General features: G+C 34.0%; 2 protein-coding genes and 1 long non-coding RNA gene across 5 annotated transcripts in view; 1 reads left to right on the top strand and 2 right to left on the bottom strand.

The window, feature by feature from the left end:
• Window positions 1-4,964: 4,964 nt before the first annotated feature.
• Window positions 4,965-9,552, bottom strand: LOC145584950 (uncharacterized). The gene is made up of 5 exons (XR_014100463.1): window positions 9,433-9,552; window positions 6,802-7,076; window positions 5,907-5,981; window positions 5,174-5,812; window positions 4,965-5,096 (listed from the first exon to the last, which is right to left on the bottom strand). It is a non-coding gene; the product is annotated as an uncharacterized LOC145584950 (long non-coding RNA).
• A 223-nt stretch (window positions 9,553-9,775) lies between these two features.
• LOC145586260 (uncharacterized) lies at window positions 9,776-46,224 on the top strand. Of its 3 annotated transcripts, none has more exons than XM_081643044.1 (18): window positions 9,777-10,065; window positions 11,643-11,732; window positions 12,271-12,383; window positions 12,536-12,640; window positions 14,382-14,482; window positions 17,330-17,408; window positions 17,825-17,836; window positions 18,023-18,088; window positions 18,240-18,308; window positions 18,397-18,453; window positions 27,841-27,921; window positions 32,360-32,457; window positions 32,542-32,587; window positions 32,789-32,913; window positions 33,091-33,190; window positions 36,792-36,854; window positions 44,430-44,492; window positions 45,753-46,223. In XM_081643044.1, exons 1-18 carry the CDS (start codon window positions 9,942-9,944, stop codon window positions 45,948-45,950), a joined length of 1,590 nt encoding a protein of 529 aa, XP_081499170.1. In that variant the 5' UTR covers window positions 9,777-9,941; the 3' UTR covers window positions 45,951-46,223. The 3 variants fall into 3 exon arrangements, with proteins under 3 accessions (XP_081499169.1, XP_081499170.1, XP_081499168.1); XM_081643042.1 differs by having other exon boundaries at window positions 9,778-10,065; window positions 12,193-12,383; XM_081643043.1 differs by lacking the exon at window positions 36,792-36,854 and having other exon boundaries at window positions 9,776-10,065; window positions 12,193-12,383; window positions 45,753-46,224.
• A 15,622-nt stretch (window positions 46,225-61,846) lies between these two features.
• LOC145584952 (potassium channel SKOR-like) overlaps window positions 61,847-72,089 on the bottom strand; it is a 17,679-nt gene continuing 7,436 nt past the window's right edge. Inside the window, exons 2-13 of the mRNA XM_081641735.1 lie at window positions 69,113-69,337; window positions 68,948-69,011; window positions 68,163-68,502; window positions 67,633-67,928; window positions 67,458-67,538; window positions 66,635-66,733; window positions 65,171-65,389; window positions 63,726-63,917; window positions 62,980-63,055; window positions 62,611-62,905; window positions 62,280-62,401; window positions 61,847-62,185 (exon numbers count right to left, since the gene is read on the bottom strand). Of these exons, the coding sequence (XP_081497861.1) occupies window positions 61,944-62,185; window positions 62,280-62,401; window positions 62,611-62,905; window positions 62,980-63,055; window positions 63,726-63,917; window positions 65,171-65,389; window positions 66,635-66,733; window positions 67,458-67,538; window positions 67,633-67,928; window positions 68,163-68,502; window positions 68,948-69,011; window positions 69,113-69,337 (2,251 nt within the window). The 3' untranslated portion in view covers window positions 61,847-61,943. The remainder of the gene's footprint in view (window positions 62,186-62,279; window positions 62,402-62,610; window positions 62,906-62,979; window positions 63,056-63,725; window positions 63,918-65,170; window positions 65,390-66,634; window positions 66,734-67,457; window positions 67,539-67,632; window positions 67,929-68,162; window positions 68,503-68,947; window positions 69,012-69,112; window positions 69,338-72,089) is intronic.

The raw sequence follows: 72,089 nt of genomic DNA on the forward strand, positions 1-72,089 counted from the left end.
AAATGAATAATTAAAATACTTTAAATAAAAATTTTCAATTTAATTAAATACTTCTCAAAATACTTATTTCAATTAAAATACGTATAAAAATACGAGGTATTACACCATTGCCATGGCCTAAATCAAATATCTGTCAGATTCATGAGATTTTATTCATAAGGAGTCCTACACATAAATCACTCACACCAGGTTACCAGCTTGGTCAGGTCATGTTTGTTGACTAATGTTGTTGTTGTATCCAATGAATCCACAACCATCATCTTTTCCCTATTTAGAGAAAATGCAACACAATACCAGTGAGAAGTTCGAAGGACTGGAACAAAAACCTATTATCAACCAAATATCAAACCAAAAATCAATAATTAAGTTTAATAAAAAAAAATCCAACCAACATGTATTGTACATAACATGTTTGAATAGGGATTCTAATTTTACCACATGTATTCTGCTCAAAGGAGTGTCCTTCATATGCTCAGTGTATGTCTCCGCTATCCTCTTCATCTGAATCTCTATACCCCTTATGTGTTGGATCAGTATCTACATACCATAGTAGTCTCAGTTAAATACAGATACTCATAGTGAAAGAATGTAACAAAAAGTTGTGAGTTTAAAAAAGGTTGTTCCGTTACCCCAAACGTGGGGTCAAGCATGAATCTCCGACTTTGATCACAAAATTGTTTCTCCCGGACCTTTTCATATAGTCTTGCACATACCCTAACATACTGAAAAATAAATTATCAACCAATTAAATCACATTACGTTTGATACGTCTATTATCGTACCAAATATGAACTTTAATCGAACCTAACCTCGTCAATAACCATGCCATTCTGATGCCTATTTTTCCACAGTAACCCAGCTTAACATAGTCTCCCCCGCATTTGAGGAATGTGTGTTCAGACCTGTACCAAAACAACTACCAAGTTATACCAAAGGCCAAGTTATCCAAAAGTTTATAAATATAATATATGTTATCGTGTAACATGTATTAATACTCACGTATCTCATGTGAACCTTGGTGAAGCTACCGAGTTGTTCATCACAAAGTGATAAAGAGGTTCAAAATACCTCCTTATACACTTGTAGGCATTGTTTAAAGTGCGCCTACATTAAGCATGTGTGAATATGCTTGACGCTCTTAGGAAGTGGGAATTAACATATATGATTAGGGACAACGATTAGGGACAAGGAAAGTAGGGAGCCGCCAACAAGTTTTTAAGGAACTTGTAAACCGTTCACGGATCATAAAAGGCAACCACGAATAAAGGGACAACGATAGGCAACAATGATTAACCCAAGAAGGCTACACCCCATTCATAATCCATGAGATTACTAACTCCATATGGTTCGGAACCACGAAAGGAGGATCGGGGATGATGGTATGAAGTGAGTCATGGAGTCACATTCGCCCGTGTTGGCCTGTACTTGATTCTTATTGTGAAAAGTGATTACTGGGATCTCAAAGGCATACAAATAAGATATTCAATTCGCTCCAAACTATTATTATGCTAAATTGGTTGAATATTAATGCAACATATAATTGTAAAATATCATGATCACTTGATTAAACAACAAGATTAAAAAGGAACCTAAATCGGTCGTCCAAATTATCTAATTAGGCGTGATTTTCAATTACATATTCCCTTTAACATGCAATATGGTGATCATAAAATATAGTAAAAATCAACATTGATATTGGAAGCAATTCAACAATAAATTGTTAGTCAAATCAAATCATAATAAACCTAATCATGATACTAGCAACAAGAATAAAAATAAGAGTAATTAAGTGATTAATTACTCACTTTTCGCGTTTCCTTGAATTGCTACATCATGAATAAACTGTTGGTAACTTCAATAAATATATAAATCAAATTGAAATTAAATTGAAATTAAATTAAATAAAAAGTAGAGTTGATTTGGTCAAAACCCTCAGTTAATTATATCTTTCACACCTTGGTTTAAGTATAGAACTTCGAGTTAAGTATGGACTCCTTGGAGTGTTTAGGGGAAGTATTATGAAAGAATAGGGAGGCTAGTGTTTAGGCTAAAGAGGGAGAGATAATGATTTTGTGATCAATCTTGTTGATGATTGAAAAAGGGGTGATATTACTTCTATTCATAAAGAAAAAAGAAGGGTCGAAGAATCAAGAAAATGTCCGAATTCGAATAGGAATAAAACTCTTGCGATAGGCAGCAATTTTTGCGGTTTTTGTTTTTATCATATCTTTTGATCCAGAAATTGGAATAAGATAAATAACGATCTTTGCCGAGAGATAGCCCTTCTTACTATGCTTTCCGTGGTAGCTAGGCTAAGTCCTGGTGTTTTAGTTAGTTAGTAAAGGCTTTAGGAAAAGGCGTCGAGATAGAAAAAAAACAGGGAAGGGGTCACATGTAGTTGGAAATATCTTGAAGTCTACTTTCTAACCCAATTGGAATCAGATTAAAATAGTTTGTAGAATAAAAGATATGGCCGACATAGTGGGATGGTGTCAGTTTTGGATAAAGTTTCGTATTTCTTTTATATCTTTTTTGTTATAGCTTGGAATTAATATTATAATATATCATTGAAAAGATAATTTCAAGATCTATCCAAACATATAAGATTTGGATAAAAATAAGGCACGAAAATAATATCTGACTATCTTTGAACGTCTTTCAATTCGAATAGAATTAGGACTTTCAAAAAGAGGAGTTTCATTCAATTTCAAAATCTTTAATCTTATCTTTTCAAAAAGGATAATTACGATCTTTTAGAAACTTATAGAAGCTTCCAATTAATCCAAATTGTTTTAGGAATGGGATTAAATCCTTTGGACCCTCTACATGATCATTAGGTCCTAGGTAAGGTGGACTTAGGTTCGGTTTAGGCTCGTTTTAGTTGGACCTCCACCTCTGGTTGTGGTTGGACCTCCACGTCTAGTTGGACCTCCACCTCTGGTTGGACCTCTGCCTGACCTTCTAGTTGAACAACTTTAGATTCTGGTTAAACAACTTCAGGTTCCTCTGGTGGCTGATCAACAACCGTAGGTCGGGGCTGAACTTCAGGTTCCTTGGATGCTACATGATAGTTCAAGTCATAACATAGGACTGGCTGATCAACATCATCAGGATCGTCAAAATCAGCATCATCATGATGATGATCTAGCTCGACGGCATGCTCTACAATAAAAGGTACAATATTAAGATTTTAACATAAAAAATAAACAATTCACTTCAAAAGAAATATTGCTACGAAAATGAAATAATTACCTTTTTTCTTCTTTGGCTAACCTCTCCCATGTGTCCTTTGTTTAATAGTTGCATATATACAGCTTTTCCAACTCGTCCTCGGTGTCCTTAGAGTCAGACTCCTCATCATTCCTTCTCCTTTTCAAATGCCTTCGAGTCAGGAGGGTTTCATATCTCGTTTTGGGTGGTTATGTATACTGTATGCGACCTCCTCCTTGCCAAAGTACTAAATAACATGAATTATTATTAGTATAAAATAGAACAACAAAAGCTAAGCTAAGTATAAAACTATAGCAACTTAAGAAACTTAAGAATACAGAACATGTCTGAAAGATAATGTCTTCAGAATTACTAGACGATTTATATATGAAGCTATATCACAAGCCTAATTAGCATCAAACATATTGGACAATCAATGGGTGAAGTAAACTAAACCACTAAGAGACTAAAAGAATCTGAAAGATCAGATCTTCAAAGTGGATAGCTGTCCTAATCCCTAGAAAAAGATTCATATGCCTAACGAAAGAAAGAAAAAAAAAGCTCATGTACAAACAATAATTGGATCTGAATAAAACATTCAATTGCAAACAGAAAGAAATTCAAGGACCCCATGAGGATATGTTGCAAGTCAGATAGATGACTCTTCATAACAAAGATTCAGTCAATCATGCATGTAAAGAAAGGTGTACGAAGATTAGGTGCTCAAAATTTGGATTCATAGGAATCATAAATGTGCTGCTATGAACCAAGCTAATCAGCCACAGTAGCCACTCAAGGTGTACAAGCGAAGGAACAAAAATAGCAGCACAGGGCACAAGCGGTAGCAGCAGCGTTAGCAACAACAAGACAAAAGCAATTAATGAACCACTAAGAATTGTAGTGTCTAATTGTTTGTGTGAAAGCCACCTAGGCATTACATGACAAAACTCCAAATCATATCTAGGGTATTCTGTATGGGGGAGGCTTGGTATAAAAGGGGAGACCAGGGTAATAGAATGTTATGTAGATTTTGATATTAATCATAGAGTAGTAGGTTGCCGTAGAGTACTCCAAGATTCAATCTTTCATTTAGCTGTAGCCCTTGTAACCGTTAGTTCTATTTTCAATCAAAGAAAGTTCCTAGCTTTTCCCTCTATTTCGTGTGTTTACTGTTACATTGATTAGCTTAAATACCTAGTCTACAGCATGTGCCAATGGTAGAAAAATAAGCATACACTACTTGACTTAACAGAGACAACATTAACAAACATTTGACACTTCAAATGAGGGCATTGTCAAGAAGTTTTATCAAATCATAGCCATATGTCTTAATAGCAATGGATAAACATCAAGTTTACAGCAATCACATGTTCAATGGCTATTAGGGCTATGTTTATTGCTTACTTAAATTCTGGGCTATTTGGGCCATACACAATACATCCATAATTGTTTGTTCAAGTTAGCTAGTTATATCAATCACGATGCTCACTTAACTTTGGATCTGCAAGGCATCTGAGCATAGTTGTTCATAGAAATCCAATGGGAAGCTCAAGGACATCCAAAACTTCATTATTATCTATATGTCAAATAATAAAGCTAAAACTTACAACAAAGAACTTCACATGCAAACCCATATATGTTGTATAGAAGATTGGTGGCCTTTCCATGTTCGATAAGACAACAAAGCTAACACTTAGGAGCTGAGCTGCTCATTTGCAGTAGATAAGGAAAATTTGAACAACATTTACTCCGAGTTTCCCAAAATCACGACTCGGTAACTGATTTTCCTTTTCCGCTTTCATCATCTCCTCCGTGGTCCACACTTTAATGCGGGGGAAAACATCCCATTGTAATGGAATCCTGTTAAGTCTATCCAAATACAAGATCTGCATTTGTACAACATGCATCAAAATCTTTTGAAATCAAGATGATAAATTAATTTGAAAAAAAATCTTATACTTACCGACAAGAAATATGTACACCCTCCGAGACAAGGAGCCCACCCTTCCGCATAGAACCTCTTACTAAAATTACGTAGAGTGTGGAGCAACTCATCCAACACTAGAGAACACCGGTCATACTTCTTTGGTTGGTCAGCAGCCACGGCTACTGGGTGCATCTGCCTCTTGCTCACTCTATGACAAGATGTTGAACATAGAATGTTCAGCACTAACAGCACAAAAACCTGCTTAAACTCTTCCTCCTCAACTAACGGGGCCTCAACTACGTTTATGAGAGTGGTCCTATAAATTCCAGAAGTGCCATGCCCCATAGCTGTTGTACTTATCATATAAATAGGCTTCTAAAGCCTCATCGACAACTTTCTTTGGAAGAGGTTTTTTCCCCTTTGGAAGGCTAGGAACCCAACGCACTTGGACTGTGTTCAACTGAATTTGTTTTCCATCGACGGCCACCAAAGTTATATTCTTCATCACATCTACTCTGGTAGCAATCCAATACGATAAGTGTCGTGGGATACGTTTCCCGGCAACGTACAACAGTTTTCCAAACCCCATCTCATTTACAATGCGCCTCTTGGTAGGGTCAAAGGAAGAAAGAACCCTCCTAAAGTCTTCATGGCACAATTGACATTCGACATTGTCTTCAAAATGGAAAAAGAAGGAAAAAGATAAGTTATACATCCACAATTAGAACTCAAAAATATAACAACATGGTTAAAAGTAAATTCAATTCACCTTCTTATGCTCGTATTAGGTTGCTATAACTTTGCCGGCCCCCTTTACTTGTCCTCCCACACTTTTCAAAGTATCCTATTATAATAAACAAAAGTGTCGAAAGAAAGAGTCAGCGTATGTCAGATATAAATCCAAAGCCTTTCACTATTAATATAAACCTCATGACAAAAACTTTTACCTCACAAATTAATATACCAGGATTTACCAGATTAATTACTTGCAGAAGAAACCTTTGCAAAAGAGAAAAAATAAAATAAAACAAACAAAAACATCCTCCTACACGTATGGCATGACATGTACATCCATGTACCAAAGTCTACAAACCACCACTACCATAACTCATGCATCTATGTACCAAAGTCTACAAACCACCCCCTACCATAACTCATGCATCCATCACAATACCCCTACCATAGCCTATTTTCCTTGCATTATATAGAAATAGAGTTCAAAATAAACATCTATATTCCAAAATTCTGAAAGAAATATACAAGGAAAATAGGCTCAAACTTCACAGCATGGAATAATGAAAATGAAAGTCAAACTACCAGATATATAATTCAGTGAATACAGATATTATAAGGAAGACATCCATTGTCTACTCTTTCTCTCAGGATGTTAGCTTGAGCAAATGAAACCAATTGCTGCCAAGCATACACAACATAAATCCTATTGTGGATACAAGAATTTGATGAAAACATATATGCCTAGTACAAATAACACATATAAAATACCCTCCAAAAAAAAAGATCCACTCACTACATATACAACAGGATCAAGTGCCTTTGTGCCACGATTAGATTTCTAGCTCGGTTCCTACACATATCAACCATGTAATGTTGCATTATAAAGGACTAAAAGCAAATTACAATATTAAAGTACAAATAATCCATACACTTTCATTATCTTTGTCGATCATTTTTTCCTTCGACTTTTTCTTCCCCAATTGTTTTTCCATCTCCTTTTTTTTCCTTCTCCTTTTGTTTTCATTCTTCTCGTGAAGGGCAACAACTTCACTAATCATGCTTTCAGAATTTGCACTCCAGCTTTCCGATTCTGAATCTAACTTAGGATGGAAGTCAGAATCAGATTCAGACATTAAATGATCCCTGTCTTGCATCGCCTCTGCTAGCTTATGCTTTTTTTATTTTGACAGTTGATTTGTTCTCCCTGCACATACATAAAAACCACATAATAATTAATGAAAACAGAGTTGCATTTTTATTGAAAAGGTCTGAAAATTTTAAAAAGTTCTACCTACTTTTGAAAATTTTGTTAAGGAATGTTTAACCATTTCACAAGAATAATCAAGACAATTAATTACCAGGAACTGGATGAGACGGTAATAGATATGATCTTTAGAAGAATATTTATATCGAGCATATGAAGTTACAACAAAGACTCCAATAGCAGCAAACACATAGATCCATGACAATAGATAAACAATAATTGAATCATGCCAGAATGTATGAGCCACATAATTAGCAGATTAAGATCTGACATGACAGAATGTATGAGCCACATAATCAGCATTCAGCACACTTAGACTTACAAAATTGAATCATAAGAGAAAACCAAAACATTATTGCTTTTAGCCTAAATCAGACAGCATTGAGGTAGGTTCACAATTAACAACTCATCCCTGAACCAAGACAAATATCCATGACAAAAAAAAAAGGAACTATCAATAATCAGCATATAGCATATCCGTAACAAATAAGGAACATTTTGATCCTGAACAGAAAAAGTATCATATCAAGACCTTATATGATCAAGTGTAGCAATTCAAACAATGAAAGAACAGAAAATAAATTTATCAAATTCGTATGAGTAACTTGTGTTAGTCTCAATATTGAATTACTCACAGGAAACATTTGTTTAGGTCCATGACCACAAATGTTCTATAAACCCAACTCTTAGTATAAGATTTTCTTCTAATAAAGCATTTATGCAATTGGGTATTCTATGTTGGGAGGACTTAAGAGCAAGGTGACTAGGGCAGTTTATCCATAAAACAGTATAAGTGTATCATAACAAGTCTCTAATAGCAATTTCTTAGAGCTAGGCACTAATACTCTAGCTCATTGGAGCTCAACTCACCTATTTCCATACAAAAGCTCAAGAAGATCAATCTACAATTCGATAATGTATAGAAATCACACCAATCAGAAAAAAGGCCGTCAGGCATAGTTCAAAAATAATCATTTAACCAGAAAAGGTTAACCTCAACTTCCGAATACTACAAAGTACCAACACAATCTTATTAATACTAGTAGAACATTTATAGATTTATTCCCCTAATTAGATTTGGGGTGTCATCAGTTTACAATTAATCATAACTTTAGACTTTAGTAATGCTTCCAAGTTCCAATAGTGGTTTACCGAAGTAAAATGGAAGAAAATGTGCTTCAGAAAGAAAAATCCTCCTTTCCTTCCAACTAAAGACATGAGTTGAAAGTTATTATGTCATTTTCTCTGTCCATCACATCAACAATTCTTGCTCTTTCACAGTACTTCTTGCACTTGTTTTTTCCTCTCTCCATCCATTATCTCATATACATTCTATTTCTACTTTTAGAACCTGTACTAAAGTCAACCATGATGCTATTCAGATGGACACGCTAAGTGGCTAACAAGAACCACTCCCTCCCCATGAGATCAGCTAGAATAAGGCGAGAACCTAAAGGTATTACTGAATAACTCACCAAACCTTTTCAATCATAAGTTTTTTATATCTTGTGGTGGACTATGTAAAATCACTAAATAAGTTTGCAAAACTGTGCTATTCAACAGCTATAGAGTGAAGTACTTACTTTGCTGCTAGTCCACCCTAAACAAAAAGAGAGAATTCAGTTGGCCATCTCAAGGGTACAATATTTTGATTGTGCATGATCAGGCTTAAACCCATATATACCTTTAATTGATGGACTGAAAAGTGCCTATATCACGCAACAATTAAAAATGATATTTTATAATGGCAATTGGTTGAGAAGGATAAAGACATTATGGTCACTAATCACCCCCTAATCTCTCAAAAACAGAGCAGCCCCTAAACTTCACCCCACAAATCATTATCCTACACCGCACCTTCCTCTTCTTCTTTCTCACTCACCAATCACCCCCTGCACCCTCAAAACAGACTAGCCCGCAAATAAATCCCCATTTTCGCACCACCCATCACCTTCCCAATCAAATGCCAGCGCCCAAAATTCGAGTATACCTAAATTTCGACTATATTATTCGAATAATTCAACTAATTCAAAGTATAATTCAACTAATTCAAACTAAAATTCAAATTTATCAACTTGCATGCAATCTAATCGACACTGACTGAAAACCCTAAACCCCTAAATCCCTAAATCCGCAAAACTTTAACAAAATTCGAAATTTAACAACCCTAATCTAGAAATTCGCAAGTACAAAGAACATTTAATCTACAGTTAATCCCTAGAAAAGCACACCAAAATTCGCACAAATTTTCTCAAACAAAAGTGCTCAATTTCTGAATTCAAAGAGAAGAACTAACCTTGTCGCCGCTCCATTATAGAAATGTTGAGAAGTTTGGCCGGAAACACGAATTAAAGAGGAGTTTAGCTGCTTAGCTTAGAGAAGGAAGAAGAACAGTGCCGCGAAAATTAAAACGAAAAGGGAAGCTTATGAAAATGAATAACGGAAAAGGTAGTAAAACCATTTTATATGTGTATCGGTATACGTATATTGTATTTGCATGTTGTATTTTCTACCTTCATTAAACGTGAAATTCCATATATATCCTTGTGTTGGTCCTGCACTTTGCTGGGCTGAGCCAAGCTCCTCAATAAGCTCTTTGGCGAACAAGGCTACAGTAACTTGATTTTTCTCGTGAACCATCAATTAAAGAAAATATTGAGGAAAGTAACAATTAATTCACAATTTCTTGAGATTGTATGAGAATTATGAATACATAATTAGGTTAAATTTGTGTGAATGAATATTAATCAACTCTAAGAGCGCGCATACACAGTTCATCAGTCTCGAATTCCCCAATTGAAGGCAATGTTTGGTCGTCAGATAACACCATTGCTCAGGAAACTTTGCGGAGCTTCTCCAATTGCTTCGTCTTCTTGCAGAGGATTGCCTACTGCATCATCATCATCGTCATTGTCATTATGCCATACTCGTAATTAGCTTTCACTGATTTGTCGTTTTCGTCTTCAATTTTTTCTTTAATTTCAATGCAATGTTTATGCTGTTACATTTTTTGATTTTGGATTGATTAATAATCAAAATGTCAGGTGTTCATAAGAATGCTTAATGTGATTTATTTCATTATGATTGAGTGTAGAATGAAGGATGAATGGTTTGTTGAAATTGAATTTGAAGAGTAAATTATTATTGGAAATTGATGTTGGAGTATGTTGTATTTGATGGATTGAGTAACTTTATTTCATGTAATTGATTGCTGAAATCTGTTTTACTTGTCGAAGTTAGGCGTTGAAGTTTGTTTAAGGACATAGTGGTTTCTGATTATGTGTTTCTGAGAGGCGTTAAGGATTGTAGGGAAATTTGGGATGTATTCATGAAGTGATTTTTGTCGAAAATGGTCATGTAAGTGGAAGACGACTCGTTATTTGTTGAGTGATAGAGTTACAATTGGAAATGTAATTTACACTTTTCTGATAAGGATTGTGAAAACTGAAAAGTGAACACAAATGCGAAGTTGGAAATACTTCCTAATAGCGGGTACCAGTATTCGTTTTCCAGCCCTCAAGTTAAATTTTAAGACTATTACTCTTGGATTTTCGAGGGGAGAAAATTAGAAATGATAAAATGTTCTTGAATGGACATTTTAGTTGTTTTAGCGGGCACTAGTATTCGTTTTCCAGCCCTCAAGTTAATTTTTAAGACTATCACTCTTGGATTTTAAGGGGATAAAATTAGAAATGATAAAATGTACTTGAAGAACATTTTAATTGTTTTAGTTTGCTTAAGGACAATGCTGTTGAGTCTCCTTTTGTTCACAACATGACCCCTCTAATAGCTTCATGTATCTTTTATGGTTTCTTTTTGTGTGCCCTTTTTAAAGTTTTATAAGAGTTGTGTTTAAGTGATCTATAGCATGAATATGATATTGCTAGATCATTTAATGTACTTTTATCATATTATATCTCTTAATCTACAGCTACAACTTAAGTAAAAACCGCTTACATAATACTTTGTGTCATCTTCTCATGAAAAAAATATTCTGCCAAACATGCTTACGACATCATTTTGTTTTTCTTTTCTATTTTTTGTCCTTCCAATTCAAAGATTGGAAAATAATATTTTAAAATAAATGGAATTGTGAATAAACAATTCACCAAAAACACATTAATGACATTTCTTTTTCCAAAACCCTCTTTTATGTGAGTTCTAAAATTTATTGCAAAATAAATTTATTTGTCATACTTAGTTGAAAAATATTAATTTTTTATTTTAAATTGTGGAGCACACGAGTACTAATCCAGTTGTTACTTATTGTAATGATCAAATGTCTGGTCACAAGTTGTTGCTAAGGTGGTAGAGTAGTGAAAAAAGTATACTAATATGGATATGACAGAGTGCTGTTTTCCTTTTAAGATAGTTTTATTTCAAGGAGCAATTTTGATTCATTATAGTGTTTTGTTTACCTTGATATATGCAATACTCATATTTGTAGGTCAAAGCAACAATATGAATTATATTTGTTACTCTTTAACATTATGTCATTATTTTCAGGGAATATGATTTGTTATTCTCAAAATGGCTTTGAACATTCAAAAACAAGATCAGGAGGCTTTTTATGGATGTTGCTACATGGACAAGCAGGTGTCACACATGAAACATTGATTTAAACTGTGCTAATGTTCAATTGTCCACGCTGTATTTTATCTTGAGAATTCTTGTGGACATTGCTATTTTAAGTTGCTGAATGCATATGCTCGATACATCTTAAATTAGTTTTGACACATATCAGGCACATAGTTTAAGGTGATAAGTTATTGTTTGAAGATGAATTGATATTTTTATTGTAGAAGTATATGAGATAGAAGATAGCGGTGTATGGTGTTTTTATATTAATTGTTTGAGAGTATGGGGCCTAACTATTGTAGCGGGAAGACTGAACAGAAATGCATAAAAATAATTGAGGGATCTGAAAAAGGAAAGTGTAAAATATAATTTTGGAGAAAGAGTTTTCATATGTTCCTTGACTCTTTGACGACTATTGATTATAATTTATTAAGTTCGAGAATCATTATTAAGTATTCAATTACTTTTACTTTTGTAGCACTTCTCTTTGGAGGGAGCTGCTCTCTTGTTTTTGCTGAAGAAGTTTCAAATGGAAAAGCCTCTGAAACTAATGCAGGAGAGTCAGCTAATGTTGGATTACAAAGACTTGAGGATGGCTCAGTTATATCAAATGAACATACGTCAAAGTGGCGAATATTCACAGATAATGGGAGAGAACTTTTTCTGCAAGTAAGCACTCTGTTGATTTTTACAAATACTCAAGCCTTTGTTTCTCCTTATCAGTTAGTAGGCTCTTATACTTGGTCACCTTATTTATTACTGCATACAAGTCTTTATTTTTAGCTAAATCTCCACACTGAATTGCTTTTGTTTCAATTTAGGGGAGAATGATTGAAGCTGAGAAGTTATTTTCATCTGCCTTGGAAGAAGCTAAAAAAGGTTTTGGTGAGCGGGATCCACATGTTGCATCTGCATGTAACAATCTGGTGAGTTTATGTTCTTTGTTACTAAAGAGGAATTGATGACTTATCCTGCAAAGGATGTATGTATTTGCAGCATTTATGCCAGTATTGTGTGACTGCTAGCTTATTCCTATAGCTTTTCTCTTGTACATGTTGGATTAGAGTATTTAAGTATGTATGAATGAAAGAGCTGACTATTTTCTGACTTGCCTCGCTCCTCTTTCCCTTTTATCATTTTCTATCTTTTAGAAGAAAGGCTTCAACATTTCCCATTGAATGGATCTCACTTAGTTAAATTGTATTTCAAGTAGTTTGAAGGCTTAGTTGAAATGTATGTTTTGGCTAAAAAGCTTGTTTTGGTTTTTTTAGTCTTACTTTCAACTTTAACATTCGGATACACCGTGTTGCCTAAGATGATTCCTTAGCTCTTTGTTTGGATAACCATAGTGAAGGGAAAGGGAGGGAAAGAAAAAAGAGGGAAGGGTAAGGGAGGTGAGGGGAGGGAGAAGGTCAACTTCTTCTTCCTTCCAAATCTCTCCAACAATGGAGGGATTTAGTTTATTTTAAAGGGAAGGAAAATGGATCCTTTCTATTCTCTCCCCTTCCCTTCTTGCATTAGGTATCCAAACAAAAGATGATGCATCCTTTTTTTTTTTTTTTTTTTTTTTCTCTTCTCTTCTCTTCTTTTCCCTCCATTTCTCTCTATCCAAGCATAGTGTAGATGGAGTCAAGGTGTCAAGTTGATGGTGCTTAGAGAAAGAAACAGACCGGCATATTTATATGATGTAGCCGTCTCATCAAGGTTTTTAGTTCCTTTTTCTTTTCAGGCTTTTGTATAGCTGGAGTCAAGTTTTAGGTTATGAGCAATATTTTTCTCTTGATTTTGTGGATGAATTGCTTCATAATGTTTTAAGGGCATGAGTTGTGTTGTCCTTAGTGTTCCAATTCTACATGGGTGACTCTCCTTTGGCATCTTCTTTATATTTTTATATTTCTTTGTTACATATCATTATTGAAAATTCCTTAATGTAGGCGGGAGTTAGTATTTTAACTTGTAATTTTTAAGTGTATTTTGTTTTTGAAGATAGTATATTTCCGTAAACTCTTTTGTGAGGAGCGTGACTCAATTGTAGCATCTAATTTGGTTGCAAAATTCAAATTAAAGTTCCCCAGATTTAAGTTAAAGTTAATCAATTTTTGTACTCCCTCTGTGTTTTTTTTAAGTGTTACAGTTTGACCAAACACGCATGCCGAGACACGACTTTGACCACAAATTTATCTAATTATATGTTAGTAAAATTATAGGGAATCTGATATTATGAAAGTATACATTATGACGAATCCAACAATATATTATATAATAACATTTGTTTTCTTTAGATTAGTAAACTAATCAAGTCAAAACCATTATGTGAATAGTTAAAAAAGTCAAACTGTAACACTTAAAAAAACACAGAGGGAGTATGTGAAGTTAATCTTGATAATCTGAAGATTCTGAACCCTTTTCTTAATTTGAGAGCTTGGCTGATGAAGCCTTACTATTAACTTAAAACACCCTTAATTTGTTGATTGATGATTGTTTAAGACTACGATCAATTCTCAACGGCTCAGTTTTCAAGCAGCTTGTCTTTGCTGGATGATATTATTTCTTTTTATGTTCTTTAGCCCCCTTTGTTGGGAGTTATATTACTTTCGTTGGAAACTCAACTGTAGATAACATGTGATTTGTGAAATTTCTGAAAAAGTTGTTTCTGCTCATTCACAGGCAGAGCTGTACAGAGTCCAGAAATCATATGATAAAGCAGAGCCCTTGTATATAGATTCTATTAGTATACTTGAGGAAGCATTTGGTCCAGATGATGTGCGGTAGGTTTCTATGCAAGTAATATGCTCTTTCGGGCCGTGTGTCTATTCTTTAGCTGTGCATGTAGATGTCTCACCTTCTAGGCTTGTTTGACTATGATATATTTTGATGCTATTGGATATCTTCTGTGAGCTAGCAATGACTTTTTTGTAGAATAAGTGTTTCCATACCTTGATGAGAATCATGTCACGTGGAGCTTCAAAGGGTGTTATTAACAACACATGCATAGCTTTGGGATTGTTGCGCTGTTGAGATTTTATACAATTCTTATTATTAACAAAATTATTCTTTTCCTCGTCATTCTTCCATCCTTTGGCATTTATTGTACTCATAATTGATTTCTTTTTAAAATTTTGGGATAAAGTACAAATTGTAACTTATTACAAATCAAATTGTGAAAGTGAATTGCATGATTACGTGTTGTAATTTTCTCCCTTGCCATTAACCTTAGCTACACTGTTTGAGCCAGTTTTTATAAATTATTATATACTAGGCTGGTTCATTTTTACTTTTGGTTTGCTTATAATTTTCTTGTCGTTCTCTAAATTGGTAAATCAAAAATATTTCTTGGCTCTTAGGAAGTTAGGAACCATCCATCTGGACATTTTCCATTATATTGGGGTAGATCCAGCTTTTTTATATACCAATTACATCTGACTCCTCTTCTTAAGTCCTAAGATACTCCGCTATCCAATGAGTCATCACCCGTAACTGCCATGGCGGATATTCCTGGAGCTTCCCTGATTCACCCCACCCCCATAGTAGCAGCACATGCGTTGGAATTAAAATCAATTTGAGTGTTCATACATACCTTAGGAGGTTCCATTACCGGAACTTCTTCATCATGTTAAACATCATCTTTTGGTTCTCCCATGATCACCTGATTAGACCGGCAAACTTCTCATTCATCGCAAGTAAGCTGTCATTAGTCTCCTCATCGAGATGCTTAGCTGCAACCATCATACCTGCCGTGATCTGGTCCGCCACCACTTACCTCATGCTCTTCGGTGCTCCATAAATAACTACCTTGACCTTCACAGTGATGGAGTCATTAGTGGAGTTTAAGAACAGTTTAAATTCCTCCACCTGATTGTAGACCTTCGTTGCCGGTGCCATGGACTATCACTTTGATTAGAGATGGCAATCGGGTTGTCTAGACTATTGGGTCAGGTCATTTTTGTGTAAGTCTTGTTTCAGTTAATTCCAGGTTCAATTCAGGACAAGTTGGGTCATTTTTGGTTCTATTGCCAATATGCTTTTTTTTGATAATATAATTATGATTAGATACATAAATTATCAAGTCATTTTGGGTTAGGTTGGGTCGGATTGGATTGAGTCAAAATCAGGTCAAGTGATTTTGGGTACTGTTCGGGTTTTGGGTCAGGTAATTAAGCATGGGTCATTGTTGCGAGGTCTACTTTTGATACCACTTGCTAAGAACTTTGGTGAGATTCTACACAAGTATATAAGAACAGAACAATGTATAATGACTTGAGGAATAATACGGGGGAAAAACTAATCTATTACTTGTACTAATTGATGAGAGTAATCAAAAGCAATTACAAGTTACCATGGTCCAAGTGGCATTTGGAATCTTTTTGTGAGAGAAAAATGGTCAAAGTGTAAACATTAAAGAATATGGGAGTAGCTGCTAACAGCATTTTCTCTGCTGCTCCATAGATATATTTGAAATTCCCTTCTTATGAATCTGGGGAAGGATTGATAGTTTATTGTATTTGATTTTGATTTGATTAAATCATTCAATAGAGCACCAGATCTCAGCTTAAGTGGCTGGATACTTTCACTAAGGGAAAGCTAACGAGATAAACTTTTTCAATAATATTCTTCATGCTCCTTATCTCCTTAATGCTCTCATTTTATAACATTCCTCCTCTAGCTTACTCGCTTGTATTCCTCCTCAAGATAATAGTCAAATTGCACTACTTTATATTGCCCTTCTTCATTAAACCTGCATTATAAATGAATGTGAGAATTCCAGTAGATTATTTATGAATAGAGAACTAATTTGGTTTGATTCACATAATTGAAGCTGTGTAAATGAAACCCTATAAAAATATGAATAAATAAATATTAGCTGTTCGTATTTTTTGACCTGGAAAAACCATATGATTGTTTGTCTGTGTAGAGGTCTGTGGATCCAATGAGGAACTTATTGCATTTGTTTGATAGCAAAATACTTAGATACCTATGTACCTATAGCAAAAATTATAGGATATTCTTCACATGTGGTGGTTATCAGTAGGGTATTTGCTTGATAGGAAATCTCGTGAGATACCTATTTATTCCTTTCCATATAATATAGGATAATCTTACATGTCTCATGGAAGTTATCTATCTATAAAATTGAAGTTCTATTTTATTATCACATTGCTAAGTACCTAGTTATCTCATGTGATTTTCTTTGCTATATTTTGATTATTTTTTCTGAAAAGGATGCCTTACTTTTCAAAACACAGGTTTGCTAGGTTGAGAAAGAAGTTGGGATTTGGGAACCTAGATGGTATTGTAGTAACTCGAGTGTGCTTTTTTATTTACACAGTTTATTGCAAGTGTATTTCATCTGGCAGTTTCCATTTAATCTAAGTTGCAAAGTAAATGCTTAGCTGCCAGTGCTTAGATGGGCCATGTTTGAGCTATCTGCATGCATTTAGATATCACTTTATGCTGTGTCTATCTTTATGTGTCAATTTGTTTATATGTTACATTTACAACACGATCTTTCTAACAAAGTTACCTGTATTGCCTCTACTCTGACTATGTTACTGCTGCAATTATTCATGACTTTGTATATCTGAACTATCCGTCAATACATTATTGCTGAATCGCAGTGTTGGTGCTGCCCTCCATAACCTCGGTCAATTCTATATTGTTCAGCGAAAATTTGACGAAGCTCGAGTTTGTTACGAGGTAGGTACAAGGATTGATACAATTTTCTATTTCTTTTCTGTGTTATATATCTTGTTAGTTCTATGGTAGTGATAAAGTTGATGTGTGAGATCTCATTTTTAATAGTCACATATTAATCGTGTCAACTCCATTTATCTTTTTCCTTCTAATTTGATTGCTTGTGACAATTGGCATACCGTTGGTCTCTACCAATTATAAGTCTTGATAATAGTTGACATGCTTTTTTATATATCCAAATGTCTGAAAATTATATGAACATTTCAGACGCTGAGAAAAACCTATTAGCAAATTTTATCGCCTTCTTTAAGCAAATCTTAATATTGCGACTACACTGAGGACTACTAATATATGTCTGATATCTGTTTTACATTGTTTCATGCTGTCTATCTGGGACTGAGATTTGTGGTTTGGAACAGCGGTCATTAAAGGTTAGTGTTTCTGTCAAATCACTATTTAATGTGTTCTTTGGAGATTAATGCTTAATTCTTGAAATTGGAAACTAAAAGGAATATTGTTTTGGTTAGATCAATGTTGATCTGCATTCTTTCATTGATCTGCTTTTTCTGTGTACTTTTTGGCCCTAATATTACTTATTTATTGTTAAAATGCTTTAGATCAAAGGGCGTGTCTTGGGACATGGTCATGCTGATTACGCAGAGACAATGTTTCACCTTGGAACGGTGGGTTATCAAGCATTATATAGCATGTTCAGTGTATCTGAGTCGTTTCACTTATTATCATCATTACTTTAATATGGCTTTGGACCCCTCTTGGTGATTTGGATTTTTCTGTTATTCTGTGATGTCCTGGCTCAAACAATGTAATTTTCAGGTGCTTTATCTTCAAGGAAATGCCAAGGATGCGGAGGCCCTTATTAAGGATTCTATTCGGATATTAGAGGTGCTTCTTTGAATTGTGTGACAATGTACTGTGAGTCTGTGATCAGTGTGTTTATCCTAATGATGTCTTGTACTTTATTGCTTCTTAGGAAGGTGGTCAAGGGGAATCATTCTCTTGCATACGGAAGCTACGATATCTAGCAAAGGTTTATAACGTTCTCCTTTACCTTGTATTAATTTCATGTTTGGATGCTATTTGCTATTAATAACTTGTGCTGTAAATTTGCTGGTTGCTTTATTTGTATCAATGCTACCTTAACCTGGCTACTACATTAGGCTATGATACTTTTTCTTTCCTTTTCTTTTTTTTTTTTTTTTTTTTTTTTTTTTTTGGGTAGCTAAGTGAGTATGCTTATAATTACTATAGCAAAAAAATGCTGCTACACTTGGGTACATGTACAAAGGAAGAGCATTATACTGTTTTTGAAGACCTGAATCCAACCTATGAATAAAAGAAACTCCTTTATTTTTATTTTTATTTTTATCTTGAAGAAAGCTATTTACAATAACTTTGTTTGGATTGAAGGAAATGGAGGGAATGGAAGGGAAGGGAAATGGAGGGATGGATCATCTTTCATTTGGATGACAAATGAGGAAGGGAGGGAATTGGAGGGGGAGAAATGGAGCTATTAAATTGTAAGAAATTGATCTCTCCAATGGAGAGATTTGGAAGGAAAACTCATCATTTTTCCCTTCCCTCCCCTTCCCCTCCCTCCCTCCCCTTCTTTTCCTTCCCCTTCTTCTACCCAAACAAACGGTAAGTAGAGCTCTCAATTTGGGTATTCGGGTCGGGTTTGAATCGAGTCAATGTAGGTCGGGTCAACTCAGGTCGGGTTGATTCAGGTTGATAGCATTACCTATGCGGGTTGGGTTAGGGTCGGCATGTTTGGGTTAGATCACATTGGGTCATGCATCTTATCAGAAATGGGTCGGGTTCAGGTTGGGTCAATAATAGGTCGGGTTGAATTTGAGTTGGGTTAGTAACAAATCGGGTTAAATTCGAGTTTTGACGGGTTAAAATAGGTTTGGGTCAATCTCGGTAAAGGTCGAGTTTGGTTCTCGTCAATAATTTACGGGTCATCTTCAGGTCCGGTCATGTTCGAGTTCAAGTTTCAAATATTTGGGTTATTAGAAGAAAAAAATATGCTTGGTGACTGAATTAGCTAACAAAATAAAAAGAGTAACAAAAGGATTTTTTTGGAAAATCGTATAATGTTGCCATTGGAGTGTAGCTTTCCTAATATACTCAAATTCAGAGATCAACCCATGGCTATAATTCACCACTGCTCAGCTGCTTGCCTTTCCTAGACTCCCACTCTCAATCTTAAATTCTCAATGCCCACTTTCTATCTTCAACAAGGAGTGAGTAATCGGTCCAAATAAATTTCACGTTCGAATTCTACTCTTAAATTTTGGATCTAAACATTAAATCTTCTTAAAAGATTAGGGTCGGGTCAATAACAAGTTGAGTTGAATTCGGGTCGGGTTTGTAACACGGGTTGAATTCAGGCGAGTTAGTAATAGGTCGGGTTAAATTCGACAGGTAAAAACAGGTTTAGGTCAATCTCGGTTCAGGTTGGGTTCGGTTTAAGGGTTATATTCAAGGGTTATATTCAGGTAGGGTCATCTCCAGGATGGTTCATGTTAGGGTCCAGGTCTCAAATTCTTGGGAGTCTAGGGTTGGTTTTAGGTTGGGTCATATCGGGTTTGGGTCACCATTTTTCTTGGTTCAAACAGGTCGGTTCATAATCGGGTTTGGGTAATTTTTCGGGTCAAATCAGCTTTTGACAGCTCTAATTGTAACTATAGATAAGAACTCTGAAAAAAATTAGCCAATCATCTTCTCTTACTGGCAGCGAATTGACGAGGCCAATTTACTCAAATATGCAAATCAGTATTAGATTAATTCAACTGCAACCATACATGATTCTTTAAGCGTAGTAGCATACCTAGAAGTACTTGGTTAAATTGGGTCAATCGGGTCATGTATCATTGTATTTGGTTAATTCATAAATTTAAAATTCAAAATTTCTACGTTTTGTGATTTTGTTAATCCTACTAAGCCAATAAGGCTGAACATGAATTCAGCCATACTGTTATTGACCTAACATGAATTTACTTTCGGATTTTTCAGCTTAGGCCTTGTATTTGCTCTTTAATGAAAGAACCTTTGCTAATGTGAAATGCACACTATATGATAACTGCAGCCATGGTGCAAAAACAAGGTAGCAGCCTTTTGTTTGGGCTGCATCATGAATGATTTTTTAATTTGAACGAGCCGAAATTGTCATGTCAACAAGAAGTGTTTTAGAAACACGCTATCTCGTCCAAGTCAAATGTTCCAAGCCAAATCACCCCACATTGAAAGTTACATCCTGTGCTTCACTCAAAAGTTACTTCCTTTTCAGAGAGATTCACTGAAAGATTCCCCCTTGCCTCCCCAATATTGCCTCTAATCCCCTACTATTTTACTCTTAACTATTTCAATGGTATACGACTACTTTAAAACTCTAAAAATACTTTGAAACCAAATTAGCACAGTGACAATCGTCACATGGTACACGATCAATGCATCATTTCTGTTCCTGCAATTCCCGTGGTCACAATTAAAACCATAATTGCAGACCATGGCCACAACACAGAAGTCATGAACCTTTCCGATGAAATGCTTATCTTATTGTTGGTTATATTGACAGCATTATCAGAAGATAATTGACAATTGTTATTCTCAGTTTAGGGTCTGTTTGGCCTAGCTTCTAGAAAACAGTTTCTGTTTTTTAGAAATAGTTTTATAGAAACTGTTTTTAGAGAAACACTTTTGAGAATTAAAATTGTTTGGCCACATAAATCTAGAAGTGATTCCGAGTAAGAGAAACCATGTTTGGCCTATTTTTGTTTATAACAGTTTTTACTTTTAGCCTATTGTTTATTCTTTTGTTAATGCTCATTCACCAATCCCCTAAAAAAAAAAAAGCGCGTTCACCATTGAAGGAACCCATAACACCATAACCCTTTCAGTCTCTCTCCTCTTTACCCTTTTCTCAACCAAAACTACCATAACCTCCAACAATTTTCCGCCATCGACAGTCTTAATCTATTACAATACTAGATACATGCATGACCACGAAAAGGAATTTAATCAAATATCTGGTTTGTAGTTCAATTGCTTGTGGCTTTATTAAAGTGGTTTCTTTCGGTGAACGACAAAGACCGTAGATCTATTTTTCCTTCTCTTATGTTTAATTTAGTTTTGGGTAAGCAAGTCTGTGCCTTTGTGAATTTAGGTGAGTTTCTCTTATCACTAAAAGAAGTAATTGGGAATTTGGGAGTGTTTACAGTTAAGGAAGAAGATGAGAGAGGACATGGGTGATTGTTATTTGGGCAATTGTGGATTTCATGAATTGTTTAAGGGTAATATTGACCCAATAAAAGTTTCATTAAATAATTCTATGATTACTGAACTGTCAATTATGTATTTTCAATGAAGTGCTCTAGGCATTTGAATATATGTGATTAGGGCTACTTTAGCCTACCTGGCGGTGAAAACAATCGTCTAAATAAGTCTTGAGGCTAACAAATTAATTTGTTAATCTGTTTGGCATAGAAGAATATCATTTTAAAAGCTTGTGTCACATGAAGCTTGACTTATGAGAGAGTGCTAATCATAGAGTTATTTTTCTAGATTAATACTCTCATTATCTGACAAATTGATGTGGTAATCTGTTTATGACCTCAAGTTTCATCTAAAAGCCATTTGCCCTAATAGTAGCCCAAATTAAATTCTTGTTGCATGGAGTACATGACAAGTATCATAATTCTTCCTATGCATAATCTTGAAACCTCAATTGGTTCATTCTTTCCCCTTGAATGATTGAAGTCGTTCGGGAATAAAAAAAAAAAAAAAACAAATGTACTAATTTCAAAAGGATGTTAGTGTCTAAATGATAACATAATTGCTCTTCTTTCCTTTTTGATAAGCTTAGGCATATCAAGTAGCAATGTGAGTAGGTAAAGGATGCGATTTCACTCTTTTGTCCCCCACCTTCACTAAATAAACTTTGGTAATACTGTTTGAACAACACTCCTCTATTATATTGCCATGGACGACCTAATATAGAACAGGTAGTCATAGGTAGAATGTCACACCACAATCTGTTGGAATATAAACCCAAAGAGAAGTTTACCAAAGCTTGCTTCTTGACTTGTAGTCCATGTTCATTGTGTTGCCAATTAAGCTTATAGGAGTAGGGTGGTCTGTAGTAGAAGTTTTGTAACACCCCAATAATTCTCTCTTTGAATATGTAAATATCTTTAATAAAATCCAATAGAATTACTAACGTGCTACCGCCACGTGTTCAAACGTTAAGCCTAATTCAGAATTTAGCAGCATTTTTCAGTTATAAACAAGTTTCAAAACCAACGAACAAAACCAGATTAAGTCTTACAACTTGGAACCATTAAGGCTCTTATTCAAAACCCAAAAAAAGTGGTAAATAAATCAAGCAGAGTTTAAATAAATTCAAATGTAAGAAATAAAATAAACTGTGAATGGTAACCAACACTCCACTCAAAATCCCACCACCTTGATGCAAGTTCTGATTAGAACCTGTGATTCTGCTCCCCAATATTACAAGTGTAAAAATTGGATCATTACAGGGCCATGACCAAAGAAAGACACACAAAAGCACGCAATCATTGCTAAGTACATAATAAAGACTGCTACGAAATATAATAAAGAATTCCTAACATGCTTCTAATAATCGATCATCACACACAATTTAATTATAGACTCAAACACATGACTCTACTCTTAACATTACTAAGACTTCACTAAATAACAATAATTAAATCATTTTATTTTATTCATTGGATTAAGCAATAGACAAGGTTGTTCTTCCATGCTCCAATTTGGAACATTAATTAAAGAAAACCCTTTGCCTCCTTTCGAAAACATCAATAAACATCTAATGGCAACGGGCGCGACTCCGTGGCCATAGCTAGTATGAGATCTCATCTAACTTCTTATTGTTTTTTAAAAAAATATTTGAAATAAGAGACTCGTATATCAGACGGCCTCTAGAAAAGTGCACGGCTAATACCCCGGGTACCTCAACCCCTGATTGTCATTAATCTAGATGTGCACAAATCCAGACTTAGAAAGGGAATACATGCATATTTAGTACTTTATGTTTCATTTAATTATTATATAAGGTGTTTATTTTTTGATTTAACATGCTGCAAATGGTGTTCTAATTGATTTTTTTTCATGATATGTTTGTGTTATGTTCTTTCGAATGCTCGTTGCATTGGGTTGACATAGAGAGGAGATAAGCAACGCAGTAATCATGTCTGAGAACGAGAAAGACACTAACAGTGAAGATACTCTAGAAACTATGGATAGGATTATTAATCCAAAGCTAGATCAATCCGAGGAAGGTTATCAGGACTTGCATGAGTTTCAAACAGCGAAGAATAAAAAGAATAAGATCAAAACTTACAAGAGAATTTTTCACGAGATGACTCTTATTTCATTTTCGGGTGAAGATGATCAGAACCTGTTAGAGTGGAGTTGGTATTAGTAAGGGCATTTGTTATTAATAATGGTTATTAGAACCTCATTTTAGTGTTGACATTGACTATTGGATTTTAATAAGTAGCTAGAGCTACAGAGCTATTGTTTGGGATTAGTACTTTCATTTGAGTTATAATAAGAGTTGTTATTTTATTTTAAGGATTCCATTTTTATTTATATTCTTAAGCCAAAAGCAAGTTAAATTTTTGTGAACTTATGTTTTTGAGGCAAACTTCTTTGTTATGATTAAGTTGAGTAAGAGTGGCGCGGGATGGGAATTATTTTCTTAACTTTATTTAATCCTGCATGTGGATGATGCTTAGATTCGTTTGATTTTGCTTGGGACAAAGGGGCGCAAAGACCAAAGTACCCTTTGAACCAATTTATGTGATAAAATGTAATATTGTGTTTTAATGAATATATGTGAATGGTATTTGAATTGTGTTTAAATTGGAGTGCATGTGTATCCTCTTTCAATCTTAGAAATAGAATGGCAAACAATGCCAAACAATGCTTCCTTAGCTGATGCCATTTGTATGTTGGCTAAGAATCTGAATCAGAATCGGGGAGACCAACTCGATCCCTAAGCTGAAGTTAGCTCAAGTTAGGCCACCTGAGGTCCTGAAGGTATGAAAGTTCACCTGCCATGTACCTTAAGGATGAGGTTGACACTAGTGGAGAGATAATGCTGAAGCAGTTAGAGCCAAACCCAATTTCGAGTACTTCTTTTAAAAGAGGTAGAACTTGTCCCTCAAACCAGTCTTAAACACCTCTCACTTGAAACTTAGTGATGACTGATATGCAAAACAATACAATCAATTGTATATCAATCATTCAAGCAATTCAAGTTTTCAATTTAATTCTTGATTTTTTAGTGACAAGCAACATTTAATATTGAACCCTGTAACTACCTCGGTGTATAAATACCTTAAGTGTGTAAGGCACCTCAATTCCTCAACCTCGTCTTATCAGACTTTAATTCTTCCTTTACTTATTCCATTTCAATAATCATGAATGAGTAATAAAATAATTCATTTCACATATTCACGTACCTTTGCCTCTAAGCTCATCTTGCAAATTATTGCATAAATAATACTTACAAGATAAATTAATACACATTTCTCATACTTGAATCAAAACCAACCATCACATCAAGCATTAGTAACAATTACTACCATACAATTTCAACCAATCCACAAGTTCCTAACATGATTCTAAGTTTTCTAAGTCATTAAACATGCTCCTAAAATCAAGGTTTTTCGTATCCTTGTACGTACCTTGAGTAAATGAGTTGGTTGGCCACTTTAGGAACTAGAACTCGCCCTCTACGTAGTCCTCTCCTAAACCAAACAATAACAATTCAATCAATACCCAAGCAATATAATTTACAGCAATATAAAACTACTTTAAAACCCTTTAAACCATTGAAATAATGCCTTTAAATTACTCACAATAGTCAAAGTTAATAATTCCATAGTTCAACTATAAGTTTATATGTTAAAATCATGAAAATATAGCTTATAACATGAAATTCCAGCAACTTTGAAGTGAAGATTATAATCTGAAAATTTAGTTTAAGATTATAAAACAACCTCATGAACATCTCTACTTGAAATAATCATTATATAATAGGTTAGTATGTTAAAAACCCAAAAAAATACACCAATTCAATGTAATTAGAGGCCTCAAAAAAATAATTATAAAATCTGAAAATTTATTCTTGAGATTAGACTCTAAAGTTCAAGGCTTAATAATCATAAAATACCCACAATCATTGTTTTATGAGATTAGGAACATAAAACTATGAAATTAGCACAATTTAAACATAAAATTGAAACTTTAATAAATCTGAAATTTTATATATAATCAAAATAATTATGCTTTAACATAATTTAAACATAGTATGATTAGGTAACTTGATTAGCACGTTTTAAGCCCCAAAATCATGAAAAATCAAGGTTTAAGCCCTAGTTTTCTTAACTAACTAAATCTGAAATTTTATTTCATAGTTTAAACATCATAAAATTCATAAATTTATAATCTTTTACAATTTATATGCATAATCAAATCATAGTTTTAACAAATTAAGAACAAAATTTTAATAAAGATTAAGACTTGAATCAATTTAACAAAACAAAAGAGAAATGAATAAAGGAGAGAGAAGGAGGCGAATGATGGTGGCTGGAGGACGCCGGTGGCCGGCGCGGCGGTGGCCTGAAGTTGGCGGTACAACACAGCAAGGTTCGAATTTTTTTTTTCTTTTCTCTGGTTCGGGAGCAGCAAAAGAGTGGGAGGGGAATTACGTGAAGAGGGGAAGGGTTTGAGGGTTTTGGGGATTTTTAAATAAGCATGTGGGCTTGGTTTCCAAATTTAGGTAGAAGTTTGAATTGTAGTTTGGGCTTGAATAGGAGCTTAAGGTCTCTTTAATTAGAATTGGGCTACTAAGCTATTGACAAGGTATGTTGGTGACTGAAAAGAGAATTTTAAATTAAACAAATGCTTATTAGTTTAATAGAATTCTATTAAATTTTTACATAAAATAATTTATACAATGAAATCAAAATCAAATATTTGTATAAATAATAAATAAATATATTATATTGAAGCTAAAAATATGGGGGATTACAAGTTTACCTAAGCTTGTTTCTTGACTTGTAGTGATCCATCGTGTAACTAATTAGACCTCTAAGAAGTACAGATCGCCCTTACCGCGAAGCTTCATATCACCCATCTTGCTTATAGTAGAAGATAATTTTTCCCTTTGGTTTTACAATAGGAGGAACAAAATCAACATGCAAAGCTCTCCTAAAGTCCTTAAGATAACATTCTTGACCTTCGGAATTGTCAAAATCATACTTTTCCTTATTCAGCAAGCATGTGCTCTTTTTCTCTTCTTGGTCTAGGCATACAGTCAACATTCTCTATTCTTTTTTAGTCACCTTGTTGCCACAAACTCTAGAAATGTCTCCTTCGCCTTGACACTTGAAATAAACTTTTCCGGATTTACAAAAATCAACTTTCCTTTTCCTACATGGCTACATCCTCTTTGTGAAAATCATTGGGAATAGCCTTAAGATTGTTCACCCTTGAATTATTCCCATTGAAAAATGGCTTTTTCCCTTGAAATAAGAATTGTTTTTTTTATCTTTTCCCTCTCAAACTTCTCAAAATTTTCATCTAATCTCAAGACATCATTGAAGAACACATACTTTGATGTTTCTACTGTGTGCAATAGAAGGTGTGAATCCCTTCATGCATTTTCCTTGAAATCACAAAGCATGCACTATTTCTCAAACTCTCTAGTGTATTAAGAAACACTAAGATTTTTTGGTTCAAGGTCATTCAATTCAAGACCTGATCTTGGATGTATACTTGTGGTAGGAATCATTTCTTTAATTGCCTCTTCAACTCACTCCAAGTATCAATTCGAGTCTCATCTTCCCTCATTCTCTAGGCACGCAGATCTCAAACCATATAGAAGTGTATCTCCTTTGCAACTTTATGGGCCCCCAATCGAGTACCTAAATAAAGAAACAAAGATAGTTATAAAAAGAGGTCATGATTTGCATCAATATTCCTTTTGGTTCTGATTGTGCTTTAACTTTTTGAGGACCAATTTATCCTCTTCAAAACCTTTTAGAGGAAAGAAAAAATAAAAATTTTCAACGGCTTATGACAAGTATTTTGTCTCTTTGATTCATATTCTTTGTGCAATGCTCTATAAGGAAGAAGATAAGTTGATATGAAGCACAAGAGTTTAATCACCTACAGTTTCCAACTCTATTTATCTGTTGTTTATCTGCAATTACCTGATGCTCTTGTTGTTTTATTTTTCTGCTTATATAAGGAAACTATTAAAAAAGTAAAATTATGGTTTATGCTATCTCCTTCTAAATTATTGAGCAACTTCAAACCAGTTTGGTGTCAGGTAGTGAATAATCTCAATTTACCTTATCTGCAGATTTATATAAAGTCAAAAAATCAACTTGGGGAGGCTGAGAACATTCAAAGAAAGATTTTGCACATCATGGAGTTGACCAAGGTACAGTTCATTTCTGTCCAGTTTGATTTCTTAGATTTTTTTTGGTTCAATGTGTTGTTTCTTGCTTTTCATCTTTGTTTTATTGTTTAAAGAGCGGCTTCAATGCTGCAAAAGAAAAGCTAGTTACAGAAACAAATGTTCTTCCCCCCTTTTCACAATTATACCCTTGTTTTTAACCCCCTAATGTGTCATAATACTAGAGTAGGCTTGCATATTGCAATTTTTTCCTTGAGCTATGTTGTCAATTATGGATTCTGAGAAACAAACCTAATCTCACTTTTTTTCTTAAAAGGGGCAGGGAAACATCTAGGGTAATGGACAATTAGACACCCAAGGGAGGAAGCAGGAGTGGGGTGGTTGTGGGCTCACAATCTCTGGGAAGATGTCTTCTGCAAGTTTGCAACCCCTCTTCCATTTCGTGTTAATAGTTAATTATTTTTTCGCTTCAATAATACTCCCTCTCTTCTTTTTTGGTCTTCCTATTTTCTGTAGCATTCGAACCAAGGGAAAGAGAAAGTTAATGGAAAGTGGGTCCCTTTTTGGGTTAGAAAGTGAAAGTTGGTAAGTGACATGGGGTTAAGGAGGGTAAAATAAATTTCTTTTCCCTAATAAAGAATCAAGAAAAAGCTGAAAGGTCAATGAAAAATACCCCGTAACCAAAAGTGGGAAATTTAAAAAAATAATAATACAGGAAGTATACTAAATTAAGTAATGCAAACCTGAGCGAATTTCAATTTGAATGTTACCATGGTCCATGGCTATCAACTTATCATCCATTGTTGTATGTGAAGTGTGATTTAAAAGACAATAATAATGACATGATCAACGAAGTGCTAGAAATTGTTTGTGGTGCGATTTAATACTAGTGTTAAGATCAACATTGTTTAGTTCTTTGTAATTTTTTAAATTAAACTTCGTATTATGAATTCAAAAGGATATTCGGAAGGAGCTTTAATTTTTATATAGTTACTAAGTTTTTATGTTTTAGTTTTTGTTTTAATTTTGTTTTTGTTTTCCCCCCTCTTACTATCACCTAATTTAAACTGACAACGATTTTTATTTATTTATTTTATTTTATGTAAATTTAAATGCAAATTCAAAGATATTAGGAGTAGTATTAGTTTAATCTTCCATTCATCTTTCCTTCAAATTTACATGAAGTACTTATTCTGTATGGAATCATTAAGTTTTGAATTGATGCTCTGCATAGTTTGTTTTATATCAATGGTAGCTCCTTTTTTGCAAAAAAATCTTAGGCGTGTTTGTATAACAAATTAGGGTTTTAGGGTATCGTTTTCTTGATTCGTTGGGGCAAGTTAAAAGAGTTGTATTTGTGTCATGATTATAAAATGCAATATTGTAACAATATTTTATATGCATCACTTTATTATCACTAGATTTTCTTATATTAGGGATAAATGCGTGTCTTAGGAATGAATCAATAACTATATACTAAACGACACACCAGCAATGACACGTGTCATCTTCTAGTATTCTGTTAACATAATTATGATGATTATTACTTTGGGAAAAATGATATCTCTCCACAATTTTGTTATAAAGTATTCTTAGAAATATTCAATATAAATTTTATTCTTCCTATTTTGCAAACATATTTCATCTTTATATAATCAACTAAATATTCTTTCATAATTTTTGATAGATATTATACTTAATTATTAGGTAATACGAACATATGCTATTCATAAAATTATGATTTTAAAGAATATACGAAGTATATGATTATAAATTTCTATTATATATAGGTGAAAGTAGGAGGGAAAAGTGAAAACTTTGAAAAGTTGGTGTCTAAATTTTGAATTTCTTATAATTTACTCCCCTACTTTATTAAGGTCAAAATAAAATAAATATACAAAATGATTAGAAGTGCAAGATTATCATAAAGTTTTTTATTTTCAAATAAAGTATATAATGATTATGTATACACCAAAATAATAATAATTTTCAAATAATATCCCACATACAGATTATTTTAAATATAATTAAGTATTTAAATATGATGTTACTCCATACAACTAAAATGATGTAAAAGTGCATGGTTAATAATTATTTTTTTTAAAAATTAAATCAAGTATACCAACTAAAATTTACTCCATACAAGATAATTTCTCACCTAAAAGGTACGGTGAAAGTGATGATTACCATTCTATTTTACATATACATGGAAGTTTCATAATTGCATTAGAAATTTAGAAGACTATGTCATTAATGACTTAATGTATATAGGTGGCTAGCCATATGGTGTTACCACATTTGTTTATGATAGTAATCTTTATTCATTGTCATGAGTAAACTCATTTATTCATAAGAGTAACCCAATTTGTTTATAAAAGTAACCTAAATCCACTATACAAGTAATATCAATTAAGTAAAAAAAGTAACGTCATTTCTTCATTCAAGTACCCAAATTATTTTATTTTGACTAATAAATTATAATTAATAAATTATAATTCCACTTTTGAATGAGAGTAATCTCATTTTCCTATTGAAGTAATCCACATTCGTTAAGATAACCCCATTTTCCCATTGAAGTTACCTTATCCACATATAAGAGTTTGTGCAGATCTTATATCCTTCCTCCGTTTTTTTTAATTATTACACAACTTTCTTTTTAAAGAAGTTTCACGAATATTGCACCATATCTATTTAAGGAAACAAAGTATCTCTGTTCACATTGCAAACACCCAATATACCCTTACTCTTAACACTTGATTCTTTAGTTTATGCTTACAACACATGGTTAGTTTTGTACTTCTACGGCTCTACCCCTCGCTCTCTTCCTTTTTTCCACTACCAAAATAATTGTGCCTAACCTATATGGTGTGATAATAAAAGAACAGAGAAAGTATCTTGAATTCTTGATATTATAAATTAAGTTTTGTTTTCAAATTGTATGAGACTAGTTGCACTAATTTATTTTCAATTAATAAACATTATATTTATATCAATCTATATCATGTTAAATTATAATCCAGGCATTCTAAATTAGATAATTGCTCAATAAGGAGTGATCAACGAATCACTTTTGCTGGAAATGCAGATGGTTTGTGGCTATCGCAACCTGTCACAGTTGCACCATCGTGGTAAGCTCAAAGTCTTTTATGATGTGATGCTGTGGCTGAGATTATTACCCTACTATATAATTGACTTTATGTGACAAAAATCAGAAAGGGTTCCAGTGAGAAGCTAAATTAGTAGATTAGGGTTTTTTTTTTTTTTTTTTTTTTTTAATTTTAGTTTTCTTAATTCAAGCTATCTGTGAGAATTACTATGCGGATATTATGCATATGTGACTTAAAATTGTGTCCTAAAGTTTCTAAGCATTATTTTTGATTCATGTCATTTTTTTTATATACTCGATCGGAAATTTATAGTCAAATTCAATCTTTGAAAAATGTCTGGTGTTTAACTTCAGGAACAATACGGTAGTGACTTAAGACATTCTAGCTTTAGATAGGTAGATAAATCTGTATCATAAGATTGGTACTCTTTAGGCTTTTTATGATCTTACTGAGACAGTCAAACTAAGATTCCAGTTGCACTACATTATGTTATATCTCAACGTTAGACTGATCATTAGGTACTTGCTTCTTAGAGATAACTTGATTTGCTAACACTTCCTGCCTTGGGGTGGTCACCAAAGAGATACACATCCATTTTTGTAAGATAGTACAAATACAAGATTAGTGGACCCTTCTATCAAGGACAAACAGTATTTTGATACCCATTCTCAACAAATAATGGAACAGTATATTCCCACTTACACACGAAGGCTTCAATCAGACAAATACTAAGAATCCGAGATCATATCCTCATAATACATCTCCAGCAAACTGATCATTAGATTCTTCCTTTTTAGAGGTGATCATTTTAAGGATCACTACCTTGGGGTGCTTATAAATGGATTTGTGAGTTCTGTATAACCCATAGACTTCTATTTTAAATATATACATAACAAACTTCTTAATTGTAAATGTATGCTGGTTTCTGTCTTTTGGTTACCTAAACTTTAATGATTATTTGCTACGAAAAAATCATCTGTAACTTGATCAGTGATATTTCTGCATTAATAAGCCTCCATATAAGTGAGATTCCAAACAATTGGAAGCTGCTTCAAATGTATAATTACATGTCATTACAGTCTTTAAAGTCCTTGTTTTTCATCTTTAACAGTGTACTCCTTGTTTTACCAATCTCATTGATCAAGGGTTTAGAATTCTTTCCTCTGTCTGCTTCCTTGTCCCTGTGATAAAAGCAGAGCTACTCTGATTTTGTTATAGTTGCATGCTTTGATTGATTCATGCTGACTGGATGATATGATATTCTACAGAAAACTTGTATGTCATTTTGTTTATTTTGGATTTTAAAATTTACATTCAATTGCTTCAATTGACTATTTAAGTTGTGTACTGAACAGGGCTGGGATTCTCTAGACACTGTAAATGCTGCCGAAAGTCTGTCAATGACTTTGCAATCACTGGGAAAAGTAAGGGATGCTAGGGAACTACTAGAAAGGTGAATTTGTTGTGATTACTAGAAGTTACTTTTTACTTCCATAATCTTCAGCTTAAAGTAAACACAATATGTTTTTATACATAGGTGTCTTGATGTTCGGAAGACGTTACTTCCTCAAGATCACATTCAGGTCTATGTTTCAATCTTCATTCTTTTAGACACTGCAATTCTTAATAAATTTCAATCTGTATTCTTTAGAATACTGCATTATTTACCATTATCTTTTCTCCTGTTGGTCTCATTTGACGAGTTGTGGATTTTTTGCTTTTCACTTGGCTTGTTTGACATGATGCCAAGGTGTATTAAATATACATTATCATTCTTTGAACAGATTGAAGCCAACTTGCTGGGCCTTGCAAATTTGGCTTTGCTGAATTTCAAAAATAACAAATTAGCAACATCAGAAGCAAATTTGGAGTTTGATAGAGCAAAAGATCTTTTGACAAATTCTGTCAGGTTTGTGGCTTCTGATTTATCCACAAATATCGTTTTATAAATTTCCCCTTCCAAATAAGGTGGAACTACATATCTGCATTAGTCTTATGCTAGATTAATTTCTGTACTGTAGAACTACTTGTCTTCTTCTTACGTAATTCTCTTTTTCCTTATATCTGTAATCTCTCTTCCTGACAGGATAGCTCAGCTAATTTTGGATGGATCTAAAGCCAAGAGAAGCACACAAAATTATGGGCAACAATTTGGAAAAAATGAACATACTGCGTTAATCATACTGGTTAGTATCTGGTTTTGCAAACAGGGTATTCTTTATGTTTTTTACATCTAATTACCTAGTACATAGGATAGTGGGTTAGTACTGCACCATGATATGAGGTAGTGACAGACGCAAACCATTTGCATTGCCCTTAGGAGTGGTTCAAGACTTAAATTTTTTTCTACAGTGTTTTTAGCACATTTTCTTCCAACGATGTTAGAATTCAATGCGCTAGAAAATACCTAGCTGTGTAGATCTACCACTTCTCATGTTGGTGACAAAATGCTCTTTGTGTTTGTGATGTGTTAGCCTGACCAAAATTTTATGCCTCTCAACGTATATGGTTTGTTGATTTGCATGCTTGTCATTGTCAATTATATATGGTCAATCGCCCTCGGAGCAATTGGCTTGCAAGTAGACCTTTCAAAACGTTCAGTCAGGTTGTTTCAGGTTGGGCAGTTTTTGGTTCGGGTCATTTTCCGTAATGGGTCGAGGATTCATAATCTGACGCAGAATGTTTGGTTATGGGCCGGTGAGGTTTATTTTTGGTTAGGTAGTTTGGGTTCAGGTCATTTTCGATAATGGGCCAAGAACTCATGTTCATAATGCAGAATGATTGTTTATGGGTCAATCGGTTAAATCAAGGACATTAACTATTTCCAATAATGCCAGATTTATTGGTGGTTATTTTGATGTTTTATTTATTTTATTTTTAAATTTTTTTTTATATATAAATGATTGCATAATCTAATACAAATGCTAATTAGTATTTAATTTAATTAAAATTTTAAAAAACGATTTTATAAAATTTGTCGAAATACGAGTAAATGATAATCATGATGATTCAAAACCTAACATAATACCTCTTCTCAATTTACATTAAGTCACAATAGAACTATACAACTTTTGTTTTGCCTCAAGTTGATAATGTTACAACGTACAAGGTGTTTTTGTGGGATTTCAAAAACTTTTTATACTCCCTCTTTCTTCCCCCAAACCCCTTATCTTCGAACTTTCTGTTTTGATATTTTTAATTTATCTTTTTATTTTTTATCATCCTATTTTTGCTTTATTCTTTTTATTGTCATGATAATTTACACCCTTATCACTTCTTATACCACCAAAGGTCCACTTTAAACTATTTAATAATATCAATGCTCTTAAACCACTTTCTATCTCTTCCCAAAATGTAATAGAAGGGACCCACTTTTCACTTATTACTTCATTTTTATATTAACAATATGTCAGAAGTTAAAAAAATAATTAATAAAAAGGAGGTAGTAGTAAAATTTGGTCACTAAAAAAACCGGCTCGGTTTCGATTCCAGTCAGATTTGACCACTTATTTTCTCTTTTTTCAAGATTGAAAATTTTGGGTTCTTATCTTGTGTTCAACAGGGCAAGTGAAGTGCCTATGATAGCTGACTCATTACAAAGGGCTTTATAATTAGTAGGGCCCAAATTTATGGAGAGCATTAATGAACTACCTTTTTTTTCCTTCTTAAAATAACTTCATAACTTGTCTCTACTTTCTTTGCTAATTACTACAACTTTATTAGGAAATGTTGTTACCGCTGCTTATTTATATCTTCTAATCATCTTAATGTCTCTTGAAATCTGAAATTGCCCTTTGTTTAGTTTTTGTTAATAATTTTTTTTATATATTTTTTTATGTAAATAACAAAATTTCTCATAATTTTTTTCCTTTCTACAAATAGCTCTTTAACTTCCCTTTCTCAATTAGGCTGCATGAGATTGGGTACTATTGGTGCATAACAGATTTCGGAAAGTGTCAATTCCAAATTAGAGGACATGGGTACGACAACATACTAATCACATAATATATGTAAAAGAAGAGAACATTTGAAAACTAATTCTACAAGTCACTTATGTATATGGTATCAAAACACCGTTCTACTATATTTTTAAATATGAAAATATAAGTGTAATAAAAAAATGTCGTATTTGTAAGTCAATGGACTTAATCTTATATTCATTTTACAAACTGAATTTGCAAAACTTCCTACATAATCTCTCTTAAACTATCATTGTAACAACATGCAATTAAGCACGTCGAATTAACAATTACACTAAACACTCTTTTAATTTATATCAATATTGAATCTCTTGAGTCTTCTTCTTTACTCCTCTCGAGTTGCAAATTCAACTACACTACCTTGCAGCGTCTGTTCACCTCCATTTTTCAAGCCCTAAATATCAGCAATGGAAACACCCACATCATCGACCCTCATATTCTCTCTCATTCACTTTAATTTTCCTAAAAAAAGGTTGGAAAGATGAGGGGACACGAGTTGTGTCATAGTAGGATACGGTTCGCGTTAAAGTGTATAAAATTACCAAGTACAATTGTTTAGATTGTTCGAGATGTATCGTCACGTGTCCAAAAGGTTCCCTTGTCTGATTTCCCGTACAACGCGTACACACAAGTTGGGTGGTGTTTGTGTCCGGGCTTCCTAGCTTCTCAATTGATTTACCAAAATTAAACTTTTAATCTTCCTTCAACATTAATTATTTATTTATTTTATTTTTCAAAATTATGTTCATCAACTCCGCCAATGGGTTTTCTGCTGCTAGTCCCAAGCCTGGATAAAGGAGGAGGGTTATGGTAGGCCAGTGACTGTTAGTGTAAAACTTTGTCACATTGCTTGACATGAGCCACAATGATTGAGAGCAGTACTAGGATGGGTGACCTCTTGGGAAGTCCTCGTGTTGGTTCATGTAGTTGACCCACTTATGGGATTAAGACGTTCAAGTAGAAAAATGAGAAGATTATCTAACCACATTAATATGTCTGTTTTTAGCACTTTATTTTCCTTATCTGTTTGTAGATTCAATGTATGCTATTTTGATTGACATAATAATCCAAATGATTTTGCAGAATTTTAAGAGTTGAGAAGACTTCTAATCTCAATGCACTGTTGCAATCCCACTATGTTAGTATTGTTATGGGATGTCATAGATTTGAATTGTAGAAAGAGAAGAATATCATTAGTTAAATAGTCTTGTTTATTATTAGTATTGTGCCTTTGATAACAATATGAATAATCTTGTTAAATCTCTAGCGCTTCACATGATATATAAAATGACTTTTCATCATTATAGAGGGGAAAAATAAAATAAATAGTAATGTTGTTTTTTAGGCATCACACCAGTATTTCCAGTTTTATGACAATTGCACCTCTTATCTTATTGAAGCCCCAAAAATAGTATTTTTATATCTATTCTTTGCCTTTTGTGTTAGCAAGCAATCCTGTTAGCCGGACAAAAAAAAAAAGGCCTAATTCTCTCAATAATTCGCTTGCCTATTTTCTTATTTCACCTTCATTCTCATAAGAGGGTTATCAATGTGTTACAAAAATAGGAAGAATTTAATGCCTAATTTATAATGCATACGGTATAAAGTTTTATCTTTTGTGTTGATTGTGAGCTACACAATGTCAAAGTCGTGTATATATATATATATATATATATATATATATATATATATATATATATATATATATATATATATATATATCTTAATTCTTTTATTTTTGATTTTAAAAGAAACTTGCATTATAATTATGAAACGTAAAATGTCGACACCTTGACTCCACTTGCAGTTACAGTCACTAAAAGCTCTTGCACAAGTTGAGGTGGCTAAGCAAGAAGAACAAAAAACAGGGGTTAGTATATTGCTAGCCTTTAAGTATACTTTTCTCCATGTTTTGTCTGCTTTAAGATTTGCATTTTTGAACGTGCAATCATTTCTTCTTAAATCTCATCCTTTGTTCGTTCATTATTAGTTGACATGTTTATTTTGTCTTGTTATCCAATACAAAAACTTAAGCTTAATCCTTAACTGTTAAACGTGAATTTTATGTAAAAGTTCATATTTTAATAATATATGCTGAGACGAATACAACAAGATCCTGCATTACAATGTTTTTTAATAAATAAAAAAAAAATCTTAGAAGTTAGTCAAAGTAGAGTTGTAAATAGTGATAAAAGTCAAAACGTGTGGACTAGAAAAGAACATTGGAAGTATTAACTATTTGATCATCTTTGTTCTCCTAGTGAAGAATATCATTGCCACTATGTGTTTAAGAGATTATTGTATTATTTGGTTTCCTTATAGGGAAATGCCTTTACTTTTTAGTCAATTGCTAGTGGAAAATCTAGGCTTTAAATATATGCGCAGATCATATATGTTTATACAAGTTTGAATTCGTGGTGTGAATCAATAATGGCTTGCTTGCCATTTCCTACTTTTTTGAGGCTTACCTTCCTTAAAGCAGATGTATTACTGCTACGCTCAACCTGGAATCAGAGTTGACAAAACCTTGGAACACTACTTGCTTCTCCATCAATTTCCTAATAGATCATATATGTTTATACAAGTTTGAATTCATGGTGTGAATCAATAATGGCGCTTGCCATTTCCTACTTTTTTTGAAGCTTACCTACCTTAAAGCAGATATATTACTGCTACGCTCAATCTGGAATCAGAGTTGACAAAACCCTGGAACACTACTTGCTTCTCCATCAATTTCCTAATAGAAATGCTTCCAGAGTTGCAGGTCTTATAACTAGGGTGATTTGGGTTTGTGGAATATATACTTTTTCATACTTGGAAGCTAAAAAGATTTTTGTCTATTGGTAAGTATTATTTATTAGGTTCTTGAATTGATTCTATATTACATAAGCCAACTTTTGGAGATAAAGTTTATCTATAGATTTTTTTTCCTCGTAATTTTTACATCACACTTGTATGATTCCTAATCGTCGCCTAGACCACCAAATGCAAACTTTTAATTTAATCTCTCTTGGAATCTTAGTGAGTAGCATATATTTTTTTAAAAAGAAGGTAAGAAGGGGAATCTCCTAAGATGGGGGGTGTGGGTAATTCTTTCATGAGTCCCATCAAATTTGATCCATGTTATGGCAGAAATATTAAGGAGTAATAATAATAGAAATGTTGTTAGAATTTCTTTTATAGGTGGTTAGTGGAAGAATTAGTTAGTTAGTGGGAAGTTAGTTACTCATAGCTAGCTTAAGTGGGAAATAACGTGGACTCCACTACTATATAATGCTGTAATAAAATTAGCTACTATCATCAATACAAAGAAATCAATTCTTCTTCCTCTTAATTTCTGTTTCTCTCTCTCTCTCTCTCTCCTGTTTCTCTCTCTAAACCCAAAACCCCGCCATTGGAGAAGCTTCAAGCTTCCTCCCTTATCGTTGGTATCAGAGCTTCCTTACTGTTTTCTTTCAGTAAGAGATTCTGGTACCTCCTCCTGTTACCAAAAGAGTAGCTGCAATGAAGCAACAACTCAAGAACCTCGAACAGCAAATTTCGGATCAGAATTCCAAATTCGATCAGAAATTCGAAGAAATGATGAAATTGATGCAATCTATTCAAGCTGAGAAGGTTTCAAGTGGTTCGCCTTCTTCCTCTGAACCTTCTTCACCTAGCAGGTCCAATCCCGCTAGGACCTTAGGTATGAACCCTAAACTTGAATTTCCAAAGTTTGATGGATCGAATCCAAGAATTTGGGTCAAGAAATGTTGCAAATATTTCTCTCTTTGTAAAATTGTTGATGATCAGAAAGTCGATTTAGCTTCTTTGAATGTGACTGATAAGGCTGAGAATTGGGTTATGAATTACTTGTCTCTAAGACGATCTGTAGTTGTTGATTGGAATGATTTTGTGGTAGATTTGTATGCTCGTTTTAGGGATACTTCTGCGATGTGGTTGAGCAGTTTAATCGATTGCAACAAGTGGGTTCAATTGAGGATTATATTGATGATTTTGAGAATTTAAGATCTGTAATGTTGATGAATAATCACATATTGCCTGATTCTTATATTCTTGAGAGCTTTGTGGGAGGTCTAAGACCAGCTGTTAAACCATTTGTTAAACCCTTTAAACCTATGACAATTGCTCAAGCTGTGGAATATGCAAGATTGCAGGAAGAATCCCTGAATTCTGCATTTGTTAGCTTCAAACACAATAAACCCTCTACCTATCCTTCAAAAACACAAACCTCAAACACAGTACCCTTAAACACATTAAACCCAAACACTTTACCTCCCCTTTTACCTACACCTAAAACTAAACCTATCTTACCAGCTTTAACACAAACACCTCATAATGCCAGAAACTATAGACATATTCCAGCTAATGTCGGGAGAAAATTGCTAAGGGCCTATGTTACTACTGTGACCAGCCCTATTCTAGGGAGCACCAGTGTCAATTCAAGAAGCCACAATTGTTTACAATAGAGATACCAGGTTCTCAGGAGTCTCATGAGGAAGATGAGTTAGATGCAACTAATGAGTCTAGTCCAGAACCTCAAATTTCTATGAATGCCCTTGCTGTAATCAGTCTTTTCAGACTATGAGGGTTAAGGGTAGGGTCAATGGCAAAAATTTGCACATTCTGATTGATTCTGGTAGTACACATAATTTTGTTGATGTGAATGTGGCAAATAAGTTGGGATGCACCTTAGATCAGATACCCTTTCAAGCAATATCAGTGGCCGATGGGAATCATATTCTATGTCAACATATGTGTAAGGGATTTACTTTTGATGCAGGGACATACTTTTGATGTCGATGTTCTTTTGATTCCCTTAGATAGCTGTGATATGGTTTTGGGTATCCAATGGTTAAGACTATTGGGGCCTATTCAGTGGGATTTTCTGAAATTAAGAATGGAATTCAGTTTGTTTGGGAGACAATTTGTTCTCAAAGGAATACCTTCTAAGAAGTTGTCGGTGATAAAGGGTAACCCTTCTATTAAAATGCAGGATCAGTAATGCACATGGAACAGGACAATCAAGATGTTCTTTTATGTCCTGAATTTACAGCTCTTAAGCAAAGGTATGGGGTGGTCTTTGAAGAACCTACTGCATTGCCTCTAGAGAGGGGAGTTTTTTATCATTCTATTCCTTTGATGCCTGGCTCCAGTGAATATCAAACCTTATAGGTATCCATTAATGCAGAGAGATATCATTAAACAACTTGTTCAAGAGATGTTTGATAAGGGAATCATTCAAAATAGCTTAAGTCCTTTTGCTTCACCTGTGGTTTTGGTGGGGAAGAAGGGTGGAACTTGGAGATTGTGTGTTGACTACAGGGAATTGAATAATAGGACTGTTAAGAACAAATTCCCCATACAAGTAATTGATGAACTCATTGATGAGTTTGCTGGAGCTGCTGTTTTCAGCAAGTTGGATATGAGAGCTGGGTATCATCAAATGTGAGTTAATGCAAAAGATGTGTTCAAGACAGCATTTAAGACTCATATAGGGCATTTTGAATTCTTAGTTATGCCTTTTGGCTTAACTAATGCTCCTGCCTCATTTCAGGGTTGGATGAACCATGTGTTCAGACCATTACTTAGGAAATGTGTATTGGTGTTTTTTTATGACATTTTTGTGTATAGCAAGTCATTGCAGGAACATTGGAAGCACTTGGCTTATGTTTTTGAACTTATGAAGGAGCATAGCATGTTTGCAAAGGAGAGCAAGTGTATATTTGCTACTTCTAAGGTGGAGTACTTGGAACATTACATTACTCAACATGGGGTAGAAACTGATCCTAAGAAGGTGTGAGCAGCTGGCAAATGTCAAAGATTTGAGAAGTTTCCTAGGCTTGAGTGGGTATTACAAAAAGTTTGTTAAAAGCTATGCTGTTTTTTGCAAGCCTCTGACAGAGTTATTAAAGAAGAATGGTTTTTTCTGGAGTGATCAAGCTCAGAAAGCCTTTGAAGATCTTAAGTCCTAGTTATTCCCAATTGTGAGAAGCAATTTGTCCTTGAAACTGATGCTTCCAAGACAGGTATAGGGACAGTTTTGATGCAAGAAGGGCATCCCCTAGCTTATATCAGCAGGTCTTTGGGTAGTGGTAGAAGTTGTCAGTTTATGACAAGGAACTATTTGCTATAGTGTTTGCTGTGCAAAAATGGGAGTAATATCTTGTGGGAGCTCATTTCATAATCAAGACTCACCAGAAGAGCCTAAAATGGTTGTTACAGCAGAAAATTTCAACTCCATTCCAGCAATTTTGGTTATCAAAGTTGATGGGATTTGACTATGAAATTCAGTACAAGTGTGGGAAGGAGAATGTGGCTGCAGATGCAGGGTCCAAGGGTCGGAAGTTTTATGTGAGGCTGTATCAGTAGTAGATTCAAATTTGTCTCAATGGACTTTATTACTGGTCTTCCAAAATTGGTAGGAAAGGATGTCATTTTTGTAGTGGTGGACAAATTTAGCAAATATGCTCATTTTATGGCTCTGTCACACCCATTTTCAGCTATTCAAGTGGCTCAATGCTACTTAGATAATGTTTTCAAATTGCATGGGTGGCCGAGATCTATTGTGAGTGATAGAGATTCGGTCAGTTCTAAAGGGGCTCTTTTCCCTCTATGACACAGAACTTCTGCTTTCTACTGCTACCATCCCAGACAGAGACTGAGGTAGTTAATAGGTGCGTAGAAACCTAATTGAGATGTATGACCGGTGAACAACCTCAAGAGTGGCATAAGTGGTTGCCTTTGGCAGAATGGTGGTATAATACTCACTTCCATTCTGCTTTGCAACTTACCACTTATGAGGTAGTGTACAATCAACCACCACCCTTACATTTGCCTTACTTGGCTGGTGAAATAAACAATGATGAGATTGATAGAAGCTTACAGAGAAGGGAAAGGATGATTTTTGAGCTCAAGTTCCATTTAGAAAGGGCATAGCAAAGAATGAAAACTCAAGCTGATAAACGCAGGTTTGAAAGGGTGTTTCAGGCCGGAGAGATTGGGTCTGGCTTAAGCTACAGGCTTATAGACAGCATACTGTGCAGAAGAGAAGTAACCAAAAACTTTCTCACCAGTACTATGGGCCATTTCAGATTGCAGCAGCAGTTGGGAAGGTTGCCTATAAGCTGAAGCTTCCTAGTGATGCTAAGATTCATGATACCTTTCATGTATCTCAGCTGAGGACAGTTACCTTTGGTTGCTCATATACCACCTGGGTTTCAGGGACAAGGAGTTGATTCAGGGGATATTAAGCTTGCTGCTATTTTGGAGAGAAAGATGGTTAAGTTCCAAAATAGGGCCCAAGTGCAGTATTTGGTGCAATGGGAGGGTTTTTTTTTCTTATGAAGCCACTTGGGAACCAGCTGAATATTTGGAGCAACGGTTTTCAGAATTTTTCCAAACTCCAGACTTGAGGACAAGTCTGTCAGAAGGAGGGAAGCTATGTTATTGCAGAAATATTGAGTAATAATAATAGAAATGTTGTTAGAATTTCTGTTATAGGTTGTTAGTGGAAGAATTAGTTAGTTAGTGGGAAGTTAGTTACTCACAGCTAGCTTAAGTGGGAAATTACGTGGACTCCACTACTATATAAATGCTGTAATAAAATTAGCTACTATCATCAATACAAAGAAATCAATTATTCTTCATTTCAATTTCTGTTTCTCTCTCTCTCCTGTTTCTCTCTCTTCTTTCTCTCTCTAGACCCAGAACCGCCATTGGAGAAGCTTCGAGCTTCCTCCCTTATCAATCCATCACTAGGATCTAAGGATGAGAGTGGTACCACTAGTCCACTACTACACCACTTCGTCCTCAAAATTTCTCCTTGTGAGTAGTGCGTATGGGGGTTAAATGTACTCTGATCAAGTAATCTAAAGAATAGGTTGGCTTGTCATTCTAACTAGCATCATGTCCTTATTCCTCTGTTATCTTACATAAGTAGCCTATGAACGCAGAAGGATCAATTATGAAGATATTAAATGTACATCCATGATCCAATATAGGAGAAAATATGAAATGAAGTATTCTCACGATTCCATAAACATGAAGTTTATGACAATGCACTGAAAGTGATGGTTGCATCATACTCTTAAATCACCTATTATGTGTTGAGCTGCCTAAATATGCTTTAGGTCCTTTTCTGTTTTCTCAGGTGGTAATCTTATATATATTTGGATATTCTGACTTTTTATTTAACAATTGTGAACCTTTGGCTTACACATATATAGTCCCATGCTGTTTATTTGAAAGTTGATTTTGAATTTGATAGGATTTTTGAAATGTTTTCCTGTGGTTGTGGAGAAATTCCATTATTATTATGATGATCTCTTTTAGAAATCAGACATTTCTATTTTAGATTCTGTCTTTGGTTCCCTTCAATCCTTAGCAAGCAGTCTGTAAATTGATAGTGATTTAAGGTTAGTACAATTTGAAGGTATGGTTTTGGGATTTTGGCATATGACTACTTGGCCAAAATCCCGAGCCTCATGCAAATTTGAGGGTGGATGGGTTTCCTAGACACAAAATAAAACATTTGACTTTGATTCATTTATGCCTCTTTTGGAGTTTTGTACTCCCTCTGTCCCTAATTTAAAAGCCTCTTTCTCTTTATTATGTGAGTAATAAATGCTAGAAAGAGGCTTTGTATTAAGGGATGGAGGGAGTACTGTTTTATCCTATTTATGAAGACCGGTTTAAAATTATCATGGAACTTGTTGATTCAGTGCTGGATTGCTGAAGATGATCCATGATTGAATAAAGATACACCCTATGTTGGATAAGTCTTCGTTTGCTAGGTTGCATATTTAGCTTATAAATTCCCAAAGGCATAAAACACATATATTTGATTCTTCTGTGAGCTGAGGACCCACATGATTTGTGTAGGACAAGAGGCCTTCATTAAGCCTATCTTCAGGATTTCAGTTATTGTATTGAAATTATCAAAAAAAAAAAAAAAAAAAAAAAAAAAAAAAACTAGAATGTTAGCTGTGGCTTTAGCTTTGTAATTTGAGCCCTATTTGGTGTTGTTGACCAGATTGACTTCAAGAGTTCTGTTGGCTATACAAAGTAGATGCCTACTAGCCGGGATTTGCTAGAATGAGAAATGAGAAAATGAGAAAACCACCAATCCCTTGACACATCATATTGGTTTAAAATTCAAATTCCCTCCTCTTTTTATTCATATATATATATATATATATATATATATATATATATATATATATATATATATATATATTATGAGTCTTCTCTGTCTCAAATTCTATGCAAATTTCCCTTAGATAGAAGCCACATTGGGTTTCTGTTTATGTTGCATGCAATCTTGACCATGTTGTTACTTGGATAATAACTATTGGAGTCTGGAATTTATAAACCAATTTCTGGATGTACTGAACATGATTGGCTATGTGGTAAAGCTAAGTATCTGTATCTGATCTTGGAACAGGAAGCTTTGCCTTTCTTGGAGGCTGAAAAGCCGCTTCGCCATTGCATACGTGCTTTTAAACAGGTACATTTTCGCTCATAACTTGCGACAGATATAGGTGTGTTTATTCTCAATTAGGGAATAGGCTCTAAATATTCTACTATCTGGTTAGTGTTCGTGTAGCTTCATATCTTCACATTTCTTGGTAGTCGTTTTTTTTAATCTTTTTTTAGTATTATCAATTTTTTTTAAAAAAAAAAATTTGGTTGATTATTGCATCATGGGGCCGGGGGATTGCACAATTTTTAGGAGAGTGGTTGAAAGGTGGTGGAGGGACCGTAAAATCCATATAGTTTTAATTTACCCACCGAAGTGGGTGAAATCTATTGGGTAAAGGCATTTAGGAAATGTAAGTAAGGGCATAATTGGATTGATGTGAAAAGGATCTGTAAAATAGGTAAGGTGCAATTGATGTGCTACATATGCAAGAATGCGATTTTCAAACAAGACAAATGGTGTAAAAAAAAATAAATAAATAAAAAAAAAAAATATATATATATATATATATATATATATATATATATATATATATATATATATTGAAGTATTGAATTTCCAAGAAAGTTTAAATCTTTTTCTACATGGGGAAAATAAATTTTAAGATGAATCACACGAGGAATAGTAGTTCTTGGGGGAAATATGAAGTGAACATGTAAAGAAATTCTGATTACAGGCCCTTTCCATCCAAGTGGCCGATTATTAATTTGTCAACTCCTTGTATCTGTTCATCTTTGCAAGTCTTAGTGACAAATTTGGTGTTCTTGCGATTAATAATTGTCCCCTTGCAATCATAGCGTTTACATATTAGATGGATGAAGGTAATTTTTATGATTTGCCAATCCTTTTCTCATATATCATTTGCTTCTTTTGAAGTTCATCTCTGGCTTTTGGTGCCATCCAATTTTTAATCTTCAATGCTAAGGTTACTTTGTCACTGGAACCATATTTTGTAGACTGATATGTCAGACCTTCCAATTTATATCGATCTGGTAATTTCATCATCACTCTAATGTCTGTCTTGCCAAACACGAAGCTAGGTTAATGAGCCTTTTCATATTGATTTATTGTGTGTATTTTGTGAATATATATAACTTTTTCCCATCACATAAATTGTTCTTGTCAAGTTGTTTGTAACAAGAGTCTTGTAGAGGGGATGGCAAAGTAAATTTGGTAGCACTTATTTATTATCAACAAACATGCTATACCTAGTTCAGTTTTTGCGTCAGATTCTTATTAATCATGTGATATCTGAAATCGATTTATTAATCTTTCATTACTCTGTAGTATGGAGCTGTAGCTTCAACCTCTACATCCATTGCAGTGAAGGAGGAGTATGCTTCTTGCTTGAAGAATCTATTGAGCTTGATCATTGATACTCCTAGCGATACAGAGCATTCCCGTAAAGCTGAGGTACAAAAACTGAAAGATGAAATCATGAGTATTGAAGAAGAAATTTCATTGCACAACAAACACAAGCTTTAAGTTTACAGAAATCGTACTTGTCGAAATGTAAAAGTTTAAACTTATCTCTGTATCTAATAGATAAATAACTAGATTAGGTCCCGTGCCATGCACGATAGTTTCACTACATTTAATCAATAAAAGAAAAAAAAATTGTATTAAAAAATAAAAATGACACGTATATAAACTACAACTATAACATATTTATTATCTTCTTATTTTGTGTATACAATGAAATGAAAAATGAAACATAACGAAAGAGTCTATTAGACAAATGAGTATGTTAAAACTATATGTAAGACCAAATGAGTGTTTTATAAATTCAATGATAAATTCATAAATTAGTATCAATTTTCTTTTTATTACACTTAATAGTCTGTAATAATAACCCTGATTTAATGATATTAGTCATTTTTTCCTAAAAAATGATAATATATGAAAGTATTAAATTGGGGATACAAATAAAAAAAATAATAAAATTGTAATTAATCAAATTTTCTTACATGAAATTACATGCATAGATAAAGTGTTTATAGTGTTATGCTATGTTGTTAAACTCCCTTCATTTTTTTGAATTAAAACTCCTTCAATTTGATATGTTATTCATATTAGAATTAGGCGAGAAACCAATTAAAGTATTAAGAAAATTAATCTCGTTGATAATAATATGGAGTAACAATTACAATTTGTGTAGTATGAATCTATTATGTAATAGATTCATCATTTTAAATATTGTTACAAAATTAGCTTATTCAAAATATTTTAGTGATTTTAAGGAATAAAATATTGATGTATTAAACATATGACATACATAGTAATATTTTTTTAAGATGTACTTTCCTATTATTATAAGATATGGAAAACCTATAAAGAAATGTATTTATTAATAAGATATGTATAAAATATTTGGAATAATATTATAATAGTTATATTTTATATGAAAATTCTCAAAGAAGATTTTATCAAAAAAGTAAAATGTTTTTGAAGGGAAAAAACGACACCAAAAATTGACACGTGTCATTCTTGGTGTCTGTTTTAGTATTATATTATTGATTGATTGTTCATTTCTTCTTGGTTGGAAGGGGTGTATAAATATTAAGCTAAACTAGTATCCTAATTTAAAATATACATTCTACTTCCATTCTCCCAAAGGTTCGATTCGCTTTGTATGAACTATGGAGGTTTCTTAGTGAATATTAGTTGTTAAAAAGACCTTAATTCAAAACCTCGACTTGTTTTACTTTAAACTCATAAACGCTAAAAATTGCCCAATGTAGGTACCACTTTTAATTCGTTGATGGACAATTTAAGGATGATATATATGGCACAATCATAGACATTAAAAAGCATTTATTTTTTATAATCAAAAATAATACTTTCTCCGTTTGTTTTTAGTTACCACACTTTCTTATTTTAAAAACTAGTTTTTTCCATGTGTCATGCACGATTACATAATAATAAGACTTTTAAATCATAAAATTAAAGTCAGTTAGTTTAAATGGATTGAGTTATATAACATTTTTTTAAAAACAAATTGGAATTCATTTAATGTCTACCTTAAAACTCTTTTTAATATATATATTTTTATAAATTATTGTAACTTTTCATCATCATGTTATTTTTTAAGGGAAAAAAAATGAAAAATTAAAAATTAAAAAATTTGGCGAAAATTTTTCTGTTGTTAATGCGACACGTGTACTTATTAAAAGTTCATAGTAACGAACCTTTTATTTTTTTTAATTATCAAAATTGTTTTATTTTCTTAATAATTTAAGAGATAATTACCAATTTAAAGCAATATCCAATTATACTTTAACAAACTTTTTTTAGAAGATAACAAAAAAAAAAAAAAAAGTAATAATAATTCTTTTTTATCTTTTAATAATTTATGTAAGATTATCTCAAACAAACCTTTGTTTTCTAAATCATCAAAAGTGTTTTATTTTTATTAATTATTTAAAAGATATATACTTGTAGGGAATATTTCAAGCCATTAACCCCAAGCTTGAACCCCACTGTGATCATACACTTAAGTATGGTGGCGTCCAAAGGGAAGGAAGTTAGAGCAAAAGAGTCGCCAACAAGTTTTAGGAACTTGTAAACCATTCACAAGGTGAAGATTACACCCCTTAACGATCTAGGAGATCGTCAACTCCAAAAGGTCTTGAACCAAATAGGGTTCGGGGATGAAGGTACAAATCCAACCTAAAAGAGATTGAACCTGCCCTAATAATAGGCCTCTACTTCATTCTTCTCATATTCATGTGCGCTTTCTGACTAACATGCAATCAATAGGTTAACCCTAAACCTGTTTATCTATGTTGGTTGAATTTAATGCACAAATAAAACTATTATTGGTGATCACTTGAATTATAATCATATTATCCCTAAACAAGATTATTAATTATTTTATTAAGCGTGATTACAAGTACAAATTCCCTTTAAACCTGCAAGAGAGGGCGTGATCAAGCAATAACAATATAAATATATCAAGCAACATCATAAAAATAATAATCATAACAATTATAATCATGTTAAAGCATAAAGCCTAAATATGATAGCAAGATCCTAGGCATGATACTAACAAGATTAATAACAAACCCTAGCATGTCACTAAGCATTAAAAATCAAAGCTTTAGCCCTAACATGATACTAACATGATATTGATATGATATTAGAAAGCATAGGAAGCACCCTAAACATGATACTAGAAAGCAATAAAGATATCCTAACATGATATTAGGAATTAAACAAATTTAAACATGTTTTCCACAAGAATAGAGCAATAAGATTACATACTTTGATGCCTCGTATCTCTTTCTAATAACAAAATACACGCGTTAGTAACTTCAAGGAAAATCAAACAATCAAATCAAATAATTGAAATAGAGATTTGGGACCAAACCCTCAGAAATTATAACCTTTCACGTCTAGGGCGAAGGCAACTTCGAACTTGGCTAGGTGTTTCTAAATCTCGTGAATGCGGAATTTTGTAAGAGGGAAGGTTTAGAAAAAGAATAGAGAGAAAGCTTCTAGCTTTTGAGAGAGAGATGATTGATTGTAGATAGTGAATGAATAAAAAACGGAGGTTCAGGACCCTATTTATAAGAAAAACAGTCCGCAAATAGGTAGAATTTGATAAGGAATAAAACTCCACTCTGTCGCTGCAAAACCGACTTGTCGCCTGCAGGCGACAAGTCTTGTCGCGTGGCGACAGGCTTGTCGTTTGGCGACAGGGTGATGGCGACAAGCCTGTCGTTTAGCGACAGCCTGGATTCCTACGCGCTTTCAAACACGGAGTCCACTTATGAATCAAAATCGACTTGTAAAGTCCGTATGAAAACTGAATTCGTATTTTTCATAAAATAATATTTTATTCCAAGTAAAATTTATCAAAATATAATTATTAATTCTAATTTTATTAGGACTCAAAAGAACCTTCTGGAGAATTCAAGAAGACTATAATTAATTCTAATAACTTTAGGAATAATAATTAACATTGGGCCCTCCCCTAGATCATCGGGCCGCATGTAAAGATCAAACCGGGCTCAGTTTAGTATTTTGGCCATAACTTCCTCATTATTCATCGGAATTGGGCTTATAATATATCGTTGGAAAGATCTTTGCAAGCCCCATCTAACTACACTATTATTGGACCCTTGTCGTGGAACAAACTAAAATGGATTGGCTGTTTTCATAAAATAGAGTTGTTTTTGAAAACAGAAAGAAAGAATTTAAATAAAAACCAACCGCAACACTTGACCTTTCACACTTTCACCTCATTCGATAATCATTCGACGCAAAAGATATTCATCACTGAGTTTGGTTTTGGGGAGACACATTTGGGTGTCTACAATATTATATACTAAAGTAATCACCCGCATTATCCCCAAAATCCTTTTTTTTTTTTCCTTTTTCCCTTAAAAAAAAGATAGCTGATAATAATTAAAAAAAAAAATGCAGTTGAAACAACCTAAAATAATAGTCCAATAATAACACCTTATATAATAAAATATTTTTTTAATCATTAATCTATAAAATGTATATTCCCTTGAATCTTTATATAAAATGTGTTGTTCGTTTTTTACGGAAAAATAAGATTTTAACTCAATTTTAAATTCATAGCATGTCAGCAAATTAAAATTAAAGATAAGTACTCTACATTAGCATATAATCTATAATAATTTGATAACATAAAGAGATACTTTTTACAAACTTAGTAATTCATAAAAATAAGGAAAATTTGTAAATTACCGTCCAAAAAGGGGTCCTATTTTGAAATTACCACCCATTAAAACTTTTATTTTAAATAACCACCCATTAAATTAAAAAACATTTCAGATTACCACCTTTTTGGAATTTCCGTGGAATTTCCAGTTGAGGGCCCCACCTTATTAACTTCCCTCCTTTTTTTTCTTCCTTTCCCTCGACCTAACCTTCTAACTGTAACATTAAACTCAAAAAAACTTCGCTCATCAATTCCTTCAATTAATTCATCCAAAAGCTTCAATCTTTCCCCTCTTTCTTCCTTTAATTCTCTGTCAAATTTGCAACTACCCCTTAAGGGTTGAATCAGAACCCTAACTTCTTTTTTTCTGCAAATTGGGACCCTATTTGTACTTGCATGTACTGTTGAAGTCGCCATCTTGGTGTGTTCTCTGGGGACCAAAAGCGCGTAGGTGAAGCTCCTGTCAATTGGTGATGTCAATGGTGACGCCTGAGGTAAGCAATTGGGACCCTTTACAATTTAATTTTGTATTTGTTTGTTGTTGATGGTATATTTGCAATTTTGTGTAAATTTAGGGTTCAACGTTTAATGGATTATCTTCACATTTTTTTATTATTGCAATTGGAACTGTAATTGTTGTTTAATTGGGGGAATTGTTTAATTATGCCACATGTGTTGAATTGAATAAACAATTGTGTTGGGTTTAGTAAACTCTTGACTTTAAACTTAAATTAGTCAGTAATACTTTATTATATGAACAGGTCCCTGATAATGAGGAATATGTGGATGTTAAGGTTAGATTAGGTGGTGGGTTTGTGGAAAAAAAAAAAAAAATTAAAGGGAAGGAATTTGGTTGTGTATGATGGAGGATGGGAGTTTTGGAGGCATGGTTGTAAAGTGAGTGAAATGTCAGTGTACTTGCTCAGAGAGTATTGCATTTGGGGGTTTGTTAAGCTAGATTTGCATGTGCCTAGTTTGTGGAGTATTTGGTATAAAAAAAAAAAAAAAAAAAAAAAAAAAAGGCAAAGCTTTGGTCAAATGGCAAAAGGGAAATTGTGAATGATGAGGAAGTGAAGGGCTTTATAGAGACAAAAAGTAAGGATGGCTTTGTTGCACTTTGTTGTACTAGCCAAGAACAGTTTAGGGCTGTTAGTGAAGAACCCATTACTGTTGAGCCTACCCAAAATAGTCTAAACATTGTTGCCAAGCCCACTGAGATTAGAAGAAGCTCTAGGTTAAAACAGCAAAAAGACAAGGGGGTGGCAGATGGTGAAAAATAAGCAAATAAGGTTGCAGATAGGGTTCCCACAGAGAGTGTAAAAGGGAAGGGGAAGCAAGGTGAGAAGTAAGGTCTTCTACTTCTAGGGGGAAGAAAGTGAAAGGAAAAACTCAGGGAAAGAGGAGATCAAAGGGGGAGTGCAAGAAGAAGACAAAGAGAAAGCTTGAGCTTGAATCAGAATTTGGATCTGATTCTTCTGGTTCTGATCACACTAACATAGAATGGGAAGTGGGGGAAGAGGAGGGTGAAGATGAAGGACCAGAAGAAGCCAGACAATTGGAGGGCAGTGGCAAGCAAATTTTAGAAAAGGTGAATGCAAGTTTGAAGGATGTGCAAGATAAACATGAAGAGCAAGTCTTGTTGCAAAGTGAACTGCTACAGAAAGAGGTAACTCTGCAGAGAGAGTACACTTCTGATTCTGAGGATTTGGACAATCCTAGAGCTTCTGATGATGAGCATGATAACAGTCCTTGGTTCCATGCTTCAACTGACTTCAACAAGCCAATTTAATTGGTGAAATACCAGAAGTTCTTTAACAACATAGTGGTGAGGAAAGCTCTCAGGGTTCATGCCATTGAAAACAGGTATGAATATTTTGGTATTTGCACAATGACAGTAGCAAGATTACTATTCAATGTAGGAAGAGGTGTCAGTGTAAATGGAATGCTAAAAAATGTAGACTACCTCTTTGTAAATGTGTTGGGGGTAGGAGATGTCACTTTAGGGTGGTTGTCAGAAGGTCTGTAAACCAAGATTTTTGGCAGATTAAGAGCTTGAATTTGAAGCATAAGTGTCTAAGGGTTAGAAGCAATCATAACTTAACTGCTGAATAATACTTAGCTGAGAAGTACATTGAGGATTTTAGAACAGAACCAGGGTGGAAGATTAAAGCTTTCAGAAGGAGAGTTTTAGGGGACCTTAAATTGAAATTACCTACAGTAAGGCTTGGATGGCTAGGGCAAGGGCTAAACTCATGATTTATGGCTCAGAACAGTATGCTAGAGTTTGGGATTATAGGAAGGCTATTATTAAGCATAGCCCTGGATCTGGTTGCTGTGTAATGGTTGATGGAGTAGAGAAGCCTGAGCCTCCATTATTTTTGAGAATGTACATGTGTCTTGCACCTTTAGCCAAAGGGTTTTTATATGGCTGAAGACCATTGATTGGGCTTGATGGCACTCATCTGAAGGGTCCATACCTAGGACGGATCCTAGTAGCATTTGGTAAGGATGGTAATAACAACATTTATCCTATTCCCTGGGCTACAATTGAAATTGAGAACAAAGAAACATGGATTTTCTTCCTTGAGAGGCTGATGCAGACCCTTAAAGATGAAGATGGAGGATTTGGGTATACTTTTATGTCTGATAGACAAAAGGTAAGCCTATTTTGACAATGTATATGGTTATTTCATTTCTATTCTGCACATGGGTTACTTAAATGACCGGTTTTGCTCATTTTTGCTTTGTGAACGGGGCCTGCTAGAGGCTTTGCATCAAGTTGTGCCAAATGCAGACACTAGGTACTGTGTCAGGCATATATGGGCTAACTTCAAACTGCAGTTCAGTGGCTCTATATTTAAGGAGTTATTTTGGTCAGCAGCCAGAGCAACTACTTTAGTAAGCCATCCAACTAAGTACCTATTTGTTACAATATGTGTTCACATGCTTTGAGTTACTTGTACTGTCCATATACTAGGTTCTTTGATTTGTATTTACTTGGGTTTTTTTTCCCTTTTTAGTTTGATTTTGAAGTTTCCATGGAGTCAATTAAGTTTCTATCTGAAGAGGCCTATGAGTATGGCCTATGAGTACCTTGTTGACATCCCACCAAAGCACTGGTCTAGGCATGCCTTTAGCTCATTCCCAAAGTCAAATATGCTTCTCAATGAGACCTTTAATGCTGTTATAATAGAAGCTAGGGATAAGCCTATTTTGACACAAAATGGAGTGGCTTAGGAGGTATATGATGAAATGGAACCATGACAAGTGGGAGTGTTATCAGAAAATGGAAGGGAAAGTCACTCCTTATGTGAAAAAAAACATTTCAAAGAATTGAGCTTATTGCAAGGCATTGTATTGTGCAAGTGTTTAGGGATGATGCATATGAGGTTGAGCTGAACTCTGATCTAGTTACAGTTGACCTTAGCAAAGGTACATGCACCTGCTATCACTGGGAGCTTACAGGTATCCCTTGTGTCCATGCATATGCATGCATCATGGACAAAAGGGCAGACCCTGAAGACTACGTGGACAGTGCATACTCTGTGGACTCCTATATGTTGGCATATAGGTTTGAAGTACAACCAATGCTTGGCCCACACCATTGGGAGAAGGTCAAGCTCAGAGCATCACTACCACCAGCCATCAAAATCCAGCTTGGAAGACCTAAATCCAAGAAAAGAAAACTGGAACAAGGAGAAGAGGGTTTCCAAAGCCAATAAGTGCAGCAACATGTTAAGAGAAGAAGCACTTGTAAAAACCGTGGGCAGCAAGGACACTATGCCAAAACTTGCAAGAACCCTATAGTAACTCCAATTTCTGTGTCTTCACCAAAGAAAGAAGGAGGGAGACCCCAGACAGATACTCATTGGGTGAAAGAACAGAGAAAGAAGAAAGAAGCCAGAGCATTGTAGAAGGTACAATTCAAAGCTTTGATTTTTTTTTTCAAGCCATGGTTGTGTGTATGTGTATTGTGCACAACTGACTACTGTTCTGTTTTACATTTTTTTTAAAAAAAAAAAAAATACAGGAGAGTGCACTTGGTGCTACTGCTGGACCTAACAGCATTGGGAACAAGAAGTTCCCACAAAAGCAGTACAGGAAGCAACAACAGCAACAGAGTAAGCAGCAGGAGCAACAACAGCAGCAGAGTCAGCAGCAAGCATTTACCCAACTAAGTCAAGCATCAACCACTACTGCTGATTCCACCCCTATTCCTAGTTCTATGAAGTACAAGATCCAAGGTGGAAACAATTAGAAAGAAGTGTTAGGTCGTGGTACTTTGTGAAAAAACAAGTTTTATTTTGATATTCACCAACTGTCATGTGTTTAACTTTATTTTCTGTTGGGTTGTATTTTGTGACAAACAAACTATGGATGTTATTTCAATTAAATTGACAGTTGGTTCAAGCAAAGTTTGATTGCTTCCTATCAAAGTAAGCTGCAATTGTGTCAATTACCATGATGGAAATAATAACCAAAAAAGACAAACGAACATACTATAAATAAACCACAACTACTTGTTCATTGCATTACCAAAATACTCAGTTTAACATTACAATCATTAACCACTACAATAAGTACACCTCCCTTAAACTAGCTTATTTAGTACAACATAACCTAAAACTAAAATTAAGGACAACATAACAACTACAACAACCATCGGCTTGCTGTCAGAATTGCCACTGCTATTGATCATCTTCTTCTTGTCCCCACTTAAAGCCTTGCATTTCACTTTCAAAGTATCCACCTCATTTAGCAGACACCTTCTTTGCCCAGTTAAGTCATCAACATCCCTTTTAAGAGAATTCACTTCAGCTTTCATCAATTTCTTGTCAAGCAAAAGTTGGTTAATCACATCTTTCTGCCATTCAGCTCCATCTTCAGTGTCCACCCATTCAAAACACTTGCACCCCCTAGTTTCAGTGTTAGGGTCATAGAATTTGCAAGCCCTGAATTTCCTCCCTGGGTTCTCTCTGGTCTAAGATGTCAACTTAGCAAAAGGCAATCCACAATTGCATTTCTTCTGGTTTGTGGGAGATGTGTTATTCCAAGACATTTTCCAACCTGCAATTACAAAACAACAAGTCAGTCTAAGCAACACTTCCATCACACAAGCAATTATACACATCTTAGTCAAGCACGCCTAGTCACTGTGGTGAATGGCCACCAAAATAAGGATAACCAGGGGGTGGCCAAGTCCCATTTTGTTTCATCCTGTACTCAATGATACAGTCAGCCAAGAAACCAGGGTCATCTGTGCTCCCAACATGTATGACGTACATGCCCTTATTTCCCAACCTCCTAATCATCTTGAACACATCACCATCATCTTCTAAGTCCTATACTTTCCTTTATAAATATACCGGAATATGGGGTACAAAAGGTCAATTGATCCTTCTGTTGGATCTTCCATGTCACGAAGTTGATCTTCAAAAGCTATGGCTGTATCTTGTAAGTTACTTTTGCCTACTTCATATTCAAGATCAACAACAAAACTCAAATATTTAAATCTAAAAATGTACTTATTCTCCTCCTTTTCTGCAAGACATAATCTAAAAGCAAAAAAGGAACTAGCTTACAACTTTATTCAACAATGAATCATTGACATCTTTCATTGACAAAACACAGCACATACTATACAATTATTCAACATAATAAATAATTATTCAACAAAATTGGACAACATTAAGTCGAATCAGCAGAAATCTAACATAATCGCCCAATTAATTTCAGACACGTGGCCTAATTGCAAAAAAACCCCAATTTTATTTCCCTAGGAACCCTAATTCCTAAATTGCAGAAAACCCCTAAATTATGAAGTACTGGATTCATACCTTAGATGCGAATTGAGAGTCTGAACTTCAGTGGATAAATTCCACACAGTAGCAGCTGAAATTTGAGGAAATTTGGATGAAATTTGGGGCAAAAGTTGTGAATTGAAGTTGGAGAATTTATAAACAAAAGAAATCGGGGAGGGGAACATTCAAAGAGTCAAATTAGCCGTTATTAGCCGTTGGGTGGGGCCCTCAAACGGATATTCCACCGGATTTCCAAAAAAGGTGGTAATCAGATAACTTTTTAAATTTAATGGGTGGTTATTTAAAATAAAAGTTTTAATGGGTGGTAATTTCAAAACAGGACCTCTTTTTGGGTGGTAATTTACAAATTTTCCCTAAAAATAATTTTTTTTTCTTGTGAAATTCGAGCGTTGCTCGGGCAAAGAACTAGTTATTTAAGAGATAATACCATTAAACCAATATCCAATCTTCATATTTAAATTCAAAAATAATGTAACAAAATTTTTTAGAATATAACCAAGAATAAAAAATAAAAAAAAAACTGTAAAAAAAAAAAATAATAATAACAAACTTTGGACAGGAAATTTTTTAATGAGAACACGACACGTGTATTAGGGCCTTAGGGATAATCACGGTGATTACTTTAATATACCCCCTCCGTCTCCCTTTTGATAGTCCTTTATGGACAAATTTTAGTTCTAAAATGTTCACCCCATTTGCTTTTTCCAAGAATCATTAATATTAATTTTTTTACCAAAATTCCCTCCAATTTGCAACAATATTTGTGCAAATTTAACTTTTCCATGTAAATTTTGTTTTTCCATGTACTTTTATTACTTTCTCTCTCTACTTTTTTGCATACCCAATGTCAATTTACTTTTTCAATGTACTTTAACTATTCTTATTTGTGTTTATTAATTCCCGTGAAAAAATGCCCATTAGGGACTATCAAAAGGGGACGGAGGGAGTAGTAGTATTGATTGTTAATTAGTTGCAACACTTTTCATTTTTGACATTTCTTTCTTTCTATCTCTCTCTTACCCACATGGATCCCTCTTATTTTTCTCTCTATCTCTCTCCTCTTAAAAAAATTGTCGAGGAGACCGTAAAAATAAAAGTGCAGCAACTAAAAAAACGGAGGAAGTATTAGATAAATTTCGAAATTATATGAAATGCTTTGAAACTAAATTAAAATATTCTAAAAATCATAAATAAATAATAATAATAATAATAATAGGAAATTTTGACTTTTGCCACCAAAAAAAATCAAAAAAAATGTTTTTTGCCACCAAAACTTCTAAAAATTTTATTTTACCGCAAAAAAAAATTCAAAAAATTATTTTTTACCACCTAACGTCAAGAAAACCGTCAAATCTAACGGTTTAAAAAAAATTCTTCAAATTTTGTGCGCAAAACATGCTCTTCATAGGTTTAGGGGGCCATTTTGGTCCTATGGGTCCAATTTGAGGTCAGAATTGACAAAAAATAATCGGAAATGACTTGTTTTGCGTATTCACGCAAATCGAGGTATTTTTAAACACGCAAAACGAGGCATTTTCGATCATTTTTTGTCAATTCTGACTTCAAATTGGACTCATAGGGCCAAAATACCCCCCATAACCTTTAAAGAGCATGTGCTTGACACGAAATTCGAAGTATTTTAAAAATTCCGTTAGGTTTTTGACGACAGGTGGTAAAAAACAATTTTTAATTTTTTATTTGGTGGTAAAATAAAAGTTTTAGAAGTTTTGGTGGTAAAAAATATTTTTTTGATTTTTTTTGTGGTAAAAGTTAAAATAACCATAATAATAATAATAATAATAATAATAATAATAATAATAATAATAATAATAATAATAAATGACAGTATTATCAAAAAATAATTAAGAGGATGAGGCGATGCTTATATGCTACCTGTTTAGTTCAGTAAAATTCTGGCTCCTTTTTCGAGTGTTGAGAACTTGAGATAAAATGTCTATAATTATGTTTTAGCTTGTTATTTTACATAGAGATAAAATTTGTTTCAGAAAATCAGAGTGCATTTGGTCCCAGCCGTCTTATTACTGATAATGCTCTGATTGCTCTGGAATTATTTCACACAAGGAAGACGAGATGTAATAGTAAGAGAGGCATGGTCTCTATGAAGCTTGATATGAGTAAGGCCTATGACAAGGTTGAGTGGAATTTCTTAGAAAAACTACTCTTTAAATTGGGCTTCACGGAGAGACGAGTGGAGATAATCATGGATTGTGTGACTATAGTTAAATACTCCTTTACTGTCAATGGTGGTGTGTGTGGCTCGGTTTCCCCCGACGGAGACCCTCTTTCTCCATACTTGTTTATTCTTGTTGCTGATGCTTTTTCGGGTTTGATGCGGAAAGCACAATTTGATAGTACTATTCATGGTGCTAAGGCTAGCCGTAGGGGACCGGAAATTTCTCACCTCCTCTTTGCGGATGATAGTCTTCTATTTGCAAGAGCCAACCGAAGGGAGTGTTCTCAGATTGTTGATATTCTCAACACATACGAACAAGCTTCCGGACAGAAAATTAATTATGAAAAATCGGAGGCCTCTTTCAGTAAAGGGGTGAGTGACTCTTTGCAAGAGGAGTTATTGAACGTGTTAGCTATGCGACGAGTCGACAAGCATGAGAAATATTTGGGAATTCCGACAATAATTGGAAGATCAAGGAAGATGGTTTTCTCAGCCCTTAAAGATATAATTTGGAAGAAATTGTCGGGATGAAAGGAAAAATTATTATCAAGAGCAGGGAAGGAGATTCTTCTCAAATCGGTAATTCAAGCCATTACTACGTATATCATGGGGTTCTACAAAATTCCAGTGGGAGTTATTGGCGAAATTCATGCAATGATGGCTCGATTTTGGTGGGGCAATGACGCAACTCAGAAGAAAGTTCATTAGAAGAGTTGGAAGGACCTTTGTACTCCAAAGTGTGTGGGGGGTATGGGTTTTAGAGACCTAAGGGTCTTTAACGATGTTCTACTTGGTAGACAAGCTTGGAGAATTATTAGCTACCCGAATTCCCTCTTAAGCAAAGTTCTCAAGGAGAAGTATTTTCCGAACAAATCTTTTCTTGAGGCGAGTCTTGGCTTTGGTGGTAGCTTTTCTTGGCGGAGTATTTGGCCTCGAAGGCCCTTGTGAAGGAGGGTTTTCTATGGAGAATAGGGAATGGTACCTCGGTTAAAATTTGGGATGATCTGTGGGTTGTCAATGAGGACAGCAGGTATATTAAATCCCAGAGCTCTGATCGAGTTAATATGGTGAGTGATTTAATTAATTTTGACACATGTGACTGGGATATTCATCTCATAGAGCAGATTTTCGGTCAGGATCATGTGTGGGCTATCCTCTCCATTCCTTTAGCTTCGAAATTGGGTCCAGATACCATGACATGGGCGTTCTCCATGGACGGGGTCTATTCGGTCAAGTCGGCTTACATGCTTGGAATGTCATGCAATCTCGATAATTATCACAAGACTTGGGTCGATATATGGAAATTTTATGTCACCCCGAAAGTGAGGCATTTTCTATGGCGCATTTGTACTGGTGCGCTTCCTGTCCGCTCTTACCTTCATTATCGCCCTATGTCTGATGTTGTGGACTGCCTATGGTGTGATGGTGTACCTGAAATTGTCCAGCATGCCTTCTTTGATTGCCCTACTGTTCGAGACCTATGGCTTGAGTGTGATTGCATTGAAATGTCTTTGTGGCCCTCTGGTATGACCATTCTGGAATTGTTCGAATCTTGGGGCAAGCTGGAAGCAAGGAAAGTGAGTAGGGGTGTGATTCTAATGGGGTATATATGGGGTAGGAGAAATGATATGATTTTTAATGGTAAGGAAACTTATCATCCTATAATCGTCGATCGTGCCACACGCCTTGCAGCTCACTACCACAAGTATGCTCAAAAGATTTAAGGGGTCATTAAGAAGGCAGGTGGTCGCAGCTCAAAGGTGTGGAAACCGCCACCTAAGGGATCTATTAAGTTGAATTGTGATGCTTCTTTGCGTGAAGATGGTTGGGTGGGTTTAGGGGTGGTTGCGAGAGATTGGATGGGTGAAGTAATTTTTGCTGCCTCAAGACGAGTTAGGGCCTACTGGACGCCTCTCATTGCAGAAAGTAAGGTTGTTGCTTTCGCCATTAAGCTTGCCAAGAGCCACGGTCTGTCTGATATTGTCATCGAAGCTGATAACCAAGTGCTCATTAAGCGTTTGTGCAAGGGGTCTATCTACTTAACTGATTTAGATAGTATTTTAGATGATATTATTTCTACTTGTCTTTGTTTTAATTCTGTTATTTGGTGCCATGTTAGACGGGATGGGAATACTGTTGCCCATAATTTAGCCCGGCAAATTCCGTTTGGTGTAGAACAAATATGGGAGAACCATTGCCCTTGTGAGGTCTCCCCTTATGTTTTGATGGATAAGTTATCAATATAAGGCACCATTAACGTGGTTTCAAAAAAAAAAAGATAAAATTTGTTTGAAAAATCTAACTTTTTTCCTTAGATTTTGATTTCACTATTATATAGAGACTAGTTTGGTGCCCCGTGCGATGCCCGGGTAATTTATTAAATTTAAGATAATTTTTTATTTAAATTATGTAGTAGGCATGTAATGACAACTAATAATATTGTGAAAATGTTCAGTTTAAAAAATTATATAAAAAAAATAGCAAAGTAAACTTGAAATATTAGAAATTTCTATAAATTAGCCAAAATAAATTAAACAAAAAAATTGTTTAAAGCCCGGTGGGTTGACCCGAACCCGAAACTTTGGGTTAGCGTTGACCGACTCGAAATGACATGTGACCTGACCCGATTGACAGGTCTACAAACAATAATAAAATCATATTTGATTATGAAGTATTTTATTTCAGTTGATTAGAATAAATTATAAAAGAATGTTTTACGTTTTAAACTACTGCCTTCGCTCAAAAAAATTATTACATAAAAATAAATTTATATGATACATTATTTAATTGTTGTCTATGTAGCGCAATATTTGGTGAAAAGTTGAAATGCCAGGTATTGTTGTTTCATGCTTTGGCTAAACTTATAATTTATTTTTATAAATGTGAAATAATGGTATTTTATCATAAATAAAACTCTAAACCAATAATTTTATCCTATAAATCTATCCAAATTTTATTCTAAATAAAATTCTATACTTAGAATTTTTATCTTACAAAATCTATCCAAGTTTTTATCCTAATAAAAAATACAACTTTTTTATTTATAAAAAATATATCCAAATAAATTTTATGTGTCATACGAATATTTAAATATTGTCTACATGGCGCGACACTTGGCAAAAAGTTAAAACTCCAAGTGTCGATGTCTCGTGACCTGGCTAAAAGTTTGACTTTATATATTAGTTATATGATTGTAAAAATAGTAAACTTGGTTAGAAGTTTGAGCCCAAAATGTTTTTCAAGCTAAGCGTCTTTGAATTGTTTTCTTACGTGCTTTTTACTTGGTCTAAGCTAGAGATAAACTGAAAAATGAAATCATATGTATTTCATTGCCTAGGAAACACAAGCTCTAAGCTTACATATTAATACTTAAAAAATTGGTTTTCAGTTCAGCTACTTCACAACATTAACTTTAGAAATCTGAAATCGTAACACATTGTTCGTGTACAACAAGAATCGGTTGCAATACTTAAAACCCTTGAGTTACTAACTCTTGACATTGATATTCTATCTACAATGTTGGATCAATTCATCTTCTACAAGTACATCAATGCATTTCACCCTAATCATTAGCTCACAAAGCAATTCAGTCGTCTTAGTCCAACCTCAGTTACTAATCAAGGATGTGTAAAACTTAATCTATAGAAGAATAAAAAGGCGTCAAACAACTATATTCTACAAAGATTATACATACAAATCAGTGATAGCGTAGAACAAGTGAACAACTAATTATACATGAAGAAGGAAGGGAGGAAGGAGTCAAACATAGCCTATTCTGTTTCACTTATAAGATACAACTTTTGACCATTTTCAATCATATCTACATCAAGTATTTTACCACCATCTTCTGATAATATACATGAACCTGTAAGAAAGTTTAACTTTTCTGATGCCAACCTAATCAACTCATCTATTGTACGCGGAAGCCATAAAACAATCCCTGGTTTTCGGTTCTCTTTTGTTCCCCATGGGTGGAATGGGAAGACTGTGCATTTCTTATGGAGCTTTTTATCTGCAAGCCAATAAAAAAGTTAACAAAGCTGATCGATATAATTCAGGAAAAAGTGGTTTTATATTGAAACAATGTTCAAATGTTTGATTATTACCAAGCATTTCTTCAATATGATCAGAAGATTGAGACAGTTGAGCAGCTTTCGCGGCTTCCAATAGCTTTATCAAGTTCTTATTTCCACACATCCATGCTTCATCTAATGGTGTGTTACCCCATCTGTAAAAATTCACAATTTTGAAAAAATTACCTTAGAGATTATTGCATGATCACATGTCAATCCTAATGTTATAATCAGTTTAGGTTTAAGATATCATAATCAGTTTAGGTTTAAAATATTGAACTAGTGTTAACATAAATGGCTATAATAGATTTAGGATTACATAGAAAGCTTGTCATTAGCCAACAATATATGTGTGTGCTGTTACCTGTCTTTCAATGTGACATAAGCTCCTGCCTCTACCAACAGTTTCGCCATCAAATATAACCCTTGAGAACAAGCAACATGCAGTGGAGTTCTATGATCATAATCTTTAGAATTTGGATCCATTCCATTAGTCAAAATTCTTTTCAGAAATTCCACATCCCCACTTAGAACAACTGTGCAAAGAAAAGAACCAACATCTTTGACATCGATTCTGGCCTTTTCCTTGTATAACAACGCAGCAACTTTGTCATGTCCGTTTTTGACAGCTTCTAACAGTGGTGTATTACCAAAATTATCTGTTGGGAGAGTGCTGCGTTAGAAAACATGTTTAAGATCAAAGAAAACAAAGCTAGTTATGTAGATAATGCACCTGTCTTGTTTACATCGGCTCCTTCTTCAATAAGGAAGAGAACAATGTCTTCGCATCCTCCTGATGCAGCTATATGCTGTGGCCAGAGGAATTTTCCAAGTTATTAGTTTATTTACAAGAAATATTACATATTTATACGATGCTATAAAATCACTATTGGTTATCAAGATTCAAGCATTCTGATTACTTGAAGCTACAAATCCACCCATCTTGCCACCTATATTTGTAGTATAATAAATCAAACAGAGCTGACCTCTCAGTATGTTGTGTTCTATTCAGTTTCTCTTATCTCAATTTACATAAACTTATTAGACCTTATCAAAACTTATTTTAGTTATAATGTGAACTTGGGTGACCTGATAAAAACTTATTTTTCCTGAACATATCTTTTCTGAACTTATTTTTACTGAAGCAAGTGAATAGAACAAACGCTTATTTTTCCTGGTACATTTACTATTACAAGCTTCCTACGTATGATTACCATATCACTCAGACGTATAACAAAGTGTATAACAAAGTGCATGACATAGATATTGGAGTGCTTGAGAGGGTGAACTTTGCTTTTCATTTTACTTTTAGCATATTGTCTTAGAGATGTATTTATATTTGCCCAAATTTTAGTTTAGATGTATCTATATTTGGCTAAAGTATAGTGTTACAAACTACTCGTACATGATAGGTGCGCATAAGTGTACTTGAAAACTACAGGGTAGCACAATTCTATCATAAGTAATCAAGTATCATACCAGCGGAGTCCTTCCATTGTAATCTGTCTTCTTTAGATCAGCTCCGGCATTAAGCAAACTCTTTAGCTGATAAAGATCTCCATGGTGTGCAGCATTATTTACTTTGAGAGCAAGTTCTGATTCTTGCTTTGCTATGTGAGATGCAATATCAGATTCAACTTGCTTCAAGTTGTATTTTCCATTATTATTACCCTGCATATCAAATAGTAATGGTAGACATATTACTCGTGCACTTTCGTACCAAGAAAAGTTTAAATCAATTGACTTCCACGAGCATAATTGATAAAAGTAGATGCAAAGCTGATCTCAAAACAGTGTAAACTGAGAATGCATTTCAGAATGATTGAATTCCCTCATTACCTCAAGGAGACAGTGGCGTATCCAGGATTTCCAAACAGTGGGTTCGGAATCGGAAAAAAAAAAAAAGGAATGCGAATACATTAATTAAATATTCAATACCTTAGTTCAAATTTCGGGTTACAAATGGATTACACTTAGAAAAATGGTAAAAAAAAAAAAAAAAAAAATTTAAAAAAAAAATTTAAAAAAAAACTACAAAAGCATTCTTCGAGTTTTCATACTTTGGAAGCGTATCAATACATCATCATCACTAACTCTAGCAAATAAGTCTCTCTCAAGAAAAGTGGCTAAACAAGCAGAGGATTTTTGTGATTTTCCCACACATTTCCAAAAAGACTCTAAACTCATTTGCAAACTGAAATCAAACAACAATCATACAATAAATCAACTGCACACTTACACAGTATAAATTAATTTAAGAATAATCATCAATTTAAGACATCAAATTAATTTTAAAATAATCATCAATTTATCAATTATAAACCCCAACAATCTAAGTATTCAATATTTCAATCAATAAATCAATTATAAACACTACAAATTTACAATCTATAACCCTTCAATAAATATGAGAAACCAAATCTAATTAAATGAATTAACATTTAAGTATTGAAAAAGTAGAATTGTAGAGTACAGTACCTTACTCTGTTACTCGCTGCCTCGTTGTGCTGTTGTGAAGATGGTGGAGGCTCCGTGAGTGGTGCCGGCGTGCCGCGGTGGCTGGTGGGCGGTGGGGTGGAGACGTGGAGCACTTGAGTTACAGGAGACGAGTAGACGACTGACGAGGATAGGCAGAGAAGACAAGTCTCGACTTTGTTTTTAAAAAAATACTAAACTTAAAAAAAAAAGTTGTGGGAGGGTTCGAACCCGTGCCACATTATAAGGGGGGAAGGAAAGACGCACATGGGTAAATCACCACTAGGCTGCACATTAACATGTTGATTATTAGTCTGAAAATATTCTATTTAACCCTTTTTTCTTTTTTTTTTTATTAAAAAAAAAAAAAAAAAAAAACTTTTAATTTTTTTTCAAAAATTCAGTGGGTTCAATGAACCCACTTGAACCCACCCTGTATCCGCCCATGCAAGGAGATTGTCAAAGATTTTCTTCCCATCATAAAAATATATGTCAATAATATTGCTTAATGACTCTTTGTCAATCCGCAGAAGCCGACACAGATCAATAACTCTGATAATACTAGGCTGAGGAACATTGCAAAAAATGGAGATTTGTCCAAAAGTGTTATTTGGTTCAAGACAAGAAATTATCTGTTCTGATCCATCTTGCCCAATGCCTACCTCCTCCTGTAGAAAAAAGAGCGGCCGAAATATTGCTTAATTTTTGCAATCTGTATCCAAATTCTAATACTCCTTTTTATAAAGAATCAAAGATGAAATAATGTATAAATTTAAGGAAATTTTAGATTTTAACACCTCACAAAAACCCAAAAATGGTTTTTAATCCCGCCATAAAAAAGAAAAATTATTTTAACACCAGACAAACTTACAAAAAATTGGTATTACCACCACTTAACGGATTCCGTTTAGGAATTCCGTTAAGTGTGGTCCACGGTGATACATGTCACCATTTTATTTGTTAAAAAAAATTAAAAAAAAAATAGAAAACCTAAAACCATCCCAGCCACCACCACAGCGCCACCATCGCTCCACCACCGCCCTCCCCCCAACCCACCACTGCCCTCCCCGAACCCACCACCGGCGGCGCACCAGCACTCCCAACACACCTGAACCCTCCCCCTCCCTTTCCCGCAACCGTGTCGCCCCCAATAACCACCAAACTCAAAACCCTTCTTCCCCAAAACGACCACGAATCCGGCCACAAATGGCCAAAATCGGTCGATTTTGGGGCTGAGTGGCCTTAATCGGCCGATTTCGGCCATTTGTGGCCAGAATCATGGCTGTTTTGAGGGATTCGTGACCGTTGAGGGTTGAGGGTTTGGTTGTTTTTGGGGCCGATTGCGGTTGCGGGAAAGGGAGGGGGGGAGGAGACGCGCCGCCAATGGTGGCTTCGAGGAGGGCAGTGGTGGGTTGGGGGAGGGTGGTGGTGGCGCGGTGGTGGGGCTGGGGTAGTTTTAGGTTTTTTATTTTATTTTTCTTTTTTTTTTCTGTTTTTGGTCAATAATAAAGCGACACGTGGCTTTATGGGTCCACTTAACGGATTCCTGAACGGAATTAGTTAAGTGGTGGTAATACCCATTTTTTGGAAATTTGTATGGTGTTAAAATAAATTTTTTTTTTTTTTATGGGGGTGTTAAAAACAATTTTTGGGTTTTTATGAGGTGTTAAAATCTAAAATTTCCTAAATTTAATGTCATTTTCAAGAAATCAAACCCACTTGTGAAGCTAATTGTTCATAGCACACTATGAATTATAGCTATAGTTTCCCACTAGATGGTATATTGAAATTATAAACTTTAAAAATCATATACGAAGTATGTAGTTTAATGCTGGATAATGACATGAGGACAAGAAAATTTACGAACACAAATGTTGTGGATAAAAGAAAATGCAGTAACAATGCAGGCATACCAGCAATCCATGACAGATGAAATAAAGTTGATCTACTACATTCCCTTGCTCTAAAATCACTTCACCGGGAAGGAAAAATTCTTCGTGGACTCTAATTACCTGTAAAACCATGTACATAGATTATCCATAAAATTCAAATATCAATGAGCAGAGACTTAACACCGTAATATGGAAGTCTGAAACATGCTAAAAGATTTACAGAAACAACATTCTTCAATGTTCCTAAAGATCTGCATGAAGAAGCTCATGAATTATTTATCATTGTGCATACAATATCATCAAGAAAGTGCAAACTCCAATTAATTATACTTTCTCAAAATGCATAAACAGATGAAATATATCACTTCGAGCTAAGATCAAACCTTAATCTCCAATTAAAAAATCTCCTTGGTAAATTATAAGAAGCATGCTGAAATATATCAGCTCATATAATCAATATATTTAACTTCATTCTTTTTCCTATACATTAAGAGTGACCTTTGCAATAATGAATTTTTTTTAGAATTGATGAATCCCATGTATGAATCCCATGTTCAACATGCATCAGCAAAACGAAACTGTGTTTGTGCTACATGTAGCATCAATATGTTGTACAGAACATCTCGATTTTATACATGAATAATATGATTCATATCGAGCTCCTACATACTTTTTACTAACAAGATAGCATAATATAGGTTCTATTATACATAATTTCAGCAAATTAAACAAGGAATTAGGAAATGAAAAGGTGGACTTGTATGTGCTAATTATAACCATGGATAGTTTATGCATTAGTAGCTAAAACTTCAAGAATGCATAAAAAAAGAGGATTGGAACTTACAATCTGATTGATGAACTCTGGTGAACATCCTTTAAAAAGAGGAACTTTTTCAATGTATGGCATGTATAATGATTGGGATATCTGCACTAACAACATAATTAGTTTATTTTCGATAATAAACAACAAGGAGTAAACATTAAAACATATAATAGATGCTTTTCTTATTTTACATTACCTTAGCTCGAAGTGATATGGGAATGTCCTGCAGAACAGAAGCCTCAGTATAGCTACTTTCATATTGTAAACGCAAATGACCTTTGATCTGATTGCGAAGATCCCTGCTAAGCCTATTTCTGTTCATATATTTCATCACTTCTGTCATTTTATCCCTGAATCGTTCTGTTTTAGAGCCTTTAACTATCAATGCTGTCATATTACCGATCAGATAAGCACCCAAAATCATATCAAAAGAAACGTAAATCATAATGAATATCATTTCCCTCATATTAACAGCATGAATGTCCCCATAACCTGCAAGATAACAGAAAAAGCAAAACATCAATCACTAATTCTAAATTAAATCATCTGCAACATTAAAAGGATCATCGTTTGTTCAGTGAAGCCAATGACTATATACTAAGAAATCGATTGCAGGACAAGGAAATCCGACTGAAGAAAAACAACAGTTTTTTTCTGATGACATTATAAGCTGAGATTTAAATCAACTTTGTTCTATACACTTGAGACATCAAAGGAGTAGCTCACCTACAGTAGCCATGGTAACGATGGCAAAATATAGAGATGTCGTATACCTCCTCCAAAGATCAATTTCCCTGAAGTGGGAATAACTATAGTCTCCCAACGTTAAACTGCCAATCCACGTGTAACCCTCTTCACGTTCAGGAATCGTAGTGGCTAAATAATAAAATATACAAGCTGCTGTATGTGTGCAGTAGAGTTCAACTGTAAGAAGTTTTACAATCCTAGTAAAAAGGTAGTTGATCCTTATATCCTTCTCCAATTTCTGAAGGAAAAAATGTATCTTACGTACTCGACACAACCTGATCCATAGCATGTATCTCACAGCTTCTTTCCTATGAGAAGCCTGCAAAAAAAAGTTGTTTTCAGAACAATCAAAATTCTGGATTCTTCCATCATTTGTAAGCTAAAACAACACAAGATATGGGAATTGTTGCAGTATAGCAGTACAAATTCTTTTTTTTTTTTTTAACAGCATGATTATGATAAAGAAAATCGCTTAAATTATATTTTCAAAGTTTACATTTTATATAAACAGAACTATTTATGCAGCATAAATAAACTCTACAACAGATGAAATTCTAAAGGAGATCGAGTTTGTATGGTGACTCGTGCTTGAGCTATGAGTCGAAAGCCCAAGGACTCTATCAAATGACCATGCTCATAGCGATTATAATCGAAATCCATTAAAAAAACACAAACATGCCATGATAAAGACAGGTAGAAAAAAAATGATTACATAAGAACAATAAATTTTTGTTGAGATAGATAACTGAATCTAATATAAATACCTTATAAATAAGATCCCATGGCAAACAAGCGAGCAAATCCAAAACAAAAGTTGATTTCAAGTACCTATAAATAAGAAAAGAGAATGATATAAATCAATGAGCAACAATTTTCATTTTTTATTTTTTATTTTTTGGCTTAAAGTTTCAAGACAAGAAAAAAGGGACCTGAAGGCGATAGCAGGACGTTGGTAGACCATACGGTAAGTTTGTTTATCTCTGTATCCGACAAAGAATTGAAGCACAATGTCCATAAGGAAAGCAACTTGACCAACAATGTCTAAGACGAACAAGTTCTCTGGAAGTCCCCTGAAGAACCCAAACTCCATCGGCGTAAAGAATGAAGAGTATATTGCCCATAATAGTATGATGTTATCCCATGCCTTATACCACCTGCATTAGTATAGTCACCATTGTAACATCACTACAGTCAGTTCGTAGTGTGTGTAATGTATGGCACCCCAAAACAATTTTCTGCTTGGTTTTAACATGACAAAACAAAATTGAATAAAAATTTAACTTAAAAAATTATGTAAAAATTTAACTTACAAAATATGTTGAACGTGTAACATGCACGCAACTATATACTACGTAAAATATTAATCCAATTCAAATTAACATGTAAAGGTTTCATGATTTCCTCATCTGAAAATTTATTTTTAGAACTATATAGTTTCCACATAAGTTGCTTACATCACTTTGTTCTACAAAATTTATGTACCAATTAATGTAGACCGAAATCAATCTTTTGGTCTTGTATCCACCCTAAAAATTACTTCATATATCATTAGAGTAATTAACTAGCTGACATCTATACACGTAGCATATGGTAAAAAAAAGTATCCAAAGACATAGGAAAGTTAATATAGTTCTACAAGAGTTTCAACTTCTATAACCATTATTATATGAGCATTTCATACAATGCATATACCTTATTCGGGTTTATTTTTCTAGCAATGTTCTAACATTGCATTGGTTATGAAAAATAAGTCGTATATTAAAAGGTTTTTTTTACTTCCTCGTGAAATTCACTAGTTATGTTTTATCACCTTAATGAATAAAAGTTTTACCGGAAACAAAACTAAAAATTGGATTTTGTCGATGTTTAAACTGACCTACCATGTAAATCAATTAATTACACCGATCTTGCGTATTTTTGTCATAAATTTCCAACTTAACTCCATTTTAAAAAGTTAATTTATTGTTTATATGTAGCCCTACATATATCATTACTTTAATTATAAATAAATAAAAAAAAAAATAAAAAAAAAAAAAAGAGATTGATGGTATTGGTAGATAGTGTGATTTACGATTTACCATGTAAATCAAACATGTCAAGGAATAACTATTACGAGTAAATTGTTTCAACTTGGATTTTTACGTCACGAGCAAATATTGTGGTAGGATTGGATTAAGATGGATGGACTTTAAATTTAATAGATACCACAAAAGTGACTTTAAAAATTGTTAATGGACAATGGACATCCATATCATACATGTGGTTGTGCACACCAGCGCAAGCATAACGTAATCAAATCAATTGTTATAGTTAATTTACAATATGAAGTTCCACCCGGTTCAACCTTTTTGGGTCAATTCAGATTGGGGGATCGGTTTTGGGTGGTTAGGTTTCAATCTCCTCCCAATGGTTGTTGCGGTGGATCGAACACGGGTTTTTCTTACCAAGTGTAGTCTCAATCACCACTACACCAACAGTCAATTGGTTTTTTTACAGACTTTTAGATAAACTGGGTGTACAATATATATAATTTATGAATAATTATGTATGTTACTTTAAAATGATCAAAAGTTATCTACTATAAATTAAAGTTACCTAATTACCCCTATATAAATAAATGTTACGTTATCATATCTCATTGTATACATTGTGAAATTAAATACTTCATATCTTTTAGAATTGATCCTCAAATCTGAACTGGCCATAAGGATGAAACGGGTGGAATACTGAAAAAAAAAAAAAAAATAGAACTGCCACATGACCTATTTTAAGTAAAATCATATTAGGTTCAAATTTATCCAAAGAAGGTTATTAAATGTTACTTTAAATTGGCTAAAAGTTATCATAATTTTTTGTAATGTAGTTTTTAATGTATGTTAACATCATTATAAGCCGGGGTGTATACAAAATATTTGGGTAAAACTTTTTTTGTAAATTATTTGATTATTTGTAGCTTTAGTAATGACATACATTGATATAGGAATAGAGGTGTCAATTCGGATAACCGAATAGAGTTTGGGTCGGGTCTATTCGGGTCGGATATATTCGGGTCAAAATTATTTTTTTAATTCAGATCGAGTCGGGTCGGGTCAAATTCGGGTCATGGTTTATCGAATTCGGGTCGGATATGGGTCGGGTCAATTTCAGGTCGGTTCATGTTCGGTTCGGATAAATTCGGATCGGATTCAAAACGGGTTTAATCGGATTAATTTCGGGTCGGATGAATTTGGGTCAGGTTGATTTCGGTTCGGATGATTTCGGTTTGATTAAGGTAAGGTTGATTCGTTGATTCATTAATTGGTCAATTTCAATTCAATTCCTTTCTGTGTTTGGTTGGATTTTAATCGATGTTGACCCAATATATATCCAAATAAGGTTATTTTTAAACTAGACTTATTATTGAGTTTATACCTTATTATTGGGTCAATATCAAGTCATTCATGTATCATATTTTTTATCGAGTTGAAAGAAGAGGTTTTAATGTTCAAGTATTACAAATTATTTGTAGCAAATTTTAGATGAGACGAATATAAAGCTTAGAAAGTAATTCTATATACTACCTCCGGTTTTTTTTTAGTTGCAACTTTGGAATATTTTATATGTCTCAAATAATACCCCAAAGTTGCAACTAAAAAAAAATCGGAGGTAGTAATTGGTATATACATGAAGTAAATTTGTTACTCCGAATTATTTCTTTGTAGGAAAAAACGTTAACTTATTAATAATTAGTAAATATAGTAGTATAAGAACTTGAATAAAAAGGTCAATAATTAATTATGGTCGGGATAAATTCGGATCGGGTAAAATTAAATCAAGTTAAAATCGGGTCGGTTAATATCAGTTCGGGTCAAAATAGATCAGATTATATCGGTTATTTGCCGGGTCTTTCGGATCGGGTTAAGCTCG

Source organism: Chenopodium album, chromosome 16 (assembly GCF_948465745.1).
Source record: "Chenopodium album chromosome 16, dcCheAlbu1.1, whole genome shotgun sequence".
NCBI lineage: Eukaryota > Viridiplantae > Streptophyta > Magnoliopsida > Caryophyllales > Amaranthaceae > Chenopodium > Chenopodium album.

Bases quoted from the DNA above. Each gene is read 5' to 3' on its own strand.
- LOC145586260 (XM_081643042.1), top strand. From the start codon at position 9,942: ATGTTTGGTCGTCAGATAACACCATTGCTCAGGAAACTTTGCGGAGCT. The intron at 14,483-17,329 runs GTAGGTTTCTAT...GCTGAATCGCAG, and splicing joins TTTGGTCCAGATGATGTGCG to TGTTGGTGCTGCCCTCCATA. The intron at 32,588-32,788 runs GTCTATGTTTCA...TTCTTTGAACAG, and splicing joins TTCCTCAAGATCACATTCAG to ATTGAAGCCAACTTGCTGGG.